Here is a 60,948-nt window from a genome sequence, read left to right as displayed (position 1 = left end):
CGACCAGGAGACCAGGTCAGGAGAAGTGCTTGGTTGCCTTTTTCATTCCCTCACTCTATCATAAGGGTATGTTCACACTGAGGTAAAGTGATGGATTCTGCCGCTATTTTCCGCCAAAATTCCGCTTGAACAATAGCTGCTGAGCATTTTCCCATTGATTTTAATGGGATTTTTGCTCAACAGTTCACACAGTGGAATCCGCGCAAAATTCCGTCGCGGATGCGCTTTCCGCCAAAAGAATTGACATATCAATTCTTTTGGCAGATTACGCTAGAGGAATGTATTAGAAGTCAATGGGAGTTTGACTTTCTGCCTGAAAATATTTCAGCGGGAATTCTGGAACTTCATGTGCATTCCGGAGCAGAAATCCTATTAAAATCAATGGGAAAATGCTCAGCAGCTATTGTTCAAGCGGAATTTTGACGGAAAATAGTGGTGGAATCTGTGCAGAATTCCACCTCTTTTGCTCAGTGTGAACATACCCTAACTCTGGGGGGCTGACTGGAAAGAGATGCTACCACATGCGTCTCCCCACATGAGTGCTCCTAATCGGTTAGGGTCTTGGCAGTGATCCAATCCTTGCCTGATCTAGATCAGTGGGGATCTGACTCTACGGGGATCAGCTGATAGCTCAGGCACTGTACTAGTATTACTAGTAGTGCTCTGGACAGTTCCTTACATGGACAGGGGTGGCAGCAGAGAGCACTGTGTCAGACTGGAAAGAAAACTCCACTTCCTGCAGGACATACAGCAGCTGATAAGTACTGGAAGACTGGAAATATTTAAACAGAAGTTAATTACAAATCCATAAAACTTTCTGACGCCAGTTAATTTGAAAAATATATATATATATTTTTTGACGGAGTTCCCCTTTAACTTATCCTTTGGATAGGAAGCCAATCATATATGGTCTGATCATTTTCCCACATATAAATGGAAGGGCATGTCTGGCACTCAGCTCCTTCTTTATGGGGCTTCTAAACATTGCAGAGTGCTGAGCAGCCATTGTCCTCCTGATTGATATAGTTTACTGTTCACTATACACAGGGTAACTTTTTGAGATTGGAAAACCCCTAGGTGCGTTCACACCTACAGGATCCGCAGCAGATTTGATGCTGTGTTAAATTAAATGAAATCTGCTGCGGATCTGCAGCAGAAAATCAGCTGCGGATCCGGTAAGTGTGAAGTGTGAAGAAGCCCGGCTGGATACTGCAGAGAGCCTGGAGCTGCTGATTATACTCGGCGTATTGTGCACAGCAGTCACTGGATCTAGTAGGAACTTGTTCAATTTTCGAAAACAAACATGTGGGCTGCTGCCCTCAGTAAACATGGCTGCAATGCCCCGGCGCAGATGTCAGCGGGAGGCGTGGTTAAAAATAACTCTCTTCAGTGATTGGTCCCTTTCCCTCCATCCGTCAGCCCTGACAGAATGCAAGCACGTTATTGGTGGGGAAAGCTGCTGACGTCACGTGGAGGCGTGACTTGCGTTTAAACTGTAGAGGCGCTGCCGTGGTCCCGTGCGGGCACATAGACAACAGGGTAAACAGGCAGCGACATGGGGGTGGTGGGCGCCCCGGAGACGGCGGACAAGGGGGACCTGTCCCTGTGCGGGGAGAGGAAGTTCACCGTGCCGCAGCCGCCCTCCATCGAGGACTTCGCCATAGTAAAGCCCATCAGCCGCGGCGCCTTTGGGAAGGTGTATCTGGCCCGCAGGAAGAACAACAGCAGCAAGCTGTACGCCGTGAAGGTGAGGAGATGGGGCATGCTGGGAGTTGTAGTGTAGAAGGGCAATGCAACTCATAATATACAGCAAGGATGGGGAGCTGTTGCAAAACTACAATTCCCATCATGCCTGGACAGCCAAAGCGAAGCTTTGGCTGTCCAGGCATGATGGGAGTTGTAGTTTTGCAACAGCTGGAGGGCCGAAGCATCCCTGATATACGCTAACCAATGCATGCTGGGAGTTGTAGTGTGTGAAGATTGGCTGCCGTACTACAACTCACAATATACACTGACCATTGCATGCTGGGAGTTGTAGTTTAGTAACCGCTGATGCAGTGTTTGCCAATCCTTAGCTTTCAGTTGCTTTGCAATTTACTTCTATTTAAATATCTCAAGTCTCCCCGTACTTATCAACTACTGTATGCCCTGCAGGAAGTGGTGTATTCTTTCCAGTCTGGAGAGCAGGACAGTTTTTCTATGGGGATTTGCTGCTGCTTTGGACAGTTCCAGATGGCAGCAGAGAGCTCTGTGTCAGACTGGAAAGAATACACCACTTCCTGCAGGGCATGCAGCAGCTGATAAGTACTGAAAGATTGGAGATTTTTAAATAAAAGTAATTTACATTTCAATCTAACTTTCTGAAACCAGTTGATTTTAAAGGTTTGCTGTATGTCCTGCAGGAAGTGGTGTATTCTTTCCAGTCTGACACGGCGCTCTCTGCTGCCCCCTCTGTCCAGAGCAGGAGAGGTTTTCTATAGGGGTTTGCTACTGCTCTGGACAGAGGGGGCAGCAGAGAGCGCTGTGTCAGACTGGAAAGAAAACACCACATCCTGCAGGACGTACAGCAGCTGATAAGTATGGGGAGACTTGAGATATTTAAATAGAAGTAAATTACAAATCTATAGAACTTTCTGAAACTAGTTGATCTGAAAGAAAAATATTTTTTTTTGCTGGATAACCCCTCCTGAGACCCCTCTATTTGCAGTGGGGGGTCGGTTACTATGTGTAGCAGTGAGGTCGCTCCGCTGAACTGATGAACACAATACTTGTCGCTATCTCCAAGTATTTAGTGTTGACCTAGGAGCTGACTATCTCCAAATCTATGGTGGGGGAGGGCTGTGTGTATTGCACAATACTTACTGGTGTGGTCACACAGTCTGACTTTTACAGCCTCTTTGTATACTCCTGGATTATGAGACAATAGCTGACATATTGTGTACAAGGTCTCATCTAAACTCTTAGAAACTTAAAAAACATGTTCTTATGTCTGTATGTGCTGCCACCTCTGTCTATGTCCGGAACTGTCCAGAGCAGGAGATGTTTTCTATGGGGATTTGCTTCTGCTCTGGACAGTTCCTGACATGGACAGATGTGGCAGCAGAGAGCACTGTCAGACTGGAAATACACCACTTCCTGCAGGACATACAGCAGCTGATAAGTGAAGGCCATGTCTAGCTGAAACGCGTTCTTGCTCTAAACCCATGCATGTTGTACCTAAATAAATAAGCATAACCGATTTGGTGAGTGCCAGGCTCTTCTATTTACATGGTGCTGGACCTATGCACCACCTACCCTTGGAGTGCCATCTATTTCCCCTACACTATCCTAGTACTTATTATCTGCTGTATGTCCTGCAGAAGGTGCTGGATTCTTTCCAATCTGACACAGTGCTCTCTGCTGCCACCTCTGTCCAGAGCAGGAGAGGTTTTCTATGTTCATTTGCTGCTGCTCTGGACAGTTCCTGACATGGACAGAGGTGGCAGCAGAGAGCACTGTGCACCACTTCCTGCAGGACATACAGCAGCTGATATGTACTGGAAAACTGGAGATTTTTAAGAAGTAATTTACTGATTTGTATAACTGTAACAAACCTTTAGGTGTGATAAGAATTAGAATCACTGAAAGCAAATGAAGATGTGTGATATACTGAATCACCACAACCCCTCGGGTACATCTCTATATTCATACAATGTCTTCTCTCTGCCAGGTGGTGAAGAAGGCCGATATGATCAATAAGAACATGGTACATCAGATACAGGCCGAAAGGGACGCCCTGGCATTGAGTAAAAGCCCCTTTATAGTGCACCTGTACTACTCTCTTCAGTCAGCCAACAATATCTACCTGGTAAGTGCCTGAATGGCTGCAGACTGCCCCCAAACACATGAGGGGAGATTTATCCAACATGGTGTAAAGTGAGACTGGCTCAGTCGCCCCTAGCAACCAATCAGATTACACCTTTTATTTTCCAAAGAGTCTGTGAGGAATGAAAGGTGGAATCTGGTTGCTAGGGGCAACTGCACCAGTTTCACTTTATGCCATGTTTGATAAATCTCCCCCTATGGATTGTGGGTCTTTATAGTATGTATACGTCCTCACTGTAAGTGTCCGTATAACTCAGCGCCATGTCTTCCGTCAGGTCATGGAGTATCTCATTGGTGGAGACGTGAAGTCTCTGCTGCACATCTACGGTTACTTTGATGAGGATATGGCGGTGAAGTACATTTCCGAGGTCGCTCTGGCCCTCGACTACTTACACAGACATGGAATAATCCACAGGTAAAGACCATTGTTATAGACCGTTGTGTTCTTCACGTCTGAAATAAGACTGGCCTCAGAAACGTTGTAGTCGATTAGATATGTAAATGAGGCTGTCTGGTGCACTGGAGGCGGGGCTACCTAGATAGTCACTGCCCCTTCTAATGAATATTTATCTGACAACTCTTGAGATATCAAAAGCTACTCCACTCTACTCTGTGGATAGGCGAAAAGTTTATTTTTCCTGGAATACCTCTTTAAAGGGGTATTCCACTCAAACATAACTTTTGATATGTTGCTGCCCATGATGAGACTAACAATTCCTTCCATACTTGTTATTATCTATTCAGTCTTCTTCCCCCAGTTCTAAGCTGCTGCTTTCTGCTGAAGACACACAAATCTGTGTGTGAGCTTTTCTCTCCATCTAGCCCTCCCCCCCCCCCCTCCCTTCTGAGACAGCTGATGTAAACAAGTCCCTGACTGGCTTTATCTGCTAAATTTTAGCCTCTTTGTAATGCTGGGAGGGTAAACACAGACCTCAGATTAACCCTCCAATCATTACAAAAAAGATAAAGCCAGTTGCAGATAAAGCCAGTCAGGGACTTGTTAACATCAGCCGTCTTAGAAGGAAGGAGGAGGGAGAGACAGAGAGAAAAACTCACACACATATTTTTGTGTTTTCAGTAGAAAGCAGCAGCTTAGAACTGGGGGAAGGAGACTAGAATAGATATTAACAAATATGGAAGGAATTGTTAGTCTCACAATAGGCAGCAACATATCAATAGTTATGTTTGAGTGGAATACCCCTTTAATGATCACCGTCCCAGAAGTGTAAGCCATCAGTCATGTTGGGATCAGGTTTCCTCATACACCGTAAACAGAGAATCTCTATAGAACACTGTGTTCCCCTTGTGTGTAATCTCTGTCGGGTTTTGTGTGTCTTTTGTTCCTATTCACATTTTACTCTAATCCGTGATAATCTGTATGATTCTGTGTCCGTTCTCACAGGGACCTTAAACCAGATAACATGCTGATATCCAATGAGGGGCACATTAAGCTCACAGACTTTGGACTCTCCAAAGTGGCTCTAAAGAGAGGTGAGTATACATGTGCCGCAGGGACCGCAGGGTGAACACTTTGGGGAAATTGCACCTGGCGTAAGTTTAGAAAGACATGCAGTCTGCAGTTTCTCCCTGATGTAGGCCCTGGGGGGCACGACAAGGCGGGGAGGAGGCTTATTTATTATGATTTATACCAGCTAGAAGCTTCGGATCCGCTGGATTTACTAAGCGGCGCGTGTCTCTTATGGGCCATTTACACTGGCCTATTATTGGCAGAGGGTGTTGCTAGAAACGCTTATTCGGCTGATAATCGGCCTGTGTAAAAGTGACAGCGACCAGCTGAGGAGCAGGAAAAAACGATTTATTTTGTCGTTATCACTATCTTCCTGTGTGGCTGATTAGTTTAGGGAAACTGATAGCACAAATATACATACATCCATACTGTCAGTTTCCAGATGACACAAGCAGTGTATACTTACCAATCGTGCTGCTGTGTGACCTGGCATCCCACTCTCCGGCTCTGTATCTTCAGGCTGTCCCCTCCTCCAGAGTGATTAGTGGCTAGAGAGCGGGTTGCCGCATCACACAGTAGCAGATTTGTAAGTATACACTGCTTGTGTGATCCTGAAACTGACAGTACAGATATAGGCATGTCCATGCTGTCAGTTTCCATGCCACTCGCTCAGGTTTTCATGAACCAAAACATGCCCGGGTTTCACTCCTCTCTGGTCCGGAGTAATCTGGAGAACATGACGTGCTCTTCCTTCCTCTTTCTGTGTCTATAAGAACTGGAAGGCCCCATAGACTTTATTTTGATCACATGACACTTTATTATGATCACATGACACTGAGCTAGTGGAGAACGCACTAAGCACAGACTTCTCTTGGCTTATTCCCGTGATTGGTCTGGATCTGAACACTCTCTGATCCCGACCAATCAAACCTAATCATACAAGCAATTCTTACACCTTTTTTTTATGCAATGGAAGCAAGGATTTTTTTTTATGTATTCATTTTTCTTTTAAGAGATTAACATGATCGATATTCTTACGACGCCTTCAATGGCCAAACCCAAGCGCGACTACTCCCGCACTCCAGGACAAGTCCTCTCCCTAATAAGCTCTCTGGGATTTGTAAGTATTTGCCGAAATGACTAAACACTGTGGTGCTTAAAAGTTTGTGAACCCTTCAGGATTTTTCTATATCTCTGCATAAATTTTACCATCAACTACATCCGATTCTTACACAAGTCACAGAAGTGGATAAAGAGAACTAAATCAAGCATATAAGTGGAAAATATTACACTTTATTATTTTTTTTATTAAGGAAAATGATCTAAAACCTCATATCTGTGAGTGGTGAAAGTATGTAGGGCTAAAGACGGGTCTGTTCACTGAGGGGTCATATTACATGTTGTGCATAGAAGTCTATGGAGAAGAGGGAGCTGCAGGGAGACACAGGTGCTGCATAAAGCTCTCACATCAATGCTGGATTCGCAGCTTACACTGCTTAGTACTGACCTAAAATGTCCTCCATGCTGTAGGGGAACACAATCCCTGTATCAGTGTATGTATTGTATAGGAGACATCATAGAGACGGCCTACCCCTTTCTAGCACAGGGAAAACTGAACATCATAGATGGAGCCTGCAAAGGGGGAAACTGGTGAAAAATTATATAGTTGCCAGAAATGGTGCTATTCCTCATGGCCTATCCTAAAAAGTTTGTTGAGAGGTGATCACCTAACTCAGGGGTAGGTAACCTTGGCTACAACTCCCATCATGCCTGGACAGCCAAAGTTAAAGCTTTGGCTGTCCAGGCATGATGGGAGTTGTAGTTTTGCAACAGCCGGAGAGCCAAGGTTCCCTACCCCTGACCTAACTTTTTGTTGTTTTTACCTAACAGAATTCTCCAGTCCGCAGTAAGATGCAGGGGTCCACCTCCTCAATGACCCCGGTACTGAGTGAGTCTTCTCAGGAGAATTCTTCTCCTCTTATAATGAGGAATAAAGAAAATTCACTGAAAACCAGCAAGCTCCTAATATCACGTAAGTAGATTTCATTTATTTTTTTATTCTCTGTGAATAGCAGTGAGGCCGTGTGGTTACGGTATAGCCCAGTCTCACCAGCTGCACTGTCTACTTTTGCTTGTCCTTCCGTCTCCATACTAGTAGTGGAGGTGAAAGGTACTTTGTAATGCGGTTACAATCAGTTGCTCTAGGCCATCTTTCAGATCAACCGGTATAAGAAAATTATATAGATTTGTAATTTACTTCTATTTAAAAATCAGAAGTCTTCCCATACTTATAAGCTGCTTTATGTTCTGCATGAAGTGGTGTATTTTTTCCAGTCTGAGGGCGGGTTCACACTACAGAATTCTCGCGGACAATGTCCGCGGAATTCCGTCAGCTGTCCGCCCGCACATCGGGGCGCCTTTCCGCCGCCCCATAGACACCATTCTATGGGCCGGCGTATTCCGCTATACGCTGAAAGAAGTGTCATGTCACTTCTTTTAGCGGATTGTGTAATACGCCGGCCCATAGAATGGTGTCTATGGAGCCGTCAAAAAGCGCGTGCCCCTGTGGGCGGACAGCTGACGGAATTCCGTAGTGTGAACCCGCCCTGACTCAGTGCTCTCTGCTGCCACCTCTGTCCATGTCAGGAACTGTCTAGAGCAGGAGAGGTTTTCTATGGGGATTTACTCATGCCCTGGACAGTTCCTGACATGGACAGAGGTGGCAGCAGAGAGTGTGGTGTTGTAGTGTGACACCACTCCTGTGGAGGATGGAGGAGATACAGCCAGACCTTAATGGATTGTCACGTGACGTCAGAGCCTGGTGGGCACACAGGTGTGATGGCACGCTTGCGTTTAGTGTGTAAGGCGGTTGTACCCTTTTCCCCTGTGGTCAGTGTCCTGCCGGGTTGCTACCGGGTCCCTTGGGATAGTGTGACAGATGATATAGTCACAGGTGGTCAGAGAGGTGTAATGACCCTCCCGGATAGCAGGACCCGCCACCCACAGAAAGGGGAAGTGTCCCAAGGTTGCTGTGTATATGCTGTGTGGGTGGTGATAAATAATCGCAGACTCTGAGATAACGCTGAGTTTGTTTACTACTTGTAAATGTGCAGCAGGTAATACAGAAGGACTTAGATATACACTTGACAAAAGTTCCAATACAGACTTGAAAATCAGACAGCCAGATCTGTGGGATAAGTGCTGAGTAGGATATAGTAGTGTTGGTAGAGTTGTACTGAGGTAGAGTAGCAGAGAGGAGGATGCCGTGAGAATCTCAACCCATGTAGAAATGTGCTCTGCCGGGATGTTGGAGGATATACTTGTAGTAGAAGAAGAAGAACGCCTGTGCCTGTGTATTGACCTTTACTTTAGTCTTCACACCACCTTATGCCCACTAGCGTTGGCCGAACTGTACTAATGGGTGACACAGGTCCCAGACCTCATTACCTGGGCTGAGCAGAATGCTGAGGGTTCCCTGCTGACACCCGTGCTGCGAGATAGAGTTCATAGGCTTACTCCAACTATGCTCTACCCGGATCAGTTCCTGGGTCTGGGGCTCTATAGTGAATACTGTCCTGCACTGTGACTTCTCCTTGTCCACAGTGTGGGTTGAGGTTATCTTTTGGCTGGTCCTCTCCTAAGAGGTTTAATAATGCATAGTGCTTTGTGTATGTACGTAAGGGAAAGTTGGTGACAGTGTACTGTCCTGTGTCTTACCCATGCGGGGTACTGGCTAAGACTGAACTACAGGGATCTGGCAGAGGGCCAGGGCCCGGACAAGACTGCTGTGGAAAACTATCTGGGTTGCGTCCTTTCTCCACACTGTCCCGAACGGAAAGCTCTTGCTCCTCCCCCACTGAAGGGACTAACTTCCTCTACAGTGTGTAGGGTGCGCTGTGATTAGGTAAAAAGAGTGCAGCAGAAGAGCAGAGAGGAGAGGTGATAGGAAAGAAGAAAGCAGAGATCCTACTGGTCTACAGATTCTGGTACACATAAATACAATAACCCTTTGGGATCCTTCAGCTGTGCAGCTTCCATACATCAATACGTAATACAGCGACATCTAGTGGTCGACTCTTAATACTACTTTTGCTATACTAGGACCACAAAAAGTACAGACTTTTGTGAAGAGTGTGAATAATAGTGTGAATAATAGTAACACCCCTAGTGGGACACCACAAGAGCACTGTGTCAGACTGGAAAGAATATACCACTTCCTGCAGGACATACAGCAGCTGATAAGTATAGCAAGACTGGAGATTTTTAAATAGAAATAATTTACAAATCTACATAACATTTTGACACCCAGTGATCTGAAAGTAAAAAAAAAACCTTTAAGGCTAGGTGGCTGTATGGATTAGGTAGAAATAAGTTGCAGGCATATAACGTGTTGATATCTTGCAACTTTTTTTCAACTTATAGGGGTGATGATTGGTCACTCTCTGCTCTCCTTCTTTTTCAGGTCCTGAGGTTAACACATCCAGTCCTAGCATGCCAGTGAAGTGTCTGACACCCAACCTTCTGAAGTTCAGGGCACGGCTGGGGACCTCCAGCACCAGCAGTCAGTCCCGTTTATGTTTATCAAGCATGGAGTCGGATTATTGCAGCAGTCCGAAATGGGAAACCGGAAAACAGGTTTGGATTGTTCTTTATTGGAAATGTTCCAGACCAGGGGTAGGAGACATTGGCTCTCCAGCTGTTGCAAAACCACAACTCTCATCATGCATGGAAAGCCAAAGGTCCTGGCATGATGGGAGTTGTAGTTTTTCAACAGCTGGAGATCCAATGTCCCCTACCCCTGTTCTAGACATAGACAATACTGTACTAGTGTAATAGACCTACATTTACAGTCACAGATCCCAGCTCACCTGTGGGTCTAATGACCAGGGCACCGTTAGGAGCACTGCCCCACTCCTTCTAATGATAATTTAATGGAGCGGATTGGCCGGATTGGCGCTCTGAGGGTACGGCATTGCTCCTAACAGTGCTCCGGACCCGGGATTGCACTGCACAGGAACGGCGCGGAGGAGGAAGGTAAGAGACATGTCTTCCTCCTCGGCACCCTGTGCACAATAGTTACATTCGTCTAACCTACTGATAGTTCCCCTTTAACATATAGAACACGTTGCTGGAAGCTGAGCCCTGCCATGCTGTGGGGCGGGGGGGGGGCTAGGAGGCGTGTCTTTTAGTTTAGCACCACCTCGCTGACTGTTTCCCTTTCCTAATGCAATTTTTCATAAACTGCATTGTCCTGATTTTACAACGTTTTCTCTTCTTTTGTGTTTTTTGCTGCAGGATTCAGAGGCTCCTCCATTTCTCAGCTCCAGCCGTTTAAAAAGCAGTATGTCTGACAAATCGCTGAGCAAACTCCAGCTAGGAAAAGTCTCCAAGTGCATGAAAGATCTGGAGTCGGCCATCTCCCCTATCGTTCATCGTAGAACCAACAAGAAATCTGAGATTCAGAATGACACCGACCTAGAAGACACTCCCGTCGCTGGCCTGAACGCCAAAGGCTTCATAAGAAAGTGTCTCTATGACCCCAACACACACGAAGAAAAGGAGAACTTGGGTGCGAGTGGGCGATTGAAAGAATTCCCCCGATCTCCAGAGTCTCCTCCTTGGCTGGCAAGCTCCTCTCTGGATCCCTTAAAGTACGATGAGGATGAGAATACAGATAGAGTCGGAGTCAAGAGAGGCTTCTCGCTTGTAGAAACCAGTCCTGGGAATAATGTTATGGAAAAGAAAAACACTTCCCAATATAAAAGAGCCTGCAAACTCTCGGGGGTTAAAGCCAACCCTAGTACAGGTCTCACCATGGAGATCGAGTCCTTGTTTCTCGGTGACCTCCATAAGAAGGAGGAAAAGCTGGAAAACTCTTTTCTTCCGGGTCCGGTGACTCCGGAGAAACTCTGCTCGGGAAATCCAGTCGCCAAAAATTTGCTGTGCGAGTTAGATGAGGAGAACCGGAACTCGGGACCAGAGAAGGTCGACGTCGGGAAGCAAAGCCCGGACAGGGATTCTGACCCTTCTCCTAATATGTCTATTACGGAACACCCATTAGAGAAAGAGCTGTCTGATGTGGATAAGAGCATGAAAGAGCTGTCCTTCGAGTCCGATGCCAGCTCTTCCGAGGACGCGAGCGCAGCTGCAACTTCAGGACATGAAGAGCCAGGGGAGGGCGGCTGCAGGGCTCGTGGTTTGCCAGAATTGGCCAACAATTCTTTTGCGTCTCCGGCAACAACAAGAATGGTAAACAAGTCCAGAAGAGCCGTGGTAGCTTTCAGGAGTTATAATAGTCCTATCAATGCGTCAAACCACTCCGAACCGTCTCGGATAAGCATTGGATCCATGGATAAAATACACTTCTCTTTGGGGTGCACAGGATCTTACCCATTGGTGGTAACTCCGGCGCAGAAGGATAGAACGTATAGGAATTTCCAGGTATGACTTTCTGTATAGCTATCCTGTGAAGGGGTAGTCGATATTTAGGCAAACGCTACATAGGCTTTAGTCTGGATCTATGATTAATCTGCATTAGTTCATTCCGTTATTAGTTGCATTTGTTGGCGGTAGTTCACACTCAACTATTGAAGAGGTTGTGCCATCAGAATAGGATCTTTCCATATCGGTCACATGATATTCTAGAGTGGGGTACCCAGCTTGGGATTCCTTTATCTGGACCATCTAATGTGGGGATGGAAACCCTTCAGCCCTCCAGCTGTTGCGAAACTACAATTCCCATCATGCCTGGGCCGAAGGTTCCCCATCCCTGACCTAACGTGTAAGGAGGCCTCCCAATTCTCCATGTTGGTAGATGTTGGGGAGAGAAGGATTTGATTTATTGGTTATTGGTTTATTTCAGCCACCCATCCCTTTTGTTGTTGGGTATATGAGAAGCCAAAAGAGGAGTGTCCCAGTGGCTTCATCCCAATTGAGGACACGTGCTCAGCTGGGGGGGAAGATAGCTGAATTTAAAATAAAATTTAACTTTATGCAATTTCTAGGGTCAGGCAGAAACCCCTTACAGGACACCAAAGAGTGTGAGACGGGGAGCGGTCCAGCCCGAGAAGGAGAAAATCCTTGGCACCCCAGACTACCTGGCCCCGGAGCTGCTGCTTGGAAAATCCCATGGTGAGTTTCTGAATAACAAATGATCAAATATACACATAGGGGCAGATTTATTAAACATGGTTTAAAGTGAAACTGGCTCAGTTGCCCCTAGCAACCAATCAGATTCCACCTTTCATTTTCCAAAGAGTCTGTGAGGAATGAAAGGTGGAATCTGATTGGTTGCTAGGGGCAACTGAGCCAGTTTTACTTTACACCAGTTTGATAAATCTCCCCCATAGTGTCTGTACTAGAAATAAGGGGATTATTGGTCACATATCTCTGCAGTTTTCACCATAACCTATGTTCTCTTTGCACACACAGGATGGCTGGGGTCTGGTAAGTTCATCTCTGCCGCTTTGGTAGCGGGAAGCTGCTTTATACACGGCCAAATAACAAAGTCATAGCCTAACCACAATTTTGCCAATTTCACATTATTACTCCAATCTGTGCACTAAGCATCATCAATGCATTGAGCAGGAGGTGTTATATTTCCAGTTTAATGTTATCTAACGCATAAGTCAGTGCATGCATCCGTATGATAGAGAAAAAGCCTAGTATTCTATTAAGAGGGACTGTCCAATTTACACATCTGTGGAAGGAAACCCAAACATGGGGGTATTTGGGTCATACAGCTTACCAGAACTCTGGTTCCCTACCTTCCTTATTTACTTCAGTCATTTTAGACATTTGGTCCTAGTTTTTACCCATTTGAAAAATTGCCATGAGTAGTACTTAAAGGGGACCTGTCACCACACCTGACCTGTTTTAGAAATTGCCTGCAATGCCCATGAAATTCTGTATCACCTATTCTTATAGCTCTGTGATGATCCGTTCCTACTGAATGTAAAGCCTGTGCCGTTCCTCTGTTATGACTGTATAACCAACTGGGTGGTACTAGTTGGGGGGGTGTCCCTGAACTGTCTGACAATATCCAATCAGAGCTGACCATGCCACACAGTGTAGGGACACGCCCCCAACTAGTAACACCCAATTGGTTATACAGTCATAACAGAGGAACGGCACAGGCTTTACATTCAGTGGGTGAGATTTATCAAACATGGTGTAAAGTGAAACTGTCTCAGTTGCCCCTAGCAACCAATCAGATTCCACCTTTCATTTCCAAAGAGGCTGTGAGGAATGGAAAGTGGAATCTGATTGGTTGCTAGGGGCAACTGAGCCAGTTTCACTTTACACCATGTTTGATAAATCTCCCACAGTATTTCTAGGCATGGTCATTAAGCTCTGTGCCAGCTTGGGGCTACAGGCTTCTCACCAGCTGGGCCAGGATTTGCTTGGTTTGGCTGCTGGATGTGGAAGGGTTTGTTATGGCTTGAGACTATTAACACAAGGCGCTCGGAGATTGGGCTAATCTGCTTGACTCTGCTGACTTAATGTATTTCTTTAGGACCAGCAGTGGACTGGTGGGCTCTTGGCGTTTGTCTCTTTGAGTTTCTGACCGGCATACCCCCCTTCAATGATGAGACTCCAGCTCAAGTATTCCAGAATATTCTGAAGAGAGGTATGTTAGATTTATTATAAGCGCCGCCTGGCTCGTGTCTTCAGAATAAGTGAAGCTGGGGGTGTCTGTCTGGCTTGTGTCTCCAGAATAAGTGATGCTGGGGGTGTCTTCCTGGCTTGTGTCTCCAGAATAAGTGATGCTGGGGGTGTCTTCCTGGCTTGTGTCTCCAGAATAAGTGATGGGTTTATTCACTACTGTTGGTAAGTTTACTTTCACTATTTCTCTACTATAACATACGCTTCCTTTTTGGTGTGTGTAGATATTCCGTGGCCAGAAGATGATGAAACTCTTTCTCCTAATGCCCAGAATGCTATAGATATTCTCCTCATCCTGGACAACACAAAGCGAGCAGGATTAAAAGGTGAGAGAGTCTGAGAAGCAGCAAATTCCACCCACCAGCTTCTGATTGGCAGTTATCCATCCATGCTGTGAACTGTCAATCAGCAGCTGGAGGGCGGGGAAAGGGGTGCGGTAAGAATCCTATTCTCCTGCATATTAGGAGAACGGCTAAATACAGTGATGGAAGTAATACACCGATCTATTCAGCATTTTGTCACTAGTTTTTGCTGCCCTCATTTAAAGCACCAAAAACCTAGTGACAGATTCCCTTAAGGTTTGACTCCTTCCTAAATACTGTTGATAGCTCCTTGCCTAGGTTCCCGACCACCTCTCTGGGCTATGAGAGCGGTGGCTGAGACTCCCGACAGGTGGTCAGGACCTCAGGGAGCGGTAATTATAGATTTACTCCCCTCCAGAGTGTACTACTGCGGTCACACACATCTCCAGGGCTGATTCAGCTCTGCACCGCAGCCCCTTTACTCCAATCCAGGGGACGCAGCTGCGCAAATCTGAATTATCTACTTTCACCAAAAGGACACTGGGTAATTGTTTGCTATGTGGTTGAACTTGCACCATATGTCTCTTGAGGTCGGAGCATTTGCCTATATTGTGACATATAATTGTGTGCTATAAAGCTAGCATTTATGATTAATAATTCAATGAGCCTATATTTTAAGGGGGTTCTCCAGTGCTACAAAAACATGGCCACGTTCTTTCAGACAACCTTGCTCTTGTCTCCAGTTCAGGTGCGGTTTGCAATGAAGCTCCATTCACTTCAATGGAACTGAGCAGCAAAACCCCGCCCAAGCTGGAGACAAGGGTGGTGCTGTTTCTGGAAGAAAGTGTCCATGTTTTTGTAGCGCTGGATAATCCCTTTAACCCCTTTGTATTCATTTTTGTGCAGAACTGAAGGCTCATCCTTTGTTCCATGGGATAGAATGGGAAAACCTGCAGAACCATCCGATGCCTTTCATTCCACAGCCAGACGATGAAACCGACACTACTTACTTTGAAGCCAGAAATAACGCCCAGGATCTTAAGGTGTCTGGATTCAGCCTGTAGGACTCTCTGCCCATGAACCATCCTCCTTCTTTTATACTTCATGAATGTGAACTCTGCCCATATTCAGGTTTTTAGCTAAGCTGGCTACTACGTTTTGTAGTTTTTTTTACTCTGTAAATAGTTTGTCTTGCTTCATAACCAGTGTTCTGTATCTCTGCACTTTACTTTACATGGAACCTGTCAGGCGTTTCATGCTGCTTGAACCAGGGGCGGCATGAAACAAGGTCGGACTCTCATAGTAGCCTGCAGCATTTCTGGGTGATCATAAACCCAATGGGAGTGGGGCACCTGGGCAGACCTAGCTGGATTCTCCCCACTCCTCTGGGCTTGGTCGATAGGTCTTTCCTTATTTGTGCATAGGAAATGACCTGTCAATCAAGATGAGAGACAGGAAGAAACTACCAGGGACCGCCCCCATGACTCTTCTCAGCTGATTTTTACCGCTGCATTTTGGAGTAAATAATAACTCGTAGAATGAGGAAACCTGTTTCATAAAATTCCTCACAGGTTCCCTTTAAGCCTGGAAACGCTAATGTAAATTTTAATGTAAAATAAAGTAATATAATGTCTGAACAGTAACAAGATTTTTCCTTTTTTATATGTTTGGAGGGAAAGAAAACTAAAATAAACCTAATAAAAGGGGGGGGAAGCACATTCTATGCCTATTCCAACAATTCAGGGGTTAAAAACTTCTTTCTTGCTGCAACTGTCCGCAATAAACTTAAAGGGACTCAGTCATCAGGTTTATGCTGTTCTATCTAAGGGTGGGTTCACACTACGGAATCTGTTCGGATAGGTTCTGTTGCTCGTTCGCGGCGGCTAGCCTTTCCGCTGGCTCCATAGACACCATTCTATGGGCGGGCCAATTCCGCTATCCGCCAAGAATTGACACGTCAGTCTGCCCGACCATAGAATGGTGTCTATTGCATGGGCGTAGACGCGCAGATACGAGCGACAGAATCTGGCGAACTTGTGCACGCAAATTCCGTAGTGTGAACCCACCCTAAGGGTGCATTTACACAGATTTATGTGACAGATTTTTGAAGCCAAAGCCAGGAACAAACTATAAAAAGGAACAAGTCATAAAGGAAAGACTAAGATTTCTCCTCTTTTCAAATCCATTCCTGGCTTTGGTTTAAAAAAATCTGTCAGATAAATCTCTGTGTAAACGCACTAGTGACAGAGAAGCTCATCAGAATGATGTTTTACTTACATTGTTCTGTGCAGCTGATGGGGGAATATCTTCCTGAATAACATGGACAATAAGTAGTCCTCTCCATAATGTCCATGAGCTCAGTAGTCCTGGATATTCATGAGAAGCAGCCAACTCCACCCACCAGCTGCTGATTGGCAGTTATCTATCCATGCTGTGTATAGGCAGCCAACTGTCAATCAGCAGCTGGGGGGAGGGGTGCGGCAAGAATCCTATTCTCCTGCATATTAGACTCCCTAGGGCTGCATCCAACTTCTTCAGTCAAATGGCGAAGAATTGGACTTGAGCATGCTCAAGTTGCACTTATCTCTAGTCAGCAGGCATTACTTCATAGTGTAGGGGGAGCTGTGTAGATTGATAATTTGTGTGGAAAGTTCCATTATACCTTGTCATTCATTGATGGAAATCTCTGCCCATTTTGGGCCAAGTAGTCATGAGGGCGGTCCTACTCGGTGATTGACAGCTATGTGCATACAGGTAGAGTGCTGTCAATTACTAAGTAGGACTGCCCATGTTCTTCTTGGCCCAGAATGAATAATTTAGAGTCCATTTACACAGAGAGATTATCTGACAGATTATCTGCCAAAGATTTGAAGCCAAAGCCAGGAATGGATTTGAAAAGAGGAGAAATCCCAGTCTTTCCTTTATGACCTGATCTCAGTTTATAGTCTGTTCCTGGCTTTGGCTTCAAATCTTTGTGTAAATGGACCCTTAGTCACGTATGTGGTCCTACTCAATGATTGACAGCTCCCTGCACAATTCATATTAAATATATAAAGACTTATGCTGCTTATAGGGAAAAAAAATAAAAATTTTGGACAAGCTTTGTAATTTTAATGTTTCTGAACCGTGATAATACAAGCCACTGCTGTCATGGCAAATGGCACTTGCTAGTTAAAGGGGTTGTCCGGAATAATGTGATAGTTGCAGATCCTGCCAGGGCTGGCAATTATCAAATTATCTGGGACAACCCCTTTAATTATGTCCTGTAATGACACCAGTATCAGCAGTGATCCTGGCTGCCAGGCTCTGTTGTATAAGGTGCAACAGGGAGGCAGTGGTAAATGTAATGTGAGCTTAGTGATCCGGACCAGACCTGCAGCATAGCGGACAAAGATGGCTTCTTTCTGTTAAGAATTTTGAGGGGAAAGGCACTTTTTTTTTTTTTTCTTTTACAGTTCTTTTATGCTACCCAAAAACCCCAATGGTGGTGACTGCCTAAAACAGGGATGTGGAACCTTCAGCTGAAGGGCTGGAGATTTTCCATCCCTGACCCAAAATCTCTTAGGAGGGAGATTTATCAAACATGGTGTAAAGTGAAACTGGCTCAGTTGCCCCTAGCAACCAATCAGATTCCACCTTTCAATATCCAAAGAGTCTGTGAGGAATGTTAAGTGGAATCTGATTGGTTGCTAGGGGCAACTGGGCCAGTTTCACTTTACACCATGTTTGATAAATCTCCCCCTTAAAGTAAATTTACCACAAGTGAATCCGCAAAGAAATATTATGAGCTAGCACCAGTGTCCATAGAACTATGTATTCAGACCCATGAGCTAGGATAATCTGTGTGAGGAATCTAGGCCCTGCAGGCCTTGATGAAAGGAATGATTATGGATCCTTTCTATAGTGCTTATGTATTGTTTTTAATACTTTTACAATTTTGTACATAAGTTACCCATTTAAGCACGACTCCTCCCAAGCAGTGACGTCCTCAGGCTGGAAGATGCGTGCGGTCTGCGCGTGAAACAGTCTGTTGCCTTGGACGCTCCTGCACTCACTTCCCCTCCCCACGCAAGCTACATGTTGATTGAATAAACAGACTGATTTGCAGCAGAATCGATGAGTGCAAGCTCTTCGCGACAGCCGTTTTCACAAAAAGTATTGAACAACGGCCGTTCAATGCACTGTGTGAAAGACTGTTGTTGCAATGACTTCAGTGCATAACACTGCAGTATGAAAAGAACGGCCATTTTTAAAAATGGAAAACAGACGTTCTTTTCATACAAAGGACGGTGTGTGAACATAGCTAAAAGTATAATTCACTGTTAGGGTACGTTCACACTTACCGGATCCGCAGCAGATTTTATTTAAATAACCGAACACCGCATCAAATCTGCTGCGGATCCTGTAGGTGTGAACGCACCCTTAAGAAAAAAACTACTGGACACCATGTTTCTGTTTAGATTTTATTACTAAAGTAAATATTACAGAAGAGAAATTCCAGCTTCACGTTATCCATCACAGCCCGATTCTCCGTATATCACAGCCATGATGCAGGCCTACATGCCTCATACCCTCCCTATATTTATATTACTACATGCCTCTGAGAAGTTAAAAAATAATTTAGTTTTCAATTAAATTTAATGTGATAGGAACACATGAATACTACGGCCAGCTTAGTGTATATTTCTCATATTCAAGCTTTAGTAAAATTAGTCCTTATTTTATCATTCACATAGTGCAAGGAATTTACTAGAGCAAAAAAAGAGGAACTCCCCAGCCACTTCCATCCTCGGGGGACAATTACAGGGCGTCCCCAGTGGGTTTCCTGAACCATTATCACTTCTTACTGAATGCTCAGGTGGGCTTCCTAGAGAAAAGAAGAAATTGAGAGGATAGATATATATATAGATAGATAGATAGATAGATATAGATAGATATAGATATATATATCTATATCATCAATGTGAACATGACACAAAACAGTACAAAATCTTATCTACACAGCTTACTATCATTTGAATTTTTTTTTTTGTTTTGCAGAAATCAATAGTCCAGGCGATTAAGGAACTTTGTAATTAGGTTTATTAGCCGAAAAATGCATTTTTATCATGAAAAAGCATTTTAAAGCTCTTCCCCCTGTCTTAATGGTTTTCTATGGAAAGGGAAGGGGTGGAGGGAGATGAGGCACCAAAGCAGGACAACAAAGAGTTAATTTACAGCTACATCACCAGGCTATCTCTTCTGAAGTCAGCTCTGACCTCTGAATACCTGCTTTCACACAGGTCCCGCTGTGTAATCCTTTGTTCTCTGCTGGGGACTTATCTCCCTCCTCCCCTCTCCATAGGTTACACAGGGATGTAAGAGTTGAGATTTACTGATAATGAGCAGTGAATGAGAGAGGGGGGACCTGGGGAAAGTCTTTTTGAATGCAGATAATGGCATATTTGCCTAATAAACCCAATTACAAAGTTTCTTAAAATTGCCTGTACTATTGATTTCTGCCCAAATAAATAAATAAAATTACGACAGAGACACTTTAAGGAAGGTCCTCGATGGGAATGAGCAAATTTACAGTACTAGCGAAGCGCTTCGCTAGGCTTGGCAGTCAAACTGGCTGCCTTTGAAATCTTTGCCAGGTGCCTGGAAAAGCTGGCTTCCCAGTTTCCCAGGACTGGATTCAGCTTTTCCAGGCACCTGGAGAGGAGCAGCACAGAGTAAAGGCAGCCGGATGACAAGCTGACCGCCAAGCCTAGCAAAACGCTTGGCTACTACTGTAAATTCACTGATCCCTAGTCCTGAGCAGGGAACACTCTAGATTGACAGGTACATTACTTGTACTGCAGGATATGACACTGTAATTGCTGAATGCTAGTGTGTAGCATTTCAGGAACATGCCAGAGACCTGTTGAACACAGCTGCTTAAAGAGGTACTCAGATTATTTTTTTTTTTTATTAACTGATGCTAGAAAGTTATGCAGATTTGTAATTGACTTCTATTTACAAAGGTCACAAACAGAGGTGGCAGCAGAGAGGAAAGAATACACCACTTCCTGCAGGACATCCAGCAGCTGATAAGTACTAGAATCTGTTTAAATCTGTTTAACTTTCTGGCACCAGTTGACAGATTTTTTTTTTCCGGAGTACACCTTTAATCTGTCCATCCACTTTCCTTCCTCTAGTCCAACTCCACCATAACGGCACTACAATGTCCTGGAGCACCGATCACAGCATGCAGGGCTGTTATATCTGTCCTCCCACCATCTGCTGTGTGTAATGTTTGGCAGTAGAGCTTATATGAGGCTATTTACAGGGGCTATAGATTTGGCTGTGGGGGTGCATATTACTGGTTAGGTGGCGCTTCCCCATCTAAGTAACTGGCTGGGAGGGCTATCCCCCTTAGACGAGTCTGTCTCAGGCAGGATCATCCCGGCAAGGACCTGAACATGTCATAGGAGGACACCAGGACCCAGAAAGGTAAGACTAGGCTGTTTATTTGCTTACCATGGGCAGCAGTTTATTACATCACATTTGGGCGGAATACCCCTTTAAGGCTGCACCTCTCCAGTCTACCTAATAGAGAGAGATCCAAAGTGCCAGATTGTAAAACATACCTCCGTTTCCTTTGAAGGTATAGATGTATTAACCAATGAGCAATAAATGGCCAGATGGCAGCAAACACCAATGTGCCTGACGAAATCTCAAAGGGCCACCACGATGGTTTCTGAAAGAAAAAAAAAACACAAAACTGAACTATAGGGTCTAATCGGCATACATATCCAAATATTGAATGTACTTGGCCTAGGGCTGGGCGATATGGCCAAAAAATAATATCTTTTTTTTTTTCCTCGATTTAAATCATGATTTTTTTTTTAATTATTTATTTTGTGCAGGGTGTAGTAGTAGAGGCATAGTGGATAAGGGGTGTAGAAGTGGGCAGGCGGCGATCATGTAGATGGGTGTGTGTTTGGTAGGGTGGCTATTGCAGTTCTCTGGGTGCAGGCGTACGGTCCTGCTCTGACCTGCAGAAGGAGCAGCTTGCCAGGAGCGCCACTGCAGGTCGGAGCGCTTTTTTTTTTTTCTTTTCCTTGAAAACAAATTTACGATTTTCAAATAAATTGAAATCAATTCTCAAAATCTAGGCGAATTAATCAACTTAATTCAATTAATCGCCCAGCCCTAACTTGGCCATATGGACCCTTGCGACTGCTTATCACAGCCTCTTTGGCCAATAAATGAAGGCCGGGAAGCCGAGAAACCGCCAATCCGCCCCTCCCATTCCTAATAACGAAAGAGCAGTAATGGGCGAACTTGCATAGATCCCGAACATTCTGCAGGTCCGCTCATCACTACTAAAGAGTGAAATCAGCAGAGAGTCTGTGGCCGTGCTTTGTGGCCAAACCTGCTGCAGAAAATCCTTGCTGATTGTTTCCTGGAATTAATGGAGCACAGACCACAACCTATAAAGGGAGTGAGAGGGGCGTCTTATTTTACCTTATTTGCCGACTGATGAAGATTAGATTCTAGGATGAGTGACCTTGCCTAGAATACAAAAATATAGATATAAGTGTTACATAGGATCCAGGGGGGAGATTTATCAAACATGGTGTAAAGTGAAACTGGCTCAGTTGCCCCTAGCAACCAATCAGATTCCACCTTTCATTTTCTAAAGAGTTTGTGAGGAATGAAAGGTGGAATCTGATTGGTTTCTAGGGGCAACTGGGCCAGTTTCACTTTACACCATGTTTGATAGATCTCCCCCCAAGACCTAAACATCCTGATTCTAGCCTGCTCCCTAAGCCCTTAAAATGATATTCCCATCTTAGATAATAATAGCCCACGAATAAGATATAACAAACATGTCTGAAAGATGGACGTCCCACCAATCCCAGATATCTGCTTGTAGAAGTGGCCGTTCTTGCACAACTCTCATCTCCTTTCACTTCTATAGAGATTCTGAGCAAGCAAACTCCCCCATTGTGGACATGAGTGCGGGTCTCAGAGGTGAGATCTGCATCACACTATTATGGCGTATCCTGTGGATGTATATGGAGCAAATAGATAACATTCAGCTGACAGCTGTCCCATGTGTATGAATATCTTAAGACTGATGTGACAAGATACATCAGCACAGCCTAAATGAACTGGTCTGACATGGCTGATGATAAAACTCATCTGCATCCGCCAGAAGGGGGGGGGGGGGGGGACTAGGGAGATGTGAGTATTGTTGGGCTCCGCCACTGTCCTGTATACCACCAATATACCTGGATGGCTGCTATCGGAGAGAACTGTGCAGCTGTGACCTAAGGGGGGGGGACTAGGGAGAGATGAGTATTTTTGGGCTCTACCATTGTCCTGTATACCACCAATATACCTGGATGACTGCTATCAGAGAGAACTGTGCAGCTGTGACCTAAGAGGGGGGGGGACTAGGGAGAGATGAGTATTTTTGGGCTCTACCATTGTTCTGTATACCAACGATATACCTGGTTGGCTGCTATCAGAGAGAACTGTGCAGCTGTGACCTAAGGGGGGGGGGGACTAGGGAGAGATGAGTATTTTTGGGCTCTACCATTGTTCTGTATACCAACGATATACCTGGTTGGCTGCTATCAGAGAGAACTGTGCAGCTGTGACCTAAGGGGGGGGGGGGACTAGGGAGAGATGAGTATTTTTGGGCTCTACCATTGTCTTGTATACCACCAATATACCTGGATGGCTGCTATCGGAGAGAACTGTGCAGCTGTGACCTATGGCTATGGGTCACATATACATACTAATAGGATTCTTGATCAGATGTGCTAAATGATTCAATATTGATATTTTTCCAGGAAGACAACTATTATCTTAACTAAGTAAAAAAAAAAATCTAGTATTGTTTTTCTACAATATACAAGACAGCCAGTTACCTGAGAAGCGGTGAGGGCCTCCAATGTCTGCAGCCTCTGGAGCACGTTCTGCATGTCTTCTTGTAGACGCATCAGCACCACAGCGATCTGCTCATTAATGCTGCCCTCCGGACCTCTCTCCGATCCCCATCGGTCACCGTCACCACCTCCTCCCATCTGACCGCCGCGGGATCCCTCACCCACAGGAGGCATCCGATTAGCTGTGCAGAACAACATATGATGAATAGTAAGGTTACAGAAAGCCAAACCACAGTCATGGGGATGATCTACTTGTATGTAAGGGGAAAAATCTAGCAAGGGGTGAATAGGTAACTGGGACACACAGCTACATATAGCAAAGGCTTGAATGGTGAATGTGGTCAGTGATGGCATATGTATGGCATCTTCCAGACTCCAGAGATGATGTTTGAAGAATGCATGTGTTAACGACAACTTTTAAAGGTGTACCGTTCCTTTAAAGGCCCTATTCCACTGACGTATTTGGCCAATATCGGCTGTTACGGGTGATAATCGTCTCGTGGAATAGAGGGCAACGATCAGCCGACATTGTTAATGTGGGCTGATCGTTGTGTCGCTTGTTTTTCAAACATGTTGAAAAAACTGCTGCCGTCGCTCCGTGGAATAGGACCGGGGGCAGCACACCGCCGCTATCCTCTATGGGCTACCCGGACGATCTAGTGACCACCAGGGCAGCCAGCCCCCCCTCCCCACGACCCCTCACGCACTCACCCGCTCGCTGCTGCCGCGTGGAATAGCGACGGCAGCGAGCAGGGAACGAGGAGCAAGCGAGCACTAATAGCGCTTGTTTGCTCCTCTCTATCGGCCTGTGGAATAGGGCCTTAAGACTATCTCCAAGTCAGAAGACGGTGTTTGGTATAGAGCCTGGACAGGTTCCATGGTCCCTTTGTTGTAGTGATCAGTAGGAGTCAGGGCTCTATTACACGGGATGATTATCGTGCGAAAAATCGTTATATCGTTTGAATTTAAACGATAATCGTTCTGTGTAATTGCAGGCAACGATTGAAAAATTGTTTGTACGTCGATCGTTGATTTAGAGCTGAACCTAAAATTATCGTTAATCGTTCGCTGTAATTCCACATTCGTTCGCTCAAGTTCTGCATTTTTTCACTAATCGCTCAGTGTAATTGCACATTGCTCATTGTTTTGCCGGGATCAGAAGAAATAAACTATCATAGTAACGAGCGCAATAACAATCGCAGTAACAATCGTAACTTACGATTATCGTTCTGTGTAATATGGTGAACGATTTCAGGTTACCGATAGTAACGATCGCAATAACAATCGTAGTAACGATCGTAACTTACGATTATTGTTCTGTGTAATATGGTGAACGATTTTAGGTTAACGATAAACAATCTCGTTTGCGATCGTTTATCGTTAGCCGTTAATTGTTAAAAATCGCTCTGTGTAATAGGAGCCTCACAGGGCACATCTAGTGATATACTGACTATTTATGACTATATACTGCCCATACTGACTGATCATATACCTCTTCCTCTCCTAGATGTAAAATAATCAGCCTTTTCATTCCCAGACTTGTCCTTCTGGGGGTTTCGGCCACAGGCCTTCCCATCTTCTCCGCCTTCCTTGGCTTCTCCGCCAGCTCTCACATCAGGCTCAGTCATCAGACCGCATTCGACCAGCTGACTATGATCAACCTGCAAACCATGAAAAGTGAATTACACAGGAGTGAATATCTGCTTCTGACTGTGATTTCAATGGACAACCTTATAAGTAAAGGTTCTGGGGGAAAATTAAAGGGGTGTACTCCAGTGATTTTTTTTTTTTCCCCCCCTTCAATTCAACTGGTTTCAGAAAGTTAGATTGAATGGTAAATTACTTCTATTGAAAAATCTCCAGTCTTTCAGTACTGATCAGCTGCTGTATGTCCTGCAGGAAGTGGTGTATTCTTTCCAGTCTGACACAGCACTCTCTGCTGCCACCTCTGTCCGTGACAAGAACTGTCCAAAATAGTAGCAAATCCCCATAGAAAAACTCTCCAGACTGGAAAGAATACACCACTTCCTGCAAGGTATACAGCAGCTGATAAGTACTGGAAGACTTTTTTTAATAGAAGTAAAGTACAAATCTCTGGCACTTTCTGGCACCAGTTAATATGAATGGAGAGCACAATAAAGATGTATGGAGCCATTCATGCTCCACTGGGAATTCTGGGAAGAAGGATATGCAAAGCAGCTCTCTATCACCACCTTTTTGGAGGAAGCTTTTCCTGTAAGGCTACGTTCACACAGAGCAAAAGGAGCGGATTACGCAAGGAAATATTTCCGCCTGAAATCAACTGACACTGAATTCCGAGCAGAATATAAGCAGAATGCAAGCAGAATCCCTGCGTATTCTGCTAGGAAAGTGTTCAGCTCGTAATCAGCTCTTGACAAATTCAGCACGGAATACTCGAGGAATCCGCGCTGAATCCGCATGCATTCAGCGCTGAAATTCAGCGAGTATTTGGTGAGTAAACTAGACTATACCAGAACATATACTAGAATCCTCCTCCCCCCCCTTTTCCCCATTTCCGCGTTGATTCAGCGAGTAATTTCCGCTTGTATTCCGCTTGTATTCCGCGCTGAATCCGCGCTGAATCCGCGCTGAAACAGAAAATCAGAGCCCCATTGATTTGTATAGGCTTCCGCTAGCGGAAGAATGAACATGTTCATTCTTCTGGCGGAAAGCGGATTAGTTCAGTGCGGAAATTCCACTGTGTGAACTGCAGAGCAGAATTTCCATTCAACACAATGGAAATTAGCTCTGCACCTATTTTAACGGCTGAAATTTCAGCGCTGATTCAGCGCAGAAATTCAGCTGCTTTTGCTCAGTGGGAACGAGCCCTAAGTCAAGTGTTTGAGTCCATGGAGCCACCTTGGAACAGGGATGGAGAGCCTTTGGCTGTTGCAAAACTACAACTCCCATCATGGCCGGATAGCCAAAGCTAAAGCTTTGGCTGTTCGGGCATGATGGGAAATATAGTTTTCCAACAGCTGGAGGGCCGAAAGTTCCCCATCCCTGCCTTAGAACATGACTTATTAAAGGGATTATCTAGCGCTACAAAAACATGGCCACTTTCTTCCAGAGACAGCACCACTCTTGTCTCCAGCTTGGGCGTGGTTTTGCTGCTCAGTTCCATTGAAGTGAATGGAGCCTAATTGCAAACTGCACCTGAACTGGAGACAAGAGCCGTGTTGTCTCTGAAAGAAAGTGGCCATGTTTTTGTAGCACTGGATAACCCCTTTAAATCCAGTCAGGTGCTAAGGCTTCTTCTTGGGTCAAACACTATACTGCGAACAAAGCTACTTCCAAAAAGTAGCATCAGAGAGCAGTGGACTCCAGCGCATGGTAGAGTATAACTGTATGTCCTCCTTTTAAACTAAGGGTGGCGCTATGGGCTTCACTCTTGGAACATTGACAACACAGCTTAAATTATTTAGAAGGCTGAAATCAAAAAAATTATTTTCCTTTACGGGTGGAGTTTGCCATTATAAGCGTAAGAATAAATGGAACACATGATGTGAGCGTTTGCCAGAAGAATAGAATAAAGATGACTTTTCAGTTCTGGTCCATGGGATATAAGATACATAAAGGAGCATTTAGGAGACGGAATCTCTTATGTGCTCTCAGATTTCTCCAAGTGCCGGACGGTTAATGAAACACTGAAGCCATTATAAAATGTTGCATCCATGCCAGATTCACTGGTCATGGAAGAAAATCCAACTTACGTCGTCTTGTCCGAACTGCTCCATGGAATCGCAGAATATCTCAGAGTCCGAGTCGCTGGTCAGATGCTGCATTGCAGCAATATCCTCCATGCCATCATCTCCTGGAAGACGGGAGTTTACTGGTTAATAGCGACTTCTAGAGAGAGAGGTAACTCCAAGGACAGTGAGGTGGAGGCGATGCCTATAGCAGGTGAGCTGGAGTCTGACAGAGGAGGTTGCTACGGGTGACACCTCCAGTTCCTGATTCCATCTATGAGCCCACTCAGGGCCTAGCAGTATAATATCATACATAGCCTCCCTAGTAATATGCACTTAAAGTGTCACTGTCATTTCTTTTCTTTTTTTTTTCCTTTTTTTTTTTTTTTTTTTTTTTTTTTTTTTGCAGAAATCAATAGTCCAGGCGATTTTAAGAAACTTTGTAATTGGGTTTATTAGGCAAATATGCCGTTATCTGCATTCAAAAAGCCTTTTCCCAGGCCCCCCCCCTCTCCCTCCTCTCTCTCATCCACTGCTCATTATCAGGAAATCTTAACTCTTTTACATCAGTGATCCCTGTCTGTTCTATGAAAAGGGGAGGAGGGAGATTAGTAGCCAGCAGAGAGCAGAAAACAAAGGATTACACAGCGGGACCTGTGTGAAAGCCAATATTCAGAGGTCAGTGCTGACTTCAGAGGAGATAGCCCGGTGATGTAGCTGTAAATTAACTCTTTGTTGTCCTGTTTTGGTGCCTCATCTGTCTCCACCCCTCCCCTCTCCATAGACAATCATGAAGACAGGGGGGAGAGCCTCAAACTGCTTTTTCATGATAAAAATGCATTTTTCAGCTTATAAATACAAAGTTTCTTAAAATCTTAAAAATTGATTTCTGCAAAAAAAAAAAAAAAAAAAAAAAAAAAAAAATCACACGACAGTGACACCTTAAAGGGAATCAGTCAGCACCCGGACTGGACCCAAACTGCTGGCAGTGTAGTATAGGTGCGTGACCCCTTGTGTGCATGGTCCCTGTGTAGAAAGCCTCCATGCAGTAGATTTTTAACAAACACACTCTAAGTGTCAAAGAGAAGTAGTGCCGCACTTCAGCCTGCCTCACCACTACTTCCTCCTCCCCATATACATGTATATTTACCTATTAGCCTGCCTCCTGCTCCCGTTGCAGTCATAGTTGCACGCATGTGAACTTTGGTCTGGAAGGACTAGCACTCAGATTTATATATTCGGTGTGGTGCCTGCCTATATGTGTTTAATGTAGTTCCACATTGCAAGTCCACGTCTGCGCAACGTTTCCCTCTGGGGGAGCGCTCCTGGTAATGCCGTTCGTGCATGCGCTGTAGGGCAGAAGAATGGAGCACATTAAATGTGTCAACTGAGGGCATTGGCTTCAGACCCTCCGTGTGTGTGCGCCGCTCTTCTTCTCTACGGCGGCCCCAGAGCGAATCGTCATCACAGATGCAAACAAACCAAATCAGCATGCGGCCCTTGCCAGCAACGGCGCATGCGTGCAACTATATGATGGCAACGGGGAGCAGGAGGCAGGCTAATAGGTAAATATGCATGAATATGGGGAGGAAAAAGTAGTGGTGAGGCGGGCCGAAGTGCGGCACTACTCCTTTTTGACACTTGGTTAGAGTGTGTTTTTTAAAAATCTACTGCATGGAGGCTTTTTTTTTTTTTTTTTAATAAAGTTAAATTACAAAGAGGATCTATGGACAGGGGTTTTGCTGATGGATAACCTCATTAAATTCTAATAGCTGATCATCAAAACTTCCCAGATTTCTTCGCTAAGAGCTATAAGGAATAATACCGAGTGTGCATGGGAGCAGAGCACTGTCTGCTTTTCCTACAATACTAATACAAATGTAGGAGATTAAAGTATTAGTCTGTGCTCCAACCCCCATCGACACCCTGCTGGTCATGGGATAAGTAAAGCCCATATAATATGCTATTGTGTTCCCTGGTAACAATACACACAAGGTGAGTTGATATGAGGTCACTAGAAAATCAGCACTTTTTTTTACTTTTCATTCATTTCTAGAATTAACCTGCTGAAGCATACGCCTGCCTCTGAATAAAACATTACATCACATGTATAACGAACGACCCTGCAGAGGAGCAATGTAAATACATGACTGCATTCACAATTCTGCAAGCTTCACAGCTGAAATCATCCAGCATTCCTTGCCATCCTAATAGGACGAACATATAAAAGAGGTTATCCAGTTTTACAAAAAGCACAGCTGTTTTTTAGCATAAACAGTGCCACTCTTGTCCTCAGGTTGTGTACGGTATTACAGTTCAGCTCCATTCACTTCAATAGGACCGAGCTGAAAAACCCGCACCCAACCTGAAGACAAGAGAGGGGCTGTTTGTGGATGAAAGCAGCCATGTTTTTTTAAGCCTGGAAACCCCCTTTAAGATTGGCGTTGTATACACCAGTCTTAAATCAATGTGCACTGGATTGTATAAATGTATTGGAAGCTTGTCGTTGGGCTGTACAGACGGCAAGCAACACAATAGTCCCTAGCAGCGTGTCCCTTACATGATGCATGGCCTTCCTAGAGCGTGACAGGCTTTATTTGCATGTTCTGGGCCCACATTTATATACCGGTGGTGTACAATGAATGAGAATAGGGAGGGAGCACTAACCTTTACTGGCTTCAGCCTCTTTCCCAGCATCATCCTGGGTGGCCTTTGGGTTTCCATTCATCTCATGTCTTGTGTCATTGAGATCAGACTTGTTGGGTACATGATTGGGAATGTGTGGAATGTAGTCGCTGTGATTTACGTCCAAACCATTGGCGAGCGTAGTATCAGGGCTCGGCTCAGGGGCGGCATCTTCCTTCGCTGCTTTTTCCTCTAAGAATAAAAAAAAAAGAAAGAAAACTTGTGCATAGGAATCCTTCTATTCACCACTGGACGACATGTAACCATGGCTGCTTTCTTCCAGAAACAGCACCTCTCCTGTCCTCAGTTTAGATGTCGGTTTTGCAGCTCAAATCCGAAGAAGTATATATAGCTGAATTGTAATACCGCACACAACCTGAGGACAGGGGTGGTACTTGTTTTGCAATAAAGTAGCTGTGTATGCTTATGACACATACCACATATGGGCGTCTATATACTACTGGGGAGCGCAGAGGGGGTCTATATACTACTGGGGAGCGCACATGGGGGCTATATACTACTGGGGGAGCACACAGGGCGACGTCATACTACTGGGGAAGCGCACAGGGGGACTATATACTACTGGGGGGGGCATAGGGGGACTATATACTACTGAGGGAGCGCACAGGGGAACTATATACTACTGGGGGAGCGCACAGGGGGACTATATACTACTCGGGGAGCACACAGGGCGACGTCATACTACTGGGGAAGCGCACAGGGGGACTATATACTACTGGGGGGGGCACAGGGGGACTATATACTACTAAGGGAGAGCACAGGGGGACTATATACTACTGGGGGAGCACACAGGGGGGCTATATACTACTGGGGGGAGCGCAACACGTTTACTAATGATGTTCAGCTCGGAACTTCACCTGACAATAGACCCCGGTAAGTGGAACTTCACTAAACGTTGTTGAGTACCCCTGCAGTATACCTTGCTCACCTAACTCTGTCTCCTCTTCACCATCCTCCTCCTCCTCCTCTTCTTCCTCCTGCCTCCCGGTCTCCTCTTCTTCAGATTCTGCTCCGCTGTCGCTGCTCTCTGCTTTCCCATTCACAGCCTTACAATTAGGTGTGGACGTCAGGGCAGAGCTTAGATCTATGGAAAGGGAAAGTTTGTTATAAGTCACAGTCCTGCTATGGTACAGCAGTTTTTTTTCTATCAATCTGTAGAAGAACGCGTGCAGCAGACTAAGCTTTACTATATAGTTTAAAAACCTGAGATAGGACAGCAAAAAATCTGCTGACAGAGTCACTTTAACAAACATTGATCGATTGATAAAGCGTTTCCTGTACATGGCCCTGCAGAGACAGTGTTCAGAAAGCCGCAGCGTTCATTCACAGCGTTACCCAGAAGACACTCACAAGCTGTCTATAGACATTAGAAGCTGATGGGCCTATGTGCCAGCTGGCAGTCCACAAAAGTGATAGAGAACGTTGGTTCTGTTAAGATATATCAGGCAGATCCTGTCATGTATTCCGCGGGTCAGTGGTACCAGAGGTGCCCGGCTGCCTCTCCATACAAACAATGCCATGTGTGCCCGAGAAGAAGCGGTGGGGATCAGGTGTTATAACCGCAGCCAGACAACTCTTGTAACGCTATGGCTGGCTGAAGACCTAGGAGCTTATCCTGGATTAGATTCCACTATAAACTATGACTTTTGGCAAGAAAATATGTAATGAACATTTCCATAAGAAAAGAAAAAAACAAACTGCAAACAGGGTCTATATGGGTCTGTGGGAGAGGGGGGCTGATACTGCATGGGGGCTGTGGGGGGGGGGGGGCTTATACTACATGGGGGCTGTGGGGGTGGGGGGGCTGATACTACATCAAATTCAAATCAAATTCCGCACAGGGTGCCATCTACGCTAGCGCTGGCCATGGTTAAAGTGGTTGTAAAGACACTGATCCTAGGTGCTGCTACTTCTGTCATATACACGTATACTGAAATATATAGGAAAGGCACTTCTTGAAACGTATTTCTCTTACTCAACAGACGGCCATGTGACTGTCATTGAGTAAGGGATGTAACAGTAGTATTACAGTTCTTTCTTAGGGCTTCTTTGCATCTTGCATTAGGCATTTCAGTTGTTCAAGAGAAAATAATAGCAGTGGTGGATCTAATAAAGAGCACCTGTCACTTTAAAAAAAAAAAAAAAAAAAAAAAAACTTTTCATAGAGAGTGTTCAGACACCAATCCACTGCTAAGTCACATGGCAGAGAACCCAACTAGCGGACACTTCTCCCAGATTGTTCAGGGTCTACAACATGTTGAAGGTTTCTTTTTAAAGTGACAGTGCACATTTAATTGATGGTTTTGCAGGGTACCAGTTTAGTGATGTTTTTTCCTCTTTTATAATGTGATTTGTTTGGAGCTAAAGTAATGTAGCGGAAATAGGGTGGTAATGCATCACTGTAATGGCATAAAGTGCGGCGCATCAGCAGAAGCTGGGAGTGTAGAGTGCTCCATCGCCTACCACAAGGCAGACAATGATCCTGTGGGCCGATCCGGGATCCAGACAATCAATAGATTGATGATTATTAACACCACATGTAGTATTATCTGCAAATATAACCTCCCCTAAGTCCAGAATGTGATGGGATCATAGCGGCTATAGGATATATACACATAACATTACAGCTCCTGATGGGAGGATAGCGGCTATAGGATATATACACATAACATTACAGCTCCTGATGGGACATAGCGGCTATAGGATATATACACATAACATTACAGCTCCTGATGGGACATAGCGGCTATAGGATATATACACATAACATTACAGCTCCTGATGGGACATAGCGGCTATAGGATATATACACATAACATTACAGCTCCTGATGGGACATAGCGGCTATAGGATATATACACATAACATTACAGCTCCTGATGGGACATAGCGGCTATAGGATATATACACATAACATTACAGCTCCTGATGGGACATAGCGGCTATAGGATATATACACATAACATTACAGCTCCTGATGGGACATAGCGGCTATAGGATATATACACATAACATTACACCTCCTGATGGGACATAGCGGCTATAGGATATATACACATAACATTACAGCTCCTGATGGGAGGATAGCGGATATAGGATATATATACATAACATTACAGCTCCTGATGGGAGGATAGCGGCTATAGGATATATACACATAACATTACAGCTCCTGATGGGAGGATAGCGGCTATAGGATATATACACATAACATTACAGCTCCTGATGGGACATAGCGGCTATAGGATATATACACATAACATTACAGCTCCTGATGGGACATAGCGGCTATAGGATATATACACATAACATTACAGCTCCTGATGGGACATAGCGGCTATAGGATATATACACATAACATTACAGCTCCTGATGGGACATAGCGGCTATAGGATATATACACATAACATTACAGCTCCTGATGGGACATAGCGGCTATAGGATATATACACATAACATTACACCTCCTGATGGGACATAGCGGCTATAGGATATATATACATAACATTACACCTCCTGATGGGACATAGCGGCTATAGGATATATACACATAACATTACAGCTCCTGATGGGAGGATAGCGGCTATAGGATATATACACATAACATTACAGCTCCTGATGGGACATAGCGGCTATAGGATATATACACATAACATTACAGCTCCTGATGGGACATAGCGGCTATAGGATATATACACATAACATTACAGCTCCTGATGGGACATAGCGGCTATAGGATATATACACATAACATTACAGCTCCTGATGGGACATAGCGGCTATAGGATATATATACATAACATTACAGCCGCTCCTGACTTATGCGCCCTGATCTCCCCCTGTATGTCACACTGTGTTATAACCCTGATCCGCTATGAACTTTGATATCAGCCAGTTGCAAAATCGGAGCTAGCATGACAATGTTTTGCACTGATATGGTGGATTAGCTAAATAAACAGTGTGTGTCACAGCCAAGAATCACTCGGCTTGGAGAGAGTGGAATTTTACCCTCTACACCAGGCTACATGACGGCTGCTATGAAAAAAAAAAGATACCAAAGTACATACAAAGCGAATGACAAACAGTACCGGCATGATCCATATTGCAGCCTCCTACTGGGGCTATACCTGTATACCTGGGGGGATTCACTAATCTGTAGGTTGTTACAGGAATCACTTATCTGGTCTATAATATGGGAAGAGCTGGGACTGGCATTACATAGGCCGCTGCGGGCACTGATTGAGTAGATTGGCGCTTGTTTTAGGAGACTAACTTAATTAAAGCTGTAATCTGATTGGTTTCTATAGGCAACTGCTCTATTGTCTCTTGCAAATCTTCCCCTTAAAGGGACACTCTTTTTCTTTCAAATCAACTTGTGTCAGAAAGTTCTATAGATTTGTAATTAACTTCTATCTAAAAATCTCCAGTCTTCCAGTACTTATCAGCTGCTGCATGTCCTGCAGGAAGAAGTGTATTCTTTCCAGTCTGACACAGTGCTCTCTGCTGCCACCTCTGTCCATGACAGGAGCTGTCCAGAGCAGGAGAGGTTGTCTATGGGGATTTGCTCCTGATCTGGACAGTTCCTGTCTCAGACAGAGATGTAGCACTGTGTGATACTGAAGTTCAGCGCCATATCAAAAGTCTTGATTAATCGGCGTCTTGGTGCTGAGACCCAACAGATTACTGGAATATGTGGGGAGAAGTACTCAGGTGAGGGCTTATCTCCCCATCTAGCTATAGAAAGTCTATAAAGCTCATCTCCTGCAGTGAGGAGACAGTGACAGGGAGAGAAGCGCTGTGCTGGGCACCTCTCCCTGCTTATTCTGACAATCTATGGAGTCTTAAAGGGAACCAATCACGCCGAAATTGCCCCCATTGATAAGGATGTGGCTGATGTACCAGCACGCTTCCCAAACATCCCCCTGTCCCCTCCGTCCCCTCTTTTGTTAGCCCGTAATCTTACTTTTGTGATGTCCCGCGCCGTATGCTAATCAGCCCCAAGTAGTCAAGGTGGGCTGAACTAGTCAAGGTGGGCTGTACCAGTCACGGTCCTGGGCGCTGTAATCACGCCCAGAGGGGCGTGATTCAAAGACCTTCGCTCCGCCGACGTCATCTCTGGCCCGCGTTCACGTGGGCGGCGCGCCGCGTCTTTCGCATGCCGCGCATGCGCAGTACGGCGGGAGAAGACGCTGACGTACTGCGTGTGCGCGGCGTGCGGAAGATGTCGGCGGCGCTTGCGTTCCAACGCCGACGTCTTCCGCACGCCGCGCACGCGCTGTACGTCAGCGTCTTCTCCCGCCGTACTGCGCATGCGAAAGACGCGCCGCGCCGACGGCGTGAGCGCGGGCCAGAGATGACGTCGGCGGAGCGAAGGTCTTCGAATCACGCCCCTCTGGGCGTGATTACAGCGCCCAGGACCGTGAGTAGTACAGCCCACCTTAACTAGTTCAGCCCACCTTGACTACTTGGGGCTGATTAGCATACGGCGCGGGACATCACAAAAGTAAGATTACGGGCTAACAAAAGAGGGGACGGAGAGGACAGGGGGATGTTTGGGAAGCGTGCTGGCTGATGTACCAGCACGCTTCCTTATCAATGGGGGCAATTTCGGCGTGATTGGTTCCCTTTAACACCCAGACTCAATGTGGTGTCTCTTTGACATGAAAAATGTTTTTGTTTTTTAACTTCTTTACATCAAAATCACCAAACAAGGTGATCTAAGGGTCCTTTTATATGACCTGATCTTTGTCCGTCTGTGGCCGCAAATCGGCAAAATTGGCGCCCATTTGCGGGGCCTTTAGACAGCACGACTAATCGTACGGCTGGGCCACACAAAAGATCACTGCATTGTTCGTACGGCTATTTAAATGTATAGCTATCGGTCACACATCCCCTATCAACACAGGGAGATTTACAGCCAATAGCGATAAATTTTACTGTCCGCATAAAAGATGAGATCAGCCAAAGAGCGGGTGTTATCCCGCTCCTCGGCTGACCACTGACACTTTTATACAGGTCGATTATCTAGCAATGCTCCTTGCCCATAATCTGCCCGTGTAAAAGGGCCTCGAGACACTTATTCAGCAAGGAATGCTGGGAGATGTCAGTCCTGAAGCGTACAGAAATGTGAATGCAGCATAGTACAGGGACAAACACACAGGACAATGGTAGAAAGCTATGTAGCCTCACATAGATATTCATTTCTAAATCGGAACGGTACAGTTGCCGCTGGCTCTATACTTTTTGAACTTTTTTTTTTGGGGGGGGGGGGGAGGGGTTAATAAAGAAGTCAAAACAGAATTTTCCTTCCTACCTTCTAAGGACTTAGTAACTCTGTCCAGTCGCACTGGCATGCGGAAGGGAATAAAAGAAAGACAGCAGAGAGTTGTGATTGGAGAAAGTGGTACAGTAGGTGAGGAGGAGACACATAGACTATTCTACAACACAAAGGAGATTGGCCAACCTGAGGTCACTCCAGATCCTCGTCCATGTTTTTTGTCTTCCACTATTTCATAAAATGGACCTATGACCTGGAGTAATTCTTCCACTTTCTCCGTCACTGGCATTGTCTCAAGGATCTAGTGGCCGAAAGGCAAAACGTCACACAATAGTACAAGGATTTGTTATTTGTTTTCATTTTTACTTTTTCATATATACAGCAAATACAGTTGGGAGAAAAAGTATTTAGTCAGTCACCAATAGTGCAATTTCTCCCACCTAAAAAGATGAGAGGCGTCTGTAATTTACATCATAGGTAGACCTCAACTATGAGAGACAAAATGAGAAAACAAATCCCCGAAAATCACATTGTCTGATTTTGTAAGAATTTATTTGCAAATTATGGTGGAAAATAAGTATTTGAACACCTACAAACAATCAAGATTTCTGGCTCTCACAGACCTGTAACTTCTTCTTTAAGAGTCTCCTCTTTCCTCCACTCATTACCTGAAGTAATGGCACCTGTTTAAACTTGTTATCAGTATAAAAAGACACCTGTGCACACCCTCAAACAGTCAAGAGTCCAAACTCCACTATGGTGAAGACCAAAGAGCTGTCAAATGACACCAAAAACAAAATTGTAGCCCAGCACCAGGCTGGGAAGACTGAATCTGCAATAGGCAACCAGCTTGGAGTGAAGAAATCAACTGTGGGAGCAATAATTAGAAAATGGAAGACATACAAGACCACTGATAATCTCCCTCGATCTGGGGCTCCACGCAAAATCTCACCCCGTGGGGTCAAAATGATCACAAGAACGGTGAGCAAAAATCCCAGAACCACGCGGGGGGACCTAGTAAATGAACTGCAGAGAGCTGGGACCAATGTAACAAAGCCTACCATCAGTAACACTACGCCGCCAGGGACTCAGATCCTGCAGTGCCAGACGTGTCCCACTGCTTAAGCCAGTACATGTCCGGGCCCGTCTGAAGTTTGCTAGAGAGCATTTAGATGATCCAGAAGAGTATTGGGAGAATGTCCTATGGTCTGATGAAACCAAAGTGGAAATGTTTGGTAGAAACACAACTTGTCGTGTTTGGAGGAAAAAGAATACTGAGTTGCATCCATCAAACACCATAGCTACTGTAAAGCATGGGGGTGGAAACATCATGCTTTGGGGCTGTTTCTCTGCAAAGGAGCCAGGACGACTGATCTGGGTACATGAAAGAATGAATGGGGCCATGCATCGTGAGATTTTGAGTGTAAACCTCCTTCCATCAGCAAGGGCATTGAAGATGAAACGTGGCTGGGTCTTTCAACATGACAATGATCCAAAGCCCACCGCCAGGGCAACGAAGGAGTGGCTTCATAAGAAGCATTTCAAGGTCCTGGAGTCTCCAGATCTCAACCCTATAGAAAACCTTTGGAGGGAGTTGAAAGTCCATGTTGCCAAGCGACAGCCCCAAAACATCACTGCTCTAGAGGAGATCTGCATGGAGGAATGGGCCAACAGACCAACAACAGTGTGTGCCAACCTTGTGAAAACTTACAGAAAACGTTTGACCTCTGTCATTGCCAACAAAGGATATATAACAAAGTATTAAGATGAAATTTTGTTACTGACCAAATACTTATTTTCCACCATAATTTGCAAATAAATTCTTACAAAATCAGACAATGCGATTTTCTGGATTTGTTTTCTCATTTTGTCTCTCATACTTGAGGTCTACATATGGTGTCAATTACAGACGCCTCTCATCTTTTTAAGTGGTGGAACTTGCACTATTGGTGACTGACTAAATACTTTTTTTCCCCACTGTATATAAATTTATATATTTTTATGAAGACCAGTTTTTTAAATAAATCCCTTGGAAGCGACTAAAAAACCCCTGAGGAAGTTCCCAGTAAGAAATGGGCCGCGTGGGGAGCAGTGGACCCCGACATGTACCTTCTGACTATTTGTTGATATTTTGGTTATTTTTTTGGTTATACCTGCCCTGGTTTGTGTTGCACATCTTTTGGTAGTTTTTCTACCTCATCCTCCTTGTTACAGTAGTGGGGCACAGTTATCACATCAGATTCATTGATTAGATATGGTCCTTGCCATTTCTGCTTGTCGGAGTGTCCTGGGGGCTTTTCCCTATATGTAGTGGGGCCCCCTTCAAGTATTTTGTAATTATTTTTTTTTAGATGTTTTTAACTGTTTATGTCCCAGTGTGATGTTTGTTATTTTGATTTATGTGAAATAAAGATACATATTTTCTTCTTTATTTGTTTGGTGTGCCAGTGAGTACATATGACAGGCCTTTCCTTTTCCTTTTGTTGGTACTATATTTATATTTATGTCATCTTCTGAGCACCCTGTAATTTTGGCGGTGCATAGTCTACATATTTTCGTGATATGCCCCCATATAATTATGCTGCCACTTATAGGCACCAATATCGCTATTCAAGCTCACTATGATGCAATGCCATCATTGAAGCTCCACAAAATCAATGCAAGTCAGCCTAGATCTTCCTGTTCAGCCAGATTTATTATTTATATTAATATTAAGTCCATTTAATGTACGCTCGCCCTCAGTGACCCAGATATTATAATTACTTTCAGGCCGCCTGATATCAACCGTATGCTGAAGTTATAAAGAGGCCACTATACTAACCCACTATGCCCCTGAGCTATAGGAGCCAGCTGTATACTGCACAGGGTATATAAGCCATATTGCCTGTATTCTGGTTCTGACCTAGTGCCGGGGATGTCTGCATTGTGCTGTATACATCCTAGAACAGGGATGGGAAACCTTCGGCCCCCCAGCTGTTGCAAAACTACAACTCCCATCATGCCTGGACAGCCATCGGCTGTCCAGGCATGATGGGAATTGTAGTTTTGCAACAGCTGGAGGACCGAAGGTTCCCCATCCCTGTCCTAGAAGATAAGTGAGGTGGCGGGGAGGCGAGGTGTGAGCAGCTTCGGGATGAAGTTACCGCATACAATCTACTTAGCTGTAATCGAATCCCGGCGGAGGGCTTATTGGTTTCCTGCAGAAATCTAATGACCCAGATCATCAGTCTGCACGGAGAGAGAGAGGATATTCCGGGAATTTCACATTACTACAGGCGGCTTTTATATCGCAATGGCCGGAGCTTCGTCTTCTGGCAAAAGTGCTGATGGTTTAGTATATTGGTTTTTGTGCTTTTTGTGTATCAGGACTGATCACTTACCAGAGACTGGGGGACGCTCAGTAGTTCTTGGCTAGATCTGGCTTTAGACAATCAGATTTTTGGGGGATTCAACCCAATCTGATGTCTAAGGGCTGTATAAGATACCCTGACCAGCGAGTGCCGATCTGCTATATTGCTGCTTGATATTTGTGCGGCCACGACATTGCTAGCAATGTCAGTGCAAGCCCTCAGTTTAATCAGTATATGCTCGTTCATCAGCTGATTGCTGTCTTTATTATACAGGGAGATATCTGCCTGAAGTGCTCTATGTAATAGGGCCTTCAAGGGGTACTCCTGCGAGTTTTTTTTATTTTCTTTTTAAATCAACTGGTGTTGGAAAGTTATATAGATTTGTAATTTACTTCTGTTTAAATATTTCAAGTCTTCCAATACGTATCAGCTGCTGTATGCCCTGCGGGAAGTGGTGTATTCTTTCCAGTCTGACACAGTGCTCTCTGCTGCCACCTCTGTCCATGTCAGGAACTGTCCAGAGCAGGAGAGGTTTTCTATTTAGGATTTGTTACTGCTCTCAACAGAGGTGGCAGCAGAGAGCACTGTGTTAGACTTAAAAAGAATACACCACTTCCTGCAGAGCATACAGCAGCTGATAAGTACTGGAAGAGAAGTAAATAAAAAAAATCTATATAACTTTCTGACACCAACTGACTTGAAAGAAATGTGTTTTTACCGGAGTACCCCTTTAAGCTATAGTAATGTCTGCAGATGTAATGCTGCACTATAAAATCCACATAGGGAACTTTCAGCTGAGAAAATCTGACAAACTACTATAGAATATATTATAATACTATTAACCTTACTAGCCCTTAGACTATCCTAAGGTCTTGGAGAATATTTCACACATCAGTCTTATCATCATGTATACTGTTCTTACCTTTTTCATTTCATCAACATAAGCGATCATGGCGTCTTCCTTAGACATGTCGCCCAATGAATTCCAGGCATCCCTGAAAATAAATGTAAGCCAACAAATCAGTCACATACAAACTAACAGTGTCTATAGTCCGCCACAGTAGCTGGTGTATAAAAGAGGTCACTGAGCGAGGAGGTGGCCAACTCTGCTGCTTGGAGGGGGCCATAGAAACATGTATGGGAGACCCCACTGGAAAAGACTATGGGGGAGATTTATCAAACTTGGTGTAAAGTAAAACTGGCTCAGTTGCCCCTAGCAACCAATCAGATTCCACCTTTCATTTGCCAAAGAGTCTGTAAGGAATGAAAGTTGGAATCTGATTGGTTGCTAGGGGCGACTGAGCCAGTTTCACTTTACAGAGCAGCTGCAGGGAAAGCAAATTCTCTTCAGCTGCTTTTATCAACTTAAAGAAATTGTCACATCTGTAATAACGAAATCGCACAGGGGGAAAATGGTAGATACATCCAGCTTTGTATGATAGAAGAAGTATCAAACTCTTTATGGCAATTTCATCAAACAGCACAGTACACATTCAGACAAGTGTGGACCCCGGCATGTTTCCGAGGTAAACTGAGCTCTTTCTCAGGGTTCATATCTTGGAAATACACTGGCTTTTCGAATGTGTCTGGTGCTGCTTGATAAAGCTGCAATAAAGAGCTCTATGTTGCTTTTATCTGTCATTACTTGTTTGCTATTGGAACCCACCGGTGATAGATCCGAGCGTTTAAAGCAAGGAACCGTAGCGGTCCCAGCCAGTGATTGGCTGAGCGGCCTGTCAGCTAAGACAGGCCGCTCTGAAGCTTCAGCGCGCAGGACCCGGGGAGAAGCAGAGCACAAGAAGAGCCCTGGACCATGGATAGGTAATGTATGCACTTTGCTTATCGTCAGCCGCCGGCCGCGCACCACTATTACACGTAGTGATGCGAGGTCGGTGCCCGACAATTATAAGTTTGGGTTTGGAGGACATTACAGAAACTGAAAAGTTCAGCAAGTCGGCTCAACAATCCTTATTACCTATCCTATGGATAAGTGTCATTTAGAAGTTATAAAGAGAATTTCTCCATTCATATAAAGCAAGCAGAGATCATGAATTAGTATTAAAGTACATTAGAGAACTGCAGAATGTTTCATTTCCCTATACAGTCTATCAAGAGATCAGAAAAAATAAACCCCTATCACTAGTAAATCCATGTTGCCTATCTGTAGGCTGTATTTGCAGATAAGTACAAAGGGTGAAGGTTACAGCAGACTGTCATACACAGGAGAGTGATGTCTGAACCAGCACACACCGGAGAGTGATGTCTGAACCAGCACACACCAGAATCTATATATATATATATATATATATATATATATATATATGTATATACACACACACACACAGCGCAGCTATAGGGAGTCACCATTTGTATCGGCCAACAGGATCCCAGAATGCCGGCCTCTGTATATTACATGGTCCTTGTGTCGCCTGCTTGTAAAAACTGTAGAACTTCAGCATCATCTCATTGGACGGCTGGAAAGAACCTGCAGAGAAATATTACAGATCAGTGAGGTAACCTTCGGGTCCTTATACATGCTACATGCATAGTTGCCAACAGTCCCGGTTTTGCCGGGACTGTCCTGATTTGGAGGAAACAGGCCCAGCAAAACCATGTCCCGGGTATGTCCCTGCCCCCTTCCAGCGCAAGTGATGTCTCTCATGCAGAGCAGGGAGAGGAGTCCCTGGGGGATTAGAGGAACCATACTGGTGAGGTAAGTATAGCTTTTTTTTTGTTTTAAATACAGATGAAGGGACAAGAGGATGCTGAAGGGGGTACTGGTATGATGATGAAGGCAGGAGGAAGATGAAAGGGGAAGTAGTATGATGATGGAGGAGCAGGAGGATGAGAGGTGTAGTACTATGATGATGGAAGGGCAGGAGGATAAAGGGGGTAGTAGTATGATGATTGAGGGGCAGGAGGACGAAGGGGGTAGTAGTATGATGATGAAGGAGCAGTACGATGAAGGGGGTAGTAGTATGATGATAAGGGGTGTGGCTGTATTGTATGGTTACAAACTCCCAGTATGTAGAGTCATCAGTAGAATGCTATTTTTGAGTCTTAGCCTGCTCTGAGTGGGGTGTGTAATATACTGGGGACCTGAAACTGGGGTGTGTAATATACTGGGGACCTAATACTGGGGTGTGTAATATACTGGGGACCTAATACTGGGGTGTGTAATATAATGGGGACCTAATACTGGGGTAAGTAATGCTCCTTTTGTGTTGTTCTGACTGCAAATTCTAACTGGAAAATTTTTAACACACACCAATGATAGGCCACACCCACCAAGACCACACCCACAATAAACCACACCCCTTTTTAACGCTAAAGTGTCCCTGGAAAAAAAATTCAAATGTTGGCAACTATGTACATGTCATATTAATTCACTGACATTACACTGTCCGTGCTATAAGGGAACTGACTCGACAGGCAGTGACAGCAACCTGGGCTCATGCAGGCCGGTTCTTATACTCAGCTGCAGCGTAAAGCATGAGGGAGGGCCGGACTAGCAGGGGTTACAAGTGTGATCCATAGTGTAACCTTCCATTAGATAATGCAGCTATGCAAGAGGCAGTGACTATGGAGCACAGCTATGAAAACTGTATACTCAGCAGTGCTATCATGGACCGATAATGTGCATTTACCTCTATGAGGGTTATGAAGTCATATCAGCCACCTGTTAGGACCCTTTTACATGGCCAACAAGATCGTCACTTGCATGCAGGGCCTTTATAGTTGAGCGAACTTCCAACACAAGCGAGTTTGTCTGAACCAGAGCGAGCGATATTTGATCATCGGAGGCTGAAGAAGCTGGCAAAATATGGATACAGCCATAGTACATAGCTTGTATCCATGCTATCCAGGCAGCCTTAAGATTTAATCATATGCCGCATGCTCGTGCTCGGAGACACTTGAGCACGCTCGGCGTTCGCTCAGCTCTAATCGTTGACTCTTTTATTAGCAGTTAGTGCACCTGTCAACTGATAAAAAGGCCTAGAGCTGCAACTAGGCCTGGAACGTGGTCAGGAAGGACCAATCTAGAGCAGGGACCTGCGTCTATCAGACTTTTACATCATATTGTGTGGATGGGAAAAACAACAAAGCTTAGAGTGCTATATTGAGTACACAACTTCCATTAACCTCTATGGGAGTTACCAAGACAGCATAACAGCCAACTTGGCCGTTCCCGATCGCGTCCTGTACACACAACCAGGTCTACAGGGAACTTTGATCTTTTCACAGATCAGGGATGGGATCCACGTCTACGAGACATTTATGGCATGTTCTGTGGCTCTGCCATAAAGATTAAAAAAGGGAATACCCCATTAAAGGGGTTATTTAGACATATAGAAACATGGCTGCTTTCTTCCAGAAACAGCACCGCTCCTGTCCTCAGTTTGGGTGTGGGTATTGCGGCTCAGTTCCCATTAAGCAAATGAAGTTGAACTGTAATACCACACACAACCTGAGGACAGGGGTGGTGCTCTTTTTGCAAAAAAAGAAACTCTGTTAGGGCCCGTTCACAACGATGGAATCGGCGCCGAAATTCCATGCAGAACTCCCCTGCGCAGACTCGGTCGAATCCTGCCTTCTATCAGTTTGAATGGGAGGGCTTGCACACCTCCGCTCTCCGCACCTCAACGCTCAAACAATTGGCACAGAATTTCGGCGCCGATTCCGTAGTGTGAACCGGCCCTTAATAATGGGGACGGTCTGATTCTCACCATTCTTGGGCAGACTCTGGATGACACTCACGGCCGCTTCAAATCTCGTTTGGTGAAGAGGTTTTGTGTCCGCCATGTTGCAGATGAGGAGGCAGCAAAAACTAATGCTGAATGATCAAAATGCTGGAAAGAGACAAAAAAAAAAAAGTTATAAGATCTCCTATAATTGGGGACAGAAATGTTTCTGCCAAACTAGCTCCGTCATCCTGATAGACCAGGGGTAGGGAACCTTGGCTCTCCAGCTGTTGCAAAACTACAACTCCCATCATGCCTGGACAGCTAAAGCTAAAGCTTTGGCTGTCCAGGTATGATGGGAGTTGTAGTTTTGCAACAGCTGGAGAGCCAAGGTTCCCTACCCCGGTGATAGGCCATCACTTGCTATTTTAGGAACATCCCTTTAAGTTTTCTTAGTAAATTGGCCTGTATAAACCACCGCAGATTACAATCCAATAAATGGAGCTGGCTATATAACACTTTACAGCAGTTGGAGACTTTCCATGACTAATAATAGCCAAGTAATTATAAGGCGTCCTCTAAGAAACAATTATCACGTATTGGAGGTGTCACTAACACTTGAGAGACAGGCTGAATAAACAACCAGGGAGGCCTACATCTCCGAGCCAGGAATAACCTCCCCCAGTCTCAGAATAGACCGCGATACAATGCCCATTCCTATGCATTTTAAACCATCAAAACAACTGACACAGAGGGTCATACTCACCTGCCACATGGTAGGCTCCCTGACACTTACCACTCGGTCACATGACGCGTTTTGGCTCAAAGAATCACTGAGACCCACTTAGGTGAGCGATTGTCTTAGTGAGAGATTTCTATAAGTCCAAAGCAGGAAGTGCTGCTCAGGCAGAACCGCCAACAACGGAAAGGACACGGCAGAGGATCAGGGCAGGTGAGTATAACTTTTTTTTTTTATGCCAGCCTACGCCCACAGACAAGAATTTAATGGGAACGGGCAACTACTTTAAGAGGAGGTTTGAGATGTAGTGCCTGGTAAACAATGAGGAGGGCCCAGCAGCTGATTGGTGGGGGTGACCGGAGTCAGATCCTTACCAATGTCATGGGTATTGAAATCCCGGGAAAGGGGGTTGTCCAGGCTTAGGGAGCGATAATCGCCCCAGTTCGGGCGACTATCGCTCCGTGGAATAGAGACATCGATCAACCGATGATCGTGTCATTGGCTGATTGTTCATTTAGGTTCAAACCTAAAATCATTGGGCAACGACTGAGCATTGCTGCGTGGTATAGCGATGTGCGGCGGGTGACCAACGATTTCACAAGCACCATACATTACCTACACGTTGTCCAAGGAAAACAATGATCCAGCACGTAGCAAAGAAAGATGCCTTTATTTTCCAAATGCACGTTGCAGGTCTTCTTCTGCGCTCCTTCTTCTTTCCAGTCCTGCGCGCAGCAGCAGCTTCGGTGTGGCCTGTCTGAGCTGATAGACTTCTCATCCAATCACTGGCCAGGACCGCCGTGGCCAGTGATTGGCTGAGCGGTCTGTCGGCTCAGACAGGCCACACCGCAGCTGCTGCTGCGCGCGGGACCGGGAGAAGGAGAAGACCTGCAGCATGGTTAGGTAATGTATGGTGTTTAAACAAGGACTGCACGGACTTCGGTAACAATGTCCCTGCAGCCTTCGCTAAGCGATTATCGAGCCGTTTACATTATTGATCGGGCCCCCATCGGCCCATGGAATAGGACCCTTAGAAAAACATGGCCGCTTTCTTCCAGAAACAGCTCCTCTCCTGTCCTCAGTTTTGGTGTGTATTTTGTAGCTCAGCCCTATTGAAGTGAATGGAGGTGAATTGTAATACCACATACAACGTAAGGACAGGAGTGGCGCTGTTTTTGCACGAAAGTAGCTGTGCGCACTAAGCCATATACTGTAGTGTACTCATCGCGGCTCCATAGAGATCATTGGAATGACCATAGTTTACTAGTGACCATATCTGATCCATTTACATGAGTTACTGCTGGTATATATATATATATATATATATATACCCCTTCCATAGAGTCCTTGTAAACTTAGAATAATAGAAGACAAATACAGTATTTGCCCAGGTAATGAACACTTTGGGGGAGATTTATCAAACATGGTGTAAAGTGAAACTGGCTCAGTTGCCCCTAGCAACCAATCAGATTCCACCTTTCATTCCTCACAGACTCTTTGGAAAATGAAAGGTGGAATCTGATTGGTTGCTAGGGGCAACTGAGCCAGTTTCACTGTACACTATGTTTGATAAATCTCCCCAAAGTTCATGTACATTGAATATCGGTAAATTAACGCTAGAATGTTCCCCTGAGACGTGTGTGATCCTGTTACAGTATTGCAGCCCGGGGGCCGTGTTTTTTTCTATCAGTCACACTTACTGACTGTCATAAGCAAATCCAAAGCTCCATGGCTTCCAGGCAGTCAATGCCATATCCTGCCCTTCCCGTATACCAATTGTGAAGCAGACAATGAGAAGATTGTAGGGGTCTGGATCATTTCTGGGGAAAGCTTCCAAGGCTTTCTTCATGGGCAGCCCCCCACCCCCACTACCTTTAAAGGGGTACTCTGAAAGTTAGAAGTAATTTACTATTCTGTATATTTAATGATGTCAATTCTTCAAAAGCAGGAGAGGTTTTCTATGGGGATTTGCTGCTGCTCTAGACAGTTCCTGACATGGACAGAGGTGGCAGCAGAGAGCACTGTGTCAGACTGGAAAGAATACACCACTTCCTGCAGGGCATACAGCAGCTGATAAGTACTGGACATGCAGAAGCTGATAAGTGAAGGCCATGTCTGGCTGAAACGCGTTCTTACTGTAAACCTATGCATGTTGTACCTAAATAAATAAGCATAATTGATTTGGTGAGTGCCAGGCTCTTCTATTTACCTGCTGCTGGACCTTTCCACCACATGCACCACCTACCCTTGGAGTGCCACCCATCTCCCCTACACTATTCCAGTACTTATCAGCTGCTGCATGTCCTACAGGAAGTGGTGTATTCTGCCCAGTCTGACACAGTGCTCTCTGCTGCCACCTCTGTCCATGTCAGGAACTGTCCAAAGTAGTAGAGGTTTCTTATGGGGATTTGCTGCTGCTCTGGACAGTTCCTGACATGGACAGAGGTGGCAGCAGAGAGCACTGTGTCAGCCTGGAAAGAATACATCACTTCCTGCAGGACATACAGCAGATAATAAGTACTAGAAGTAAATAGAAGTAAATCAGCTAGATTTTAAAACACTTTTGTTCTTTGGAGTACCCCTTTAAAGTGGGCCTAAATCCTTCCAGAATAACAATGCAGAGACATCTTTTCATATAGCTCTGTGATGTGCTGCTCCTCTGTTATTCTTCCTGGAAATGCATGACTAAAAGGGGTGTTACCAATGGAGGGCGTGTCCCTGCGCTGGCCGAGACTATCCAATCAGAGCTGACAGCATAAAGACACACCCCCAACCTGCAACACCATTACCAGCAATTTTTTTATTTCATGGATTAGTATTACAGGGAGGCCACAGCTCCACGTTAAAGTGTCCCTGTCCCTATCATCACATCAGACAGAGCTGGGAGAGGACCACGCTTAGGGCCAGTTCACACAGAGGAAAAGTAGTGGAAATTCGGCATGGACCTCTCGTCTGCATCAGTGTGACACTGTTTCTCTATGGGAGGGCTCACAGCTCTCTGCAGCGGAACTCTGCAGATTTTGCTCCGTGTGAACTGGCCCTTAGCGCGGTCTTCTCCCGATCAGTTCGGGTATGAACACTCAGACTGGGAAGGATCAAAGCTTTCGGCATTTCTCTTTGACACATCAAAAGTTTTTTTTATAAGGGTCCTATTCCACGGGCCGATGGGGGCCCGATCAATAATGTAAACGAGCGCCAATCTGCTAGATCAGCGCTCATTTACTGGGCCTATTACACGGCTCGATAAATGTTTAGCGAGGGCTGCAGGGACATCGTTATCGATGTCCTTGCAGCTCTTGTTTAAACTCTATACTTTACCTAAACATGTTGCAGGTCTTCTCCTGCGCTCCTTCTTCCTCCTGGTCCCGCGCAGCAGCAGCTTCGGTGCGGCCTGTCTGAGCTGAGAGACCGCTCAGCCAATCACTGGTCATGGCAGTCCTGGCCAGTGATTGGCTGAGCGGTCTGTCAGCTAAGACAGGCCACACCGAAGCTGCTGCTGTGTACGGGACCAGGAGGAAGAAGGAGTGCAGGAGAAGGCCTGCAGCATGGTTAGATAAGCATGGTGCTTGTGAAATCTTTGGTCGCCCGCCGCACATCGCTATTCCACGCAGCAATGCACAGTCGGTGCCCGATGATTTTAGGTTTGAACCTAAATAAACGATCAGCCGATGACACGAACATTGGCTGAGCGTTGTCTCTACTCCACGGAGCGATAATCGGCCGATTCGGCTGATTATCGCTCCGTGGAATAGGCCCCTAACAGTTACACTTTAAGCTGGCCGCAGAGCTTACACTTCACCAGCACTGGCTATCAGTGAAACCAAATCATCAGCCCTGTCCACAACCCTTGTTGACCTCAATGGATAGAGAGGTGACTGTCCCCCCAGAGGGCAGGGAGAAGAGCTGTGGGCTCAGTGTAAGCAGTGGCGTCATCCATCAGGGCGCAGGCGTCAGACACATTCATAGGACTCAATGGAGGCCGCAATATTCCTTTCCTATATATGATACAGGTGCAAAGACCTCAGCATTACCTACATGTGAACACGGCCGTATACTGTCCACACTATACTAAGTAAAGCCGATACGGCACTATACTACTGCCATTAGGCATAGCTGTCAGCTGCTGATAAACTACAACTTCCATCATACTTGGACGGCCAAAGCTTTGGATGATGAGGCATGATGGGAATTGTAGTCTTGTACCAGCACCTCTGCTATAGGGTTATGTTCACACCACTAAACACGTCCATAGTCTAATATTTGCCCCATGTCTATGCACAGTCTGGCCGCCATATGTCTGTGTACTAAGTACAGGGGATCCCCATATTATATAGGTGAGTCAGTGGGCGTCATACATAGACTGCATACATCAGGGCTCTGCATAGTCTGAACAGCGTCTAACACAGTACATGCACAGGTGTCAAACCTGCGTCCCTCCAGCCGTTGCAAAACTACAGTTACCATCATGCCTGGATAGCCAAAGTTTTAGCTGTCCAGGCATGATGGGAATTGTAGTTTGGCAACAGCTAGAGGGACACAGGTTTGACACCCCTGCTTAAAGGGGTACTCCAGCTAAAAAAAAAAAAAAACTTTCAAATGAACTGGTGTCAGGATGTTACACACATCTGTAATTTACTTCTAGTTAGAAATCTCCAGTCTTCCAGTCCTTATCAGCTGCTGTATGCCCCACAGGAAGTGGTGTATTCTCTCCAGTCTGACACAGTGCTCTCTGCTGCCACCTCTGTCCATGTCAGGAACTATCCAGAGCAGGAGAGGTTTTCTATGGGGATTTGTTGCTGCTCTGGACAGTTCCTGACATGGACAGAGGTGGCAGCAGAGAGCACTGTGTTAGACTAAGGAGAATACACCACTTCTTGCAGGACATACAGCAGCTGATAAGTATGGGAAGACTTGAGATTTTTATATAGAAGTAAATTACAAATCTGTATAACTTTCTGAAAAAAAAAAAACATAATAAAAAATTGGCCGGAGTGTCCCTTTAATACTGGTCACAATACCCCCATTCACTTTCATTAGCTCACATGACCAATGTTTTAGCCACGTTGATCTCACTTTATGGTCATCAAGCTCTACCTCTGATGACTTTGCAGCATCAAGCAACCATTCTTTACCAGCCAGAAGGCAACAGCAATCGTCGGTCGGTGCGGATTATCGTCACATGACTCTGCTTGCTGTCAGTGAATGTAACATCATTATATAGGCCATAGAGCGTATTAGCAGTGTCCGCATCCTCCATTCACTGACAGCATGCAGAATTTTATAAGAACAAAGAGAAACAAACTCAGAAAGTTTGGGGTCACCTGTCCTAAACAGTGGGGGTCTTATAAGTTTTAAGGGTGTTAAAGCAAATATCTATTGCAGTAATATTGCTATAGCTGTTGCAAAACTACAACTCCCAGCATGCCCTGACAGCCGAAGGCTGTCAGGGCATGCTGGGAGTTGTAGTTTTGCAACTGCTATATAACCACAGACTTCCCCTTTAAGAATTAGCAGTCAATGGAGAGTCTAGGCATGAGATAGACAAGGAATAACAATGTAGCAATAACCAGGCAGCTTCACCCCATCACATACTGGATATAAAGGTCAGGGGTGACGTGCGGCCGGGTACAATTCCTAACCATCAGCCTTTGCGACTTATACCGGAGCCGGTGCGACAACCGGGACACGGAAGAAAGCCATCACCTGTGAAGACACCTGCAAAGCCCGGAGCCGTCATAGTGTCCCCATCTGTCATAACCCGCCGCAAAGCATCTCGGGAAGTGTAGTCCTGAGGGAGATTCGCGAACGTAGCAACGCGTGATCGCTAAGGTTTTTTTTTTCCCTTCTTCCTTCAAATAACTTTATTCATAACGACATTTCCATGACAGCGGACAGACCCAGTGTAAACATTAGGGCGGCCATTTTGTTCGAGTGAGAGTTGATCATGAGCAAAATCACAATAAAGCACATACAGTTCTTGAACTGATGTTAACATTTTTTTGTAAAAAAATAAATAAAAATTCTTGATAATCCAGTAAACTTGCAGAAACCCCACAGACGTCATTTAACCCTATGAGGACCAGTGGACCGCGGCAACTTTTATTTTTGCGTTTCCGTTTTATCCTCCTCCCCTTCTAAGAGCTCCAGCACTTTCATTTTTCTATCTACAGGGCCATGTGGGGGCTTTTTCCGGGAATAGTTGTACTTTGTAATGGCGTCTTTCATTCTACCATAACATGTATGACGGAATCCCAAAATATTATTTATGAAAATATAAATTGGTGAATTTGGAAAAAAAATGCAATATGGTAACTTTTGGGGGGTTCCTGCGTCTACGTAATGCACTATATGGTAAAAGCGACATGATACTATTATTCTATAGGTCAGTCTGAACACAACCATATGCAGGTTTACAAAGATTCTCTAATGATTTTTAATTTTTTTTATTGAAATCCTTTTTTTTTTGCAATTAGTTATTAATAAAATGGCCCTATTGTGACTCCTATAACGCTTTTAGTTTTTCACCTATGGGGCTGTATGTGGTGTCATTTTTTGTGCCTGGATCTCTTCTTTTTATTAACAATATATTTGTGCAGATCAGACGTTTTGATCACTTTTTATTCCTTTTTTTTTTAGATAATTTAACAAAAAAATCGGTAATCCTGGCGCTTTTTTCCCCTCTTTTCGTTTACACCATTTGCCATTTGCAAAGCGGATTGTTATATTTTAATAGATCAGACAGTTACGCACGCTATGGTATATAATATGTTTATTTATTTATTTTTATATGTTTTATTTATCGAATGGGAAAGGGGGTCGTTTTTAACTTTTATTGGGGGCTTTGGGGTATTGTAAAAAACCTTTTTACTTTTTTTACACTTTTTAAGTCCCCTTGGGGGACTTTTACATACAATTATTAGATTACATACACTGATCATAGCTAAGCCATATGCTGCGTTTACAAGGAACGATTATCGTGTGAATTTGCACGATAACGATTTAATTCGAACGATAATCGTACGTGTAAATGCAGCGAACGATCAAACGACGAGCGAGAAATCATTCACTTTGATCTTACAACATGTTCTTAAATCGTCGTTCGCAAAAAATTTGCAGATTGTTCCATGTAAACAGTCGTTCACTGATTTTACTTATGTGTGAGATAGGCTTAAGCGATCGCAAAACTATTTTTCTGTACGATATATCGTTCCGTCTAAACGCTAATCGTTATAGAAAAAAAATTGTTACGTCGATATTGTTAATCGTACGATCGGGCGAATTATCGCTCCGTGTAAACGCAGCAATAGGCATAGCATTGATCAGTGTAATAGAGCACTGATCAGACTAAATGGAGGGAGGTAAGAGACCTCCGACGGTCCGTAAAGCGTCCCAATCGGTAAGTGACAGGAGAGGCCCCGTCACACTTAAACGCGGCGTTTGAGGGGTTAAAGACAGGCGTGATCGCTGCAGTCTGTCATTAACGGTGAGGGCCCGGCAGCTCATTGCAGCCGGCCCCCACCTGCTATGAAGTGCGCTCTGCTCCGGAGAGCGATTCATAGCTCCCTAGAGACCCAGGACGTAAATGTATGTCCAGGGTCATCTGGTGACAGACTTCCAGGACGTACATTTACGTCCAGGGTTGTCTAGGGATTAAGTTAAGGCGGTCTCTCTGGATCCCTTGTTATATGTTGTACAGTGTACTGCCCCGCTCTGTTAACTGATCTTGAGCGGAATCTGCAGCTGATACTTTGAACTGAACCTTTCATATGAATGTGAACATAGGCTTAGGCCCTATTCACACGTCCGCTATTCTGTCCACAATTACGGCCGGAAAATAAGGTTAATGTATTTCAGTGGCCTTAATCACACATCTGTATGACGCAAAAAAAAAAAAAAAAAAAGGAACTTTTTTAAATCAACTTCTGGCTTTGACTTAAGAAGAAACTGCATTAGCGATTTCCCCAATGTGCCGAGAACCTCAATTACACGTATAGCAAATATAGCAGTAATGAAATTTGTTTTGTCGCCATGGTAACCTGTACCTGTGCACTGATGTCATTTCATTAGGTGCCGATAAACATAAACCACATACTTGTTTTGAGGTGTAATTGAGGGTGTTTTTGGCCTTTTTTTTTTTTTTAATCTATCTACCTGGCAATTTTTATTTTTTTTTTGTCTCGTGCACTCACTGGTTCTCATTGACCACCTGCCCAGCACTCTCATATGCCCTCTCAATAGCTACTCCAGCCATAAAATGCCGGGGCAGCAGAACTAGGACATGTAGGATATGTAGACAGCTACCCCCCTTGTAGATTAGATCAAAATGGATCCGTTTTTTTTTAACGGACACAGAAGTAGTGTCAGCTACGTTTTTGTGTCCGTCAAAGAAAACGGATCCGTTGTGATCCGTTTTTATTTTTACAATGTAAGTCAATGGAAAAACGGATCAAAACGAATGCACACAAATGCATCCGTTTTTTCATCCGTTTTTTTGCAAAAACGCAGTGTGAATTCAGCCTTACCTTGGTGGCTGATGGACCAGTTGACATATTGGGACTGTACAGGTGCCCTACTGGGAGACACTCTGCTCTGTGATCATGAATATGTTTCTGTTTCAGGTGTACCATGTACAGAAATTTTTTTTTGACTGTCCCATTTTACTACCTTGCACTTCATCACACTATGCAACGAGACAAGATTCAAGGTGACTAATATAAGTTTTCATATTATACCTTATGTTCGTATTTGTGCAGAGATTTTCGGCACGCTAGGTGAAGTGGCACTGCGGCATTCCTCTGCCAGGGAGGTCGGAGCTGCTACCTGTGAGACTATACTAACCTACTTTCTATGCTATGCAGGCTGGCAGCTATAGAGATAAGACAATGCTCATTTAACCCTCCTCTACCCACAGATCTAAACATCGGAGAAACAAGAAGTCTGCCACTTGCGTCAACACCATCGGAACAAAGATGGATGTGGACCTCAGAACTTGCTGTACAGAGGCATATAAAGAGGACCTGTCACCCCCCATGCCGGGGTGACAGGCTCCCGACCCCCCGTTACAGCCCCCTATACTCACCTGATCCCGCCGGGTCCCGCTTCCTGATCCGGTTGGGTGACGGAGATATGAGCGTCCGAAGCCTGGCACGCGGGCTCACAGGAGAGTCCGATGCCCATAGAGAATGACGGAGCATTGGACTCCCCATTCATTCTCTATGAGCGTCGGACTCTCCTGTCAGCGCCACGCAGGGCTTCAGGCGCTCATATCTCCGTGACCCAACCGGATCAGGAAGCGGGACCCGGCGGGATCAGGTGAGTATAGTGGGCTGTAACGGGGGTCGGGAGCCTGTCACCCCGGCACGGGGGGTGACAGGTGTCCTTTAAGCATTAAAAGGGAAACTGTCATTAAGACAATGCTATTTAATCTATCAGCACCATGTTATAGAGCAGGAAGAGCTGAGCAGATTGATATATATCTTTATGGGAAAAGATGTGGGAAAACTTGAAATCCCTGATCATTCTGTGTTAAGTCCAGTGGGCGGTGTCACTCAATAGACTGGACTCTTTAGCTATAGAAACATCAGAGATTTCTATCAATAAATTACAAGTTATACTTAATTTTTCCATAAAGATATATATCAATCTACTCAGCATCTCCTGCTCTATAAAATGATGCCTATAGCTTAGGTAGCATTTTCATAATGCCGGGTTCTCTTTAAAGGGGTACTCCAGAAAAAAAAAAAAATCAACTGGTGCCAGAAAGTTATACAGATTTATATATTACCTCTATAAAAAAAAAAAATCTGTACTTATCAGCTGCTGTATGTCAGGAACTGTCCAGATCAGTAGCAAATCCACATAGAAAACCTCTCCTTCTCTGGACAGTTCCTGACATGGACAGAGGTGGCAGCAGAGAGCGCTGTGTTTTAGAGTGGAAACATCACTTCCTGCAGAGCATACAGCAGCTGATAAGTACTGGAAGACTGGATATATTTTTTTTTTATTTAAGCAATTTACAAATCTATATAACTTCCTGGCACCAGTTAATTTCAAAACTCTTTTCCCCTCTGGAGTACCCTTTTTTCCCCTCTGGAGTACCCTTTATAAAAAGGGCAGAAAAGAGGTGGATCATACCTTTAGAGAGTGGGCAGATGATGGGCAATGTAGAAGCATAATTACCCTGTGATTATAGCAGGCCTGCTGGCGTCCTGTACAGGTCTTGGTAGGTGTAATCCAATCTAGGCTGCAGGTAGCATAACTATTAAACAGGACCCCAGTGCAGACATCAGGAGATGCAGTAGGCTTCCCAGGACTCTCCTGCTCTATGACAGATATCGTTCACTAGAAATGCCACATCCAGGACTTTTTACTTATGTATGCCCATAATTTACATGTGTGCCACTAAGTTTCTTATGCATCTGGGCAAAGTAACTCACTCAGGTTCTCACAAGGGGATGAAGGAAAAGTGTATTATGTGTTTCCCCCACTAGGTGTCGCTGCTGCATTTCTTATGTATATGGTACTACACACCAGTTCACACTTAGGCTATCCAAACCTCCATTACAATGCCATGAAAAGTGACCCTACACCCACGCAGCAGCCACAACACTGCATAACTACCCTGGTTCATGGTAAAAGCAAGTTGCAGGTAAGTCAACCTCATCGCCAAACTGCTGAACAAGAGGGAAACCAGGAAAAATAACCTGTAGGCCGGATACGCTATGAGGCCAGTGTGTATGCCGTTTTCAGTGCATGTCTCCTACCAATATATTCAGTATAAATATACGAGATAATAGGATAAGTGACTGGGGAGAAGAACCAGGGGCATGTGGAAGTGCTTCTTAAAAGGTCTTCATGGCAAAGAAGCCGAGCTGTCTCCTGTATTGTATTAAGCAAATGCATTCAGGGAAATCTAAGACATCTTCAGTTTATTCACTAGGTTTAACTCTTTCACAGCCTCACCGGAGCTCTCCATGCTCATTAGCATTTTGCACGAATGGAATTTTGCACGATAACGATCGAATTGAAACGATAATCGTAAGTGTAAACGCAGCGAACGATCAAGCAACGAGCGAGAAATCGTTCATTTTGATCTTTGAACATATTCTTAAATCGTTGTTGGTCATTCGCAAAAAATTCGCAGATCGTTCCGTGTAAACAGTCGTTCACCGTTTTAACCTACGTGCGAGATAGGCTTAAGCGATCGCAAAACGATCGCAAAACGATTTTGCAGTACGATATATCGTTCTGTCTAAAAAAATCATTACTTCGAAATTGTTAATCGTACAATCGGGCGAATTATCGCTCCGTGTAAACGCAGCATTCGTATTGTTGATATAGATTGAGCGCTATACGAACAGGGACATGTACTAGTGCACAGACCCTTACAATCCTATGTGTAGTGAGCTCTAGATATCTACGTCCAATACTGCTCTTAAAGGGGTACTCCAGTTAGAAAACATAGAGATTTGTAATTTACTTCTATTAAAAAAAAAATCCAGTCTGACAAAGTACTCTCTGCTGCCACCTCTGTCCAGGTCAGGAACTGTCCAGAGCAGCAGAAAATCCCCATAGGTAATCTCTCCTGCTCTTGACAGTTCATGACATGGACAGAGGTGGCAGCAGAGAGCACTGTGTCAGACTGGAAAGAATACACCACTTCCTGCAAGACATACAGCAGCTGATAAGTACTGGAAGACTGGAGTACTTTAAGAAATAAATTACAAATCTTTATCACTTTCTGGCATCAGTTCATTTGAAAGTTTTTTTGTGGAGTTCCCCTTTAATCCTAGACTACAATATAAGATTTTCGGCCAGAGTACGGCTATGATTGGCTAGAGAGAAGTAATGAAAATAAGTCCATGTACTTGTATTCCTGGCATACAGCACAGTTCTGGTCCCACTCCCTGAAATGGAGAGAAAGAGAAATATCATGGAGGGGGCTACCGACAGTAAGAGCACGAAAATTGCATTTTCACCATTCTGAAGGGTTAAAGGGGTGTTCAAGCCCCTAAAACATGTTCCCTATCCACAGCTGACTGACTTGTAAGACCCCTCTGAGATCTCTGTAGGACCCCTCTGGGACCCCCCCTAATCTTCATAACAGGGTCCTGACTCTCCCTACAGCACGGACCAGTGAGCGGCACATGCTCCATGCATTGGCCCTGTTCTGGGGATTATGGGGGGGTCTCACAGGCTAGGGGATATGCTTTTAGAGGCTGGAATACCCCTTTAATGTAACAAAACCATCCATGTTTTGAAAATCCTTTAAAATGACAGCATTGCAGAAGCCGACCACTAGAGGGCCTCACTATCAATACTATCAATAGGTTTTATTTGTCAAATAAAAAAGTCCTAATTAGAATCATAGCTTCTCCGTATATATTATATAGTCATATAATATGACATATATACATATATATATTTACATAAGGTATACCCATTTGTAAAGCAGTCTATTATACTCAATGGTCCTACTGGGCACATCATTATACCCTTAGTGACAGGTTGCCGATGTACAAGGGAATATTTATATGGGAAAAGATAAGTTAGGTATGGGAAAAAAAAAAAACAAGGAAAAGAGGAGCTGTGTTTCTCTCAGCCTGGACAACCCCTTTAACATTCAAACCATGTTTGGTAGAAGCATTTGAGCAGTAGTTTAGCTACCATGGAGGCAGACCATGCAACTGCTATGGGGGGCCATGTGGCAGGGGGCCAAGGCCGCTTCAACCAAGCAAATGGTGCATTTAAAGCAGGCCTGCCTTTGCTATGTGCGACTAATGCGGTCGCACAGGTCTCCAACCACCAGCCTGTAAGGGAGGGGGTGCCATCAGGATGGGTAAGTAGTTGATCCACTTACACATCCATGGCGCCCCCTGCAGGCCCCCCCTCCCGCTGCTACGCTCTGCACTGTAACTATGAGCGCTCGTAATGAGTGCTTATAGTTACATGTAGCAGCAGCACCGACAGGGCGGGAGCCATTGGCTCCCTCCCTGTCAGTCACTCTTGTGGCCGCAGGAAGTGTTTTTCCTGTGTACACAAGAGACCGCACTCCCTTTGTCCTGGCACCGGCACCTGAGTGACGTCACTTGAGCGCCAACACCAGGACAAGGGGAGTGCGGCCTCTTGTGACCACAGGAAACACTTCCTGCGGCCACAAGAGTGAAGGGAAGAGGAGATGCCCGGACCCAGGTGAGTATAAGTGTTTTTTTTTTGTTATATGGGAGGGGGAGCACTGTGGGGGTCTATATAATCGGGGGGGGGGGGGGGGGGAGTGCACAGGGTCGGCATAACTGGTGGAGCACCCAGGGGGGTCTGTATGACCTGGGGGAGCACACGGGGGGATGTATATAACGGGGGAGCACACAGGGGTCTATATATAACTGCGGACAGCACACAGGGGTTTATATACTTCTGGGGCAGCACACAGGGGGCTATATATTTAGTGGGGAAGCACACAGGGGTCTATATACTACATGGGGCCGCACACAGGGGGCTATATACTGCTGGTGGCAGCACATAGGGGTCTATATACTACTGGGACAGTGCACAAGGGATCTATATATTACTGGGGCAGTGCACAAGGGATATATACTACTGGGGCAGAGCACAAGGGGTCTATATACTACTAGGGGCAGTGCACAAGGGGTCTATATACTACTGAGGGCAGCGCAAAAGGGGTCTATATACTACTGGGGGCAGCATATAGTGGTCTATACTACTGGGGGCTGCACAGAGGGGCCTGATACTATATGGAGACTGCACAGAGGTGCCTATATACCGTTACTACTATACTGGGGCACAGAGCATACCTTATTATAAAGTAAGGGCACAGAGGGGTGTAACTACTATATAGGGGTACAGGGGACCTAACTACTGGATGTATTGGAGCCTAAAATATTTCTCTGGCAGATTCTGCAGAGAGGAGTCACAGCCAGAAGAAGAGGTGGCCCACACTGGGAGGTGGCCCACTCTGATCAGAGAAGACGCCACCTGTGAGTCACTGGATGTAACTGCACTCTGTTATAGGGTTGTAGTGATAGGGGTCATGGTGTGGCGGTAATATGTAAAGGTACCATTGATGATATCTTCCTGTTTTGTTCAGAGCAGTATCGATGTGATATGTAATCACTGTATGGTGGTAGGAGGGTTATAGGAGAACTATTTATGTATTTGAGGATGTTTCAAAATAGTTTGAAAACTCTTTACACAAATTTTTAGTGTTTTCAGGGAAGGAAACGATGTCTCATGTTTTCCATTGCAAATGAATAACAAGAAATAAAGTTTGCATGTTGGGGCGTGTTTGCCAACACGGTCTGGGAAACGTTCCCCTCCCCCGGACTCCAGGCTTTACCATTGTGCTATGTAAACATCTCTCCTCACTTCTTATCTGTTCAGTTTTCTCTCAATAAAAGTATGTGGACTCAGGAAAAGACTCGAAAACTTATTGAGGAGTTTCAGTCTCGTAAGATACTTTGGGACGCTACGTCCTCGGAGTACAAATATAGGAATGAGAAGCACAAAGCTTTAAAGGAAATTGCGGAGATGTTTGCTCTCAGCAGCCATGAGATTGACAAGAAGTTAAAGGCACTCCGCGTCCAGTTCCGTAGGGAGCACAAGGCTGCGTCTAATGGGAAGAAAAGTGGTGTTTCTACTAAGAGAGTGGGGTGGTTTGGATATGAGCCATTACTGTTTTTGTTAAGTTCTTAAAAGTCTCAGGGGAGCAGAAGGATTGACTCTTCAAGTGATCAAAAAACAGAGGTAAGAGCATTTTTCCATAACTTTATCAGTAAAAAGACCCATCAAATATAACTACGGAGGTGCCTTGGATTACGAGCATAATTCGTTCCGGGACCGCGCTTGTAATCCAAATCCACTCTTAAACCAAAGCAAATTTTCCCATAGGAAATCATTAAAATGCAGACAATTGGTTCCACACCCAAATAAAGGATTTTTTTATTCTGAACAACATGTAAAACTAATTAAACAAACATACAAACAGCTGAATATGTGATATTATAAGTTACTGTACAGTATAGCAATCAGCATGTGGTGTATAATGTATAGTAACTGCATAAACCTGAAAAAAAACAGCAGCAGTTTGTAGATACAGGATGGAGATGCAGCACCCCATAATGTAGTAGCGTAGTACAACAGGCTAGAATACAGAGGTCTGTGTGGTCACATGACAGCAGTGGGAAAGCATGGACCAATCAGGACTGACAAAGACTGCAGGGAGCCTGAAGGAATGAGCAGGACAGATGTGGGCTCATACATGCAGCGCTCTGTCCGGGGAGAGAGGGGTTACAACTATGAAGAGATTACCTCCACAGTCCTGTCCCCTGATGTAAGCCCCAGCCTGAAGTGGATCTGCTATAATTTGGAAGGCGAGGGAGACTTCCTGGGTCAGAGTACAGGGTTGTAGACCCCACTATGCAGATGTGTCGGGCTCCATAGAGCTCCAATTTAAGTCTGACTAATCATGTGACACAGAGCCAGGAGAGGACTGTCTTCTCCCGCCTGGATCTCCCAATTGGTACAGGTGTGAACACTCGGGTACTATTATACGGCCTGATCTGCTAGATTGGCGCTCGTTTACTGGGCCTATAACATGGCCCGATAATCGTTTAACAAGGGCTGCATGGACATCGTTACCAAAGTCCTTGCAGCCCTTGCTTAAACTGCATACATTACCTATCCATGGTCCAGGGCTCCTCTTGCTGTCCGCTTCTCCCCGATCCCGCGCGCTGCAGCTTCAGAGTGGCCTGTCTCAGCTGACAGGCCGCTCAGCCAATCACTGGCCGCGCCGGTCCCGGTCAGTGATTGGCTGAGCGGCCTGTCAGCTGAGACAGACCGCTCTGAAGCTGCAGCGCGTGGGACCTGGTGAGAAGCAGAGTGCAGGAGGAGCCCTGCAGCATGGATAGGTAATGTATACAGTCTGGAAATCGTCAGCGGCTGGCCGCACACCGCTATTGCACGTAGCGTTGTGTGGTCGGCGCCCGACAATTGTAGGTCCAAACCTATTATAACGATCAGCCGATGATCGTTGTCATCGTCTCATCGTTGTGTTTATTACACAGAGATCGGCCAGATAGGGCTGATTTGGCCGATTATTGTTCCGTGTAATAGGGCCCCTTAGACTCGGACTAATCAAAACTTTTGACACGTCTCTATGACGAGTCAAAAGTTTTGTGAAATGACAGTGACACTTTAGTTTCTTCTCATTGGAAATTTCCATCCAATTTTGCGTGGGCATCCCTCAT

General features: G+C 45.0%; 2 protein-coding genes across 5 annotated transcripts; one reads left to right on the top strand and one right to left on the bottom strand.

The window, feature by feature from the left end:
- The first annotated feature begins 1,477 nt into the window (after positions 1–1,477).
- Positions 1,478–15,931, top strand: MASTL (microtubule associated serine/threonine kinase like). 2 transcript variants are annotated; one of them, XM_069959117.1, is made up of 13 exons: positions 1,478–1,747; positions 3,710–3,847; positions 4,140–4,279; positions 5,267–5,355; positions 6,346–6,452; positions 7,223–7,364; positions 9,795–9,967; positions 10,628–11,773; positions 12,337–12,463; positions 12,764–12,778; positions 13,848–13,961; positions 14,221–14,322; positions 15,205–15,931. In XM_069959117.1, the coding sequence occupies exons 1-13, from the start codon at positions 1,556–1,558 to the stop codon at positions 15,360–15,362; spliced, it is 2,643 nt and encodes an 880-aa protein (XP_069815218.1). In that variant the 5' UTR covers positions 1,478–1,555; the 3' UTR covers positions 15,363–15,931. The 2 variants fall into 2 exon arrangements, with proteins under 2 accessions (XP_069815218.1, XP_069815219.1); XM_069959118.1 differs by lacking the exon at positions 12,764–12,778 and having other exon boundaries at positions 1,479–1,747.
- Positions 15,932–18,747: 2,816 nt separating this feature from the next.
- Positions 18,748–50,481, bottom strand: ACBD5 (acyl-CoA binding domain containing 5). 3 transcript variants are annotated; one of them, XM_069959114.1, is made up of 13 exons: positions 50,390–50,481; positions 43,993–44,115; positions 41,630–41,750; positions 40,188–40,260; positions 36,102–36,216; positions 30,558–30,722; positions 29,600–29,809; positions 26,957–27,057; positions 24,715–24,883; positions 23,205–23,404; positions 21,790–21,837; positions 20,910–21,019; positions 18,748–19,165 (listed from the first exon to the last, which is right to left on the bottom strand). In XM_069959114.1, exons 2-13 carry the CDS (start codon positions 44,066–44,068, stop codon positions 19,153–19,155), a joined length of 1,401 nt encoding a protein of 466 aa, XP_069815215.1. In that variant the 5' UTR covers positions 44,069–44,115; positions 50,390–50,481; the 3' UTR covers positions 18,748–19,152. The 3 variants fall into 3 exon arrangements, with proteins under 3 accessions (XP_069815215.1, XP_069815217.1, XP_069815216.1); XM_069959116.1 differs by having other exon boundaries at positions 30,567–30,722; XM_069959115.1 differs by lacking the exon at positions 50,390–50,481 and adding an exon at positions 50,279–50,380.
- Positions 50,482–60,948: the final 10,467 nt, after the last annotated feature.

This window comes from Dendropsophus ebraccatus, chromosome 2, assembly GCF_027789765.1.
Source record: "Dendropsophus ebraccatus isolate aDenEbr1 chromosome 2, aDenEbr1.pat, whole genome shotgun sequence".
NCBI classification, from domain to species: Eukaryota; Metazoa; Chordata; class Amphibia; order Anura; family Hylidae; genus Dendropsophus; species Dendropsophus ebraccatus.
The sequence above is the reverse complement of the archived record's forward strand: the minus strand, read 5'-3'. Positions and strand labels throughout refer to the sequence as shown.

Excerpts from the sequence above, each read along its gene's own strand:
- MASTL (XM_069959117.1), top strand. The coding sequence starts at position 1,556 with ATGGGGGTGGTGGGCGCCCCGGAGACGGCGGACAAGGGGGACCTGTCC. Across the intron at positions 5,356-6,345 it reads CAAAGTGGCTCTAAAGAGAG|AGATTAACATGATCGATATT; the intron begins GTGAGTATACAT and ends TTTTCTTTTAAG. Across the intron at positions 14,323-15,204 it reads AAAGCGAGCAGGATTAAAAG|AACTGAAGGCTCATCCTTTG; the intron begins GTGAGAGAGTCT and ends ATTTTTGTGCAG.
- ACBD5 (XM_069959114.1), bottom strand. The coding sequence starts at position 44,068 with ATGGCGGACACAAAACCTCTTCACCAAACGAGATTTGAAGCGGCCGTG. Across the intron at positions 30,723-36,101 it reads AGGATCTGGAGTGACCTCAG|ATCTAAGCTCTGCCCTGACG; the intron begins GTTGGCCAATCT and ends CCCTTTCCATAG. Across the intron at positions 21,020-21,789 it reads TTCATCAGTCGGCAAATAAG|AAACCATCGTGGTGGCCCTT; the intron begins GTAAAATAAGAC and ends TTTTTCTTTCAG.